The 72,089-nt window shown below is 44.1% G+C and overlaps 3 protein-coding genes across 5 annotated transcripts in view; 2 read left to right on the top strand and 1 right to left on the bottom strand.

Moving 5' to 3' along the window:
* Positions 1-3,125, top strand: part of EDEM2 (ER degradation enhancing alpha-mannosidase like protein 2) — a 23,648-nt gene extending 20,523 nt beyond the window's left edge. The window contains exon 11 of the mRNA XM_089681001.1: positions 2,541-3,125. Within this exon, the coding sequence (XP_089537127.1) occupies positions 2,541-2,999 (459 nt within the window). The 3' untranslated portion in view covers positions 3,000-3,125. The remainder of the gene's footprint in view (positions 1-2,540) is intronic.
* Positions 3,126-8,391: 5,266 nt separating this feature from the next.
* Positions 8,392-53,922, top strand: TRPC4AP (transient receptor potential cation channel subfamily C member 4 associated protein). Its single transcript, XM_089681002.1, has 19 exons — positions 8,392-8,597; positions 16,423-16,551; positions 18,313-18,429; positions 22,139-22,196; positions 25,395-25,450; positions 29,673-29,801; positions 34,264-34,465; positions 35,879-36,067; positions 38,365-38,507; positions 38,626-38,757; positions 39,404-39,462; positions 39,835-39,936; positions 41,272-41,355; positions 41,486-41,576; positions 43,747-43,887; positions 45,593-45,704; positions 46,542-46,654; positions 47,208-47,414; positions 51,794-53,922. Exons 1-19 carry the CDS (start codon positions 8,478-8,480, stop codon positions 51,929-51,931), a joined length of 2,322 nt encoding a protein of 773 aa, XP_089537128.1. The 5' UTR covers positions 8,392-8,477; the 3' UTR covers positions 51,932-53,922.
* An 8,454-nt stretch (positions 53,923-62,376) lies between these two features.
* Positions 62,377-72,089, bottom strand: part of MYH7B (myosin heavy chain 7B) — a 96,533-nt gene continuing 86,820 nt past the window's right edge. The window contains exons 42-44 of one of the 3 annotated variants that reach the window (XR_016313263.1): positions 68,084-68,238; positions 65,035-65,085; positions 62,377-62,510 (exon numbers count right to left, since the gene is read on the bottom strand). Coding sequence is in view for 2 of the 3 variants with exons in the window: in XM_089681003.1 (XP_089537129.1) it covers positions 62,499-62,510; positions 65,035-65,085; positions 68,116-68,238 (186 nt within the window). In the remaining variant the exon portion in view is untranslated. The remainder of the gene's footprint in view (positions 62,511-65,034; positions 65,086-68,083; positions 68,239-72,089) is intronic. The other 2 variants (XM_089681003.1, XM_089681004.1) reach the window with 2 other exon arrangements.

A 72,089-nucleotide genomic window follows, 5' to 3' on the forward strand; every position in this document is an offset into this window, starting at 1 on the left:
AATGCCGCCAATATAGGATATTATGATGATGAAGGGCATCGCTTGCTTGCTAGTCGTCCAGAAATAAGAATGTCAGTTCTGGCAGGCAGGTCCTAAGCAACATACCTGACAATGTGGGACTTACTTGTTAACAGAGTTGTGACCCTTCACTCACTAATATTCACTTTACCTATCCAATCATGTGAAAAGCAAATTTCTGTTCACTTTATTTTTATCACAGGTACTTGTATAGCACCGTCAATTTACGCAGTGCTTTACATACACACTATATATATATATAGTGGGGATCGAAAGTTTGGGCACCCCAGCTAAAAATTTGTATTAATGTGCATAAAGAAGCCAAGGAAAGATGGAAAAATCTCCAAAAGACATCAAATTACAGGTTAGACATTCTTATAATATGTCAACAAAAGTTAGATTTTATTTCCATCATTTACAGTTTCAAAATAACAGAAAACAAAAAAATGGCGTCTGCAAAAGTTACGGCACCCTGCAGAGTTAATATCTTGTACTGCCCCCTTTGGCAAGTATCACAGCTTGTAAACGCTTTTTGTAGCCAGCCAAGAGTCTTTCAATTCTTGTTTGAGGTATCTTTGCCCATTCTTCCTTACAAAAGTCTTTCAGTTCTTTGAGATTTCTGGGCTGTCTGTCACGCGCTGCTCTTTTAAGGTCTATCCATAGATTTTCAATTATGTTGAGGTCAGGAGATTGTGAAGGCCATGGCAAAACCTTCAGTTTACGCCTCTTGATGTAATCCCCCATGGATTTCGAGGTGTGTTTAGGATCATTATCCATTTGTAGAAGCCATCCTCTCTTTAACTTCAGCTTTTTCACAGACGGCATCAAGTTACCATCCAAAATTTGCTGAAATTTTATTGAATCCATTTTTCCTTCTACTCGTGAGATGTTCCCTGTGCCACTGGCTGCAACACAACCCCAAAGCATGATTGATCCAACCCCATGCTTAACAGTTGGACAGAGGTTCTTTTCATTAAATTCTGTGCCCCTTCTTCTCCAAACGTACCTTTGCTCATTCCGGCCAAAAAGTTCAATTTTAACCTCATCGGTCCACAGAACTTGTTTGCAAATGAACATATAGACAAGCCTGATGCATTTTGGAAAGTTCAAATGATGATTTTTGTGGTGAGGACGTAGAAGAGGTTTTCTTCTGATGACTCTTCCATGAAGACCATATTTGTACAAGTATCTCTTTATAGTGGAATAGTGTACCACAGCTCCAGTGTCTGCCAGATCTTTCTGGAGGGATCGTGCAGTCAAACGTGGGTTTTGAATTGTTTTTCTCACAATCCTGCGAGCTGTTCTGTCTGATATTTTTCTTGGTCTTCCAGATCTTGCTTTAACTTCCACTGTTCCTGATGACTGCCATTTCTAATTACATTCCGAACAGAGGATATTGACATCTGAAAACACTTTGCTATCTTCTTATAGCCTTCTCCAGCTTTGTGAGCGTCAACTATTTTCAGTTTCAGTTTTCTAGACAACTGCTTAGAAGAACCCATGGTGCTGATTGCTGGGGCAAGGTCAGATGAGTCTGGGCATTTAAAACCTTTGAGATTGACATCACCTGGTCTTCCCAGACGATGATTGAGAACAATCCATGACACTGGCAGGTCTCAGCTTTGCAAAGGGGGCAGTGCATGCCATAAATTCTGCAGGGTGCCCAAACTTTTGCAGACGCCATTTTTTTGTTTTCTGTTATTTTGAAAGTGTAAATGATGGAAATAAAATCTAACTTTTGTTGACATATTATTAGAATGTCTAATCTGTAATTTGATGCCTTTTTGGAGATTTTTCCATCTCTCCTTGGCTTCTTTATGCACAATACAAATTTTTAGCTGGGGTGCCCAAACACGCGTGCGTGCGTGCGTGCGTGTGTGTGTGTGTGTTGCAAAAATATACGAAGCTATATAAGTACCTGAAATAAATAAACATTGGGGTTGATTTACTAAGACTGGGGCACTCAGAATCTGGTGCAGCTGTCCATGGTAGCCAATCCGCTTCTAGCTTCAGTTTGCTCAATCAAGCTTTGACAATAAAAGCTGATTGGTTTCTATGCAGAGTGGCACCAAATTGTGTACTCTCCAGTTTTAGTAAATCTCCCCCATAGTCACAAGGTGGACTAAGCCTTTACCCTAAGTTCACATTCTTGCGGGTGGTGCCGCTGCAGATCCGCACGAAAATCTGTGAAGACGCACCACCCGCACAGAGAAATGCGGACCCATGAGCGGGTGTCATTAGTTCTAATGGCACACCGCCTGCACTGGAAAACGCAAACGTACTGGAAGCCGAGGTTCCCGTGTGGATTGTGTTTTCCAAAGACGTGCAGGGACTTCTTCCCTGTGTGGCACAGTAGTCCATTCAAATGAATGGGCTCTCGTGCCTGTGCAGAACGTGGCTCGCATGGCTGCATATATGTGAACCGGGGGTTAGTGCCAGTGACAGACTGCCAATATGCCATTTTGTTTTTATTTTGCCTACAGATCTACTTTTAAAGAGTTTGTAATGTATTTTTCTTGTAGGTTAAAGATGTCCGAGATCACAAGCTGGACAACCGCATGGAGTCTTTCTTCCTAGCAGAGACTGTGAAATACCTCTACCTTCTGTTTGATCCCGATAACTTTATTCACAACGATGGCTCTGACTTTGACTTGGTTGTGACTCCCTATGGGGAATGTGTGGTGGGGGCCGGAGGCTATGTGTTTAATACTGAAGCTCACCCCATAGATCCAGCAGCACTGCACTGCTGTAAGAGGGACAATGCAGAAAAGTGGGAGATGGAAGACCTGGTGAAGGAATTCTTCTCTGGGAAGAAGAGGACAGAAACTATCAGAAAAGCCTCCAAGGATCAGAATTATAAGGGCTTTTATTCTACCAGCTCACAAAACACAACGAAAACCAGACGCAGATCACTCCTCCGCTGCCCCAGCCAACCGTTCACCTCCAAACTCTCAGTCTTAGGACAAGTATTTCTAGATTAATTCTGGATAGATACAAAAAAGTGTTAATGGTTTTACTATTCTTGCCATCTTCCCTGTGTACATAAAAGATTATTTTTTCTTTTCTCAGTTGGGATTTATTTTTTTACAATAAAATCTTGAAGGAAACCAGTACTGATAAATATTTACACTGCAGTGTCTGAAAATACTAGTTTCTTGGCCGCCTGTAGCTTTAACCACTTGCCCTCCAGAGGATTTACCCCCCCTTCCTGACCAGGCCATTTTTTGTGATATGACGCTGCATTACTTTAACTGACAGTTGCGCGGTCATGCAATACTGCACCCAAATGGGCTGTTTTTTTTCCCCTCACAAATGGAGCTTTCTTTCGGTGATAATTGATTGCCTGTGCAGTTTTTTTTTTTTTTTTTCTTTATGCTATAAACAAAAAAATACTGACAATTATGAGGGAAAAAAATTATTTTTGACTTTTTGCTATTAAAGTAAAAAAATTTAAATCAAATTTTCGTCATAAACTTAGGCCAAAATGTATTCTGCTATGGATATTCTGGTATGTCTTTGCTAGAAAAAAATAAAATCACAATATATGTGAAAGTTATGGCAGCATATATACTGGAATTTTTTTTTTTTTTCTCTAATACTAGTAATGGAAGCGATCAGTCACTTATAGTGGGACTGCAGCAGGCATTCTCACACACGGGGGGGGGGGGGGGGGGGGGGACTGACCGCCACTGACATCCCCAGTGACACCAATACAGTGATCAGTGCTAATAAAGAGCACTGACACTGTACTAATGACATTGGGCAGGAAGGGGTTAATATCTGGAGCAATCAAAGGGTTAACTGTGTGCTGTTTTACTGTTTTGTATGTCTGTTACTGTCTTGTGTGTCTGTAAGCACATTGCTTTGTTTTGCTCTGCTATGTAGAGCAATACAAAGCAGTGCACTGGAGCTGACAGAGAAGAGATCTGTTTTGTTTACATACAGACCTCTCCCCTGTCAGTGATACTCGGACACAGTGGATCACTGATCAATGGAAAGAGCCGAAGACGTCGGCTCAGTCATGTGATCAGCTGTATCCAATCACAGCTGATCGCATGTAAATAAGGAAATGTCGGTTATCAGCATTTCTCTCCTCACGAGCTGTCACACTGACAGAGGAGAGCCGGTAATCGGCATTCCTCAGAGGGGACATGTGCACTGATCATCAGAGCAGCCCCATCAGTGCCACCTGCCAGTGCCACATGTCAGTGCACATCAATGCCACATACCAGTGCCCATCTGAGCTGCCTTTCAGTGCCACCTATCAGTGTCCATTACTGCAGCCTCATTAGCGCACATCAGTGAAGGAGAAAAATCATTTTGAAAAAAAAAAGTTTTAGTTTTTGTTATAAAATTTTGTAGTTTTTGGTATGTTTAGCAAAAAATAAAAACCCAGATGTGGTTAAATACTACCAAAAGAAAGCTCTATCTGTCTAAAAAAAAAATGCTAAAAATTTCATATGGCTACAGTGTTGCATGACCGTGCAATTGTCATTCAAAAGGTGATAGCACTGAAAGCTGTAAATTGCCCTGTGGGCAGGAAGGGGTTATAAGTGCCCTGTGGGCAGGTGGTTAAAAAGGTTTTACTTTGTTTCTATTATAAAATTTTGCAAACGGGTAATTTTTCTCCTTCCCTTATGTGTGTTGATGAGGCAGGCCTGATGGTTACTGGTAGGCAGCACTGATATGCAACAATGATTGACCATCTCCCTATAAATTTACATCATTAGCGCACATCAGTGAAGGAGAAATATCACTTTACAAAATTTTATAACAAAAACTAAAACTTTTTTTTTTCAGTTGTTTTTGGTATGTTTAGCAAAAAACAAAAAACCCAGATGTGATTAAATACTACCAAAAGAAAGCTCTATCTGTCTAAAAAAAAAAAAAAGAAAAAAAAAAAAAGATAAAAATGTCATATGGCTACAGTGTTGCATGACCATGCAATTGTCATTCAAAGTGTGATAGCGCTGACGGCACCAGAAATCTTAAACTACATAGTCGTGCGCTGGAGCGATTGTGGCGTAAAACCAAATCCCAGCAAACTTTTTCACCCTGTATAAATCTGCTTTCTTAACATACAATTCCTCCCTTCATGCTGCCAAACAAGTCTACTTTGTCACTCTCATCAATAGCTTGTCATCCAGTCCTCGTCTCTTCTCTACTTTTAACTTTCTACTTTCTCCACCTCCACCCAGTACCTCACTCACTGCTTACAAAATCATTTCAAAACAAGATTGATGCAATTGTTTCACACCTGACTGTTTTACCAATGCTTGCCAAACGCTATACAAGCGTTGGTCCGGCGTTTGCAGAGCGTTTAACGCACGGCAAACGCCGCATGTGCAGTTTAGCGGCAGTTGCTAGGCATTTGACGAGCATTAAAAACGCCCCACAAACGCCTATAATGAAGTTTAAATGATGTTACCGCTCCACAACCACGCCGCAAACGGAGCGGCACCATAGACTAGAATAGGAGGCTTCAACACCTCCTGACTCGACCAGAGGCGTCCGTTTTCCCGCGACGCTGATGCTCCCGTTAGAACAGCACCATGTGCTGCAATGTGTAAAATTGTCCAAGGCATTTGGGAAGCGGTAAAAATGCTTCCCAAACGCCTCTCTGCCGCCTGCACACAACGCTAGTGTGAACGTAGCCTTAGTATTCCCCCCAGCCCGTGCCCCCTCCCCTGACTTCTCCATCAAGATCAATAACACAATCATCAGTCCCTCCCCTCATGCCAGGGTACTAGGTGTAATCCTAGACTCCCATCTGTCCTTTCAGACCCAAATCCAATCACTGTCCAAATCTTGTAGACTTCACCTCCGCAACATCTCCAAGATACGCCCGTTCCTAACCTCGGAAACCACTAAGCAACTTATTCCCTCCCTGGTTATCTCTCGTCTTGATTATTGTAACTCCCTCCTCATTGGCCGACCTCATCGCAGGCTATCCCCTCTTCAGTCTATCATGAATGCTGCTGCCAGACTCATCCACCTTACTAACCATTTCGTATCTCCCATCCCTCTCTGCCAATCCCTCCCCTGGCCTCCACCCCTCTCTGCCAATCCCTCCCCTGGCCTCCACCCCTCTCTGCCAATCCCTCCCCTGGCCTCCACCCCTCTCTGCCAATCCCTCCACTGGCTTCCCATTGCCCAACGGATAAAATTCAAAACATTAACAACATATAAAACTATTTATAACTCCGCCCCAAATTACATCACCAATCTTGTCTCCAAATATCACCCAAACCGTACTCTCCGCTCCTCCCACAACCTCCTGCTCTCTAGCTCCCTTGTCTCCTCCTCCTATGCTCCTCTCCAGAGCCTCCCTCATCCTCTGGAACTCTCTACCCCAATATATCAGACTGTCACCTATACAGGCCATAGATGGGTCGAAAATCGGCCGATTTTTCGGCGGAAAAAAAAAATTGGCAGATTTTCACACCGTTAGTGGGTTAATTGGTCAGCCATTTTTCAGGGGTTTTGGCACTTTTTTTTTTATCGGTAAAGTTGGAAAAAAATTGGCCGATTTTGCCGACAATGATGGGCAAATTGGCCGATAGTTTTACCAATAAAAAATCTGCGCATGAGCCGAGATCTGCAAGAAGAAAATGAAATCCAGTCCGCTATTATATTTGACATGAAAAAGTCTTGCGGTTGCAACAATGTATCTATTTGTATCTGAATAAAAACATTTGTATCCGAAATGGATACATTGCTGCAACCGCAAGACTTTTTCATGTCAAATATAATAGCGGAGCTCTCTGCAAGGGACAGACGTAATTAAATGCTGGCTGTAGACGGGACAAAAATCGGCCGTTTTTTTTCTTTCTTTTTACCGTTGGTGGTAACATCGGCCTGTTGAATGACCGATTTTTTTGTTTTTAAAAAATGGCCGGTTTTCGACCCGTCTATGGCCTGCATTACTCTGCCCACTTTTAGGGCTCCATGTACACTGCAGCAGATAAACTCACATTTAGGAGCTGTTCAGTGTTTTTTTCAGCAGCCCCTGAACTCTCCCTAATGTTTTCCTATGTGTCCATGTACACATCGTTTTTTTTAATGCAACAAACTTGTGTTCAGACGTTGATTCTATCAGTGTTTCAAATGCAAACCGTGGTGAAACGCGTCAAATCGCGTTTATAAGCGTTTGAAACTTTTTTTTTTCAACTCTTCCTGTTCCCCATGCTGTCCATAACCTTTTTCCGTCATGAAAAATGCATGCAAAGAGTTATCAAGGTGCTCAGATGGACAAAACACTGAACACAGGATGTTCCTACCAAGCTTGTCACACCTTGTAATGACCAATAAACACCTCAGACCTCTCCCACCCTTGGAAACAAAAGATATGTTAATGACCATTCACACCTCAAATTCCTCATGAAGACCCCCTGCCAGGTGACCTTAATGACTCCCACCACCAGACACCTTCCCACCCTTGGAAACAAAAGAAATGTTAATGGTCAACTCACACCTAAGCTAGTCTCAACACATACTTTTGTCTCTGCTTCTACTCTCTGTATTTCTCTGAAAGTCAATAATTTACCACTTTTCAGTGCATTTGGGAGGTTCTCCTGTGCTTATCTTTAAAAAACGCTTCTAAACACGATATACAAACGCGGAAAAACGAACATTTTTTAATCTACGTTTTCCTGCTGTCAATTTCCATCGTTCAGAAGTGTGCTGTGTACATGGGGCCTTAGGTGATCTCTGAGAACCTCTCTCCTCAGGGAAGCCTATCCCACCCTCAGCTAATACTGGAATCTTCTATTCCTCCTACCAGCCCATCCCCCACGGTTATTACCTTTTTACCTGCAGCCCCTCCCTCTTAGATTGTAAGCTCGCAGAATCAGGGCCCTCCTAACCAGGGGCGGACTTATCATTCGAACACTTAGGCACTACCTGAGGGCCCGGGGTCAGTAAGGGGCCCCATAAGATCCCCCTGGTACTTTTTATAGGTTTTGGGTGTGGTTTGAGTTTGGGCAAGGACACAGGGGCCCCATGATCCCTTATTGCCCGGGGGCCCCATGACTTGTCAGTCTGCCCCTGGTCCTATCCCTCTTGTATTGAACTGTATTGCCTCCCTTTATATTGTAAAGCGCTGAGCAAAGTGTTGGCACCATAAATCCTGTATAATAATAATATATACAAAGCAGGCGCTGATGGGACGGACCGGGCGCCAGCAGGACGAGGAGGTGAACACTGGGCGCCCCATGATTTCCAACTGAAGCGCTCCCGGCTGACCCCGCCCTGTGTACACACTACTCCGCCGCCGCCCAGTGTGCACCACGCTACTCCCGCCCCCGTCTGCGCTTTGCGTCCGCTGCGTGCCCACACTCAGTTCCGGGACTCTATTTCCCGGCATGCCCCGCTCTCCGGCCTGTTGAGTGTCGCGCTGGGCCGTGTGGGGGCGCTGTGTCCGTACGGCTGTCGCTGTTTGTTGGGTGGCGGACGGATCCATGGCCACTGCGGGGGCCGCGATACCTCGGCCGGGTCCGGCACACCGCCGGGGGGAGAACATAGTGAGCCGGCTCCGGAGAACTCAGACCACCGGCTGCGGCCTGACCAGAGGAACCCAGGTGAGAGCGAGGGAGGGGGTCCCGGAGACCCGGGTGTGCCGGAGAGGGAGGCCTGCCTGAGGACCGACAACGGGAGAGCGAGAGAAGTGATGGGGGCTCCGCCGGGCTGGTCCTCTCCCCGCACTGTGTGTGATATACACGGGACACTCCGAGATCACCGCTGTCCACCATCATCCTCTTCCTCACCACCACCACCATCATCCTCCTCCTCACCACCATCCTCCTCCTCCTCACCACCATCCTCCTCCTCCTCCTCCTCACCATCATCCTCCTTCTCCTCACCACCATCATCCTCCTTCTCCTCACCACCATCATCCTCCTTCTCCTCACCACCATCATCCTCCTTCTCCTCACCACCATCATCCTCCTTCTCCTCACCACCATCATCCTCCTTCTCCTCACCACCATCATCCCCCTTCTCCTTCTCCTCACCACCATCATCCCCCTTCTCCTTCTCCTCACCACCATCATCCCCCTTCTCCTTCTCCTCACCACCACCATCCCCCTTCTCCTTCTCCTCCTCACCACCATCATCCCCCTTCTCCTTCTCCTCACCACCACCATCATCCCCCTTCTCCTTCTCCTCACCACCACCATCATCCCCCTTCTCCTTCTCCTCACCACCACCATCATCCCCCTTCTCCTTCTCCTCACCACCACCATCATCCTCCTTCTCCTTCTCCTCACCACCACCATCATCCCCCTTCTCCTTCTCCTCACCACCACCATCATCCTCCTTCTCCTCACCACCACCACCACCATCATCCTCCTCCTCCCCATCCTCCCCATCCTCATCATCATCCTCACCACCACCACCATCATCCTCCTTCTCCTCCTCCTCCTCACCACCATCATCCTCCTTCTCCTCCTCCTCCTCACCACCATCATCCTCCTTCTCCTCCTCCTCACCACCATCCTCCTCCTCCTTATCCTCACCACCATCCTCCTCCTCACCACCATCATCCTCCTCCTTCTCCTCACCACCATCATCCTCCTCCTTCTCCTCACCACCATCATCCTCCTCCTTCTCCTCACCACCATCATCCTCCTCCTTCCTCCTCACCACCATCATCCTCCTCCTTCCTCCTCACCACCATCATCCTCCTCCTTCCTCCTCACCACCATCATCCTCCTCCTTCCTCCTCACCATCATCCTCCTCCTTCCTCCTCACCACCATCCTCCTCCTTCCTCCTCACCACCATCCTCCTCCTTCCTCCTCACCACCACCACCATCCTCCTCACCACCACCACCATCCTCCTCACCACCACCACCATCCTCCTCACCACCACCACCACCCTCCTCCTTCTCCTCACCACCACCACCCTCCTCCTTCTCCTCACCACCACCCTCCTCCTTCTCCTCACCACCACCCTCCTCCTTCTCCTCACCACCACCCTCCTCCTTCTCCTCACCACCACCACCCTCCTCCTTCTCCTCCTCACCACCACCACCCTCCTCCTCCTCCTCCTCCTCACCACCACCACCCTCCTCCTTCTCCTCCTCCTCACCACCACCACCCTCCTCCTTCTCCTCCTCACCACCACCACCATCCTCCTCCTTCCTCCTCACCACCACCACCATCCTCCTCCTTCCTCCTCACCACCACCACCATCCTCCTCCTTCCTCCTCACCACCACCACCATCCTCCTCCTTCCTCCTCACCACCACCACCATCCTCCTCCTTCCTCCTCACCACCACCACCATCCTCCTCCTTCCTCCTCACCACCACCACCATCCTCCTCCTTCCTCCTCACCACCACCACCCTCCTCCTCCTTCTCCTCACCACCATCACCCTCCTTCTCATCCTCCTCCGTCGCCGTCCTCCTCACCATCATCCTGGACAGTGTGAATAACAAAAAATAAATAAGTTTCCAGTCCCCCCCCATCACATGTAGTGGTGAACACATACATAGGCCACGCCCACATATATAAGCAGTGTTCAAACCACACATGTGAGGTATCACCAGGAACGTCGGAGCGACAATTCCAGTGCCAGATCCTCCGTAACACTGGACTGACAGCCTATAAGGAGCTTTAAAAGGTCGCCTATAGAAAATATCGGGGACTGACGTCTGGTGTCATTTCATGAATGTTTGTTTCCTTTTTTTTTTTTGTTTCCCGAGATAAAAGAAACAAAGTATCCTTTAGCTCCGGTAAAAGTGACACCTAATTCTGTGAGCTATAGTGAAGAAAAAAAAAAGCTGGAAATTAGATTTAGGCTACGTTCACACTAGCGTTGTGTGCAGGCGGCAGACAGGCGTTTGGGAAGCGTTTTTACCGCTTCCCAAACGCCTCTGAAAATTCTGCACATGGAAGCACATAGTGCTGTTCACACGGGAGCGTTGGCGTCGCGGCAAAACGGACGCCTCTGGTCAAGTCAGGAGGAGTTGAAGCCTCCTATTCAGGGGTGGACTGACAACTCATGGGGCCCCCGGGCAATAGGGGATCATGGGGCCCCTGTGTCCTTGCCCAAACTCAAAAAAGCCTATGAAAAAGGTACCAGGGGCATCTCATGGGGCCCCCTACTGACCCCAGGCCCTCAGGCAGTGCCTGAGTTTCCAAATGGTCAGTCCACCCCTGCTCCTATTCAAGTCTGTGGCGCCGCTCCGCAAATGCCTGGCCAGGATGTGCGGTTGCGGGGTGTTTGCGGAGCATTAACACCATTCAAACTTCATTATAGGCGTTTGTGGGGTGTTTTTAACGCTTGGCAAACGCCTACCAGCTGCCGCTAAACCGCGCATGTGGCGTTTTGGAGTGTTAAAAACGCTTCACAAACGCCGGACCAACGCTTGGCAAACGCTATAGGGGCATTTGGCAAGAGTTGGAAAAAAAAGTGTGAGCGAGCCCTTAAAAATCGGCACCGATATGCACTTTGTATTGCAAAAAAAATTCATAAAAAATTTGTAAACCGGGGCATTAGTTTCAATGGATTTTAATTTGTTAACTGAGGTGTTCGTACACCGAGGTACCCCTGTATCTATAAAATGGTTTATTTATTTCAGGTACTTATATAGCGCCGTCAGTTTACACAGCACTTTACATATATATTGTACATTCACATCAGTCCCTAACCCTCAAGGGGTGTACAATCTAAGGTCCCTAACTCACATTCATACATACACATACTAGGGACAATTTAGACAGGATCCAATTCACCTACCAGCATGTCTTTGGAGTGTGGGAGGAAACCAGAGTACCCGGAGGAAACCCGCACAGGGAGAACATGCAAACTCCAGGCAGCAGGTGCCGTGGCTGGGATTTGAACACACGACCCGAGTGCTGCCAGGCGGAAGTGCTAATCATTTAGCCACTGTGCTGCTCATTATCCATACCTGGAATTCTTCTTCAATAGCTCATTCACATTGGCACTCAGCCCTGTATAGCGTGAAGAGCTGTTTATCTTTTTGTATCATCATCTGCTGTACGGACTTCCCCACACATCCAAGTATGACGGGTATGCAAGGACGGGTACACGGTTCCAGATGCACAGGATGTGCACCAGGGCCACACGTGTTTCTGTTTACCTGTCAAACTTGGGTGTGCAGGTGAGTCCATACAGCCCATACATGTCTATTTATTTCAGGTACTTATATAGCGCCGTCAATTTACTCCGCACTTTACATATATATTGTACATTCACATCAGTCCCTAACCCTCAAGGGGTGTACAATCTAAGGTCCCTAACTCACATTCATACATACACATACTAGGGACAATTTAGACAGGAGCCAATTAACCTACCAGCGTATCTTTGGAGTGTGGGAGGAAACCAGAGTACCCGGAGGAAACCCACACAGGGAGAACATGCAAACTCCAGGCAGGTGGTGCTGTGGTTGTGATTTGAACCAACGACCCGAGTACTGCCAGGTGGAAGTGCTAACCATTTAGCCACTGTGCTGCCCCCATGTCTATTCATTTCTTCTGTATATGCCGCCTCCACCAGCTCAGCACTGCTCCAAAAAATATACAGATCCTCACACTGTACAGGAGGGCTTTCCACGTGTAGGAATGATCCTCAACTCTGTCACAAATCTGGTGTTTATCAGACTGGTGGTATGTTAACCACTTGCCCTCCTAAGGATTTACCCCCCCCCCCCTTCCTGATCAGGCCATTTTTTGCATTAGAGTGCTGCGTTACTTTAACTGACAATTGCGCCGTCATGTAACGCTGCACCCAAATGAAATTTACGTGTTTTTTTTTTTTTCCCCCACTAATTGAGCTTTCTTTTGCTGGTATTTGATCGCCTGTGTGTGAAAAGGCGGACAATTTTGAGAGAGAAACAATATTTTTTACATGCTATTAAACATGTCCAGTAATAAAAGAAAAAATGTAAAAGATCAAATTTCTTCATAAATGTTAGCCAAAATGTATTCTCCATGTCTTTGCTAGGGAAAAAAAAATAAAAAATCCCAATCCGTGGAAATGAATTGGTTTACTTGAAATTTCTAGTGTTTTTAAATGGCGGTATATATATTGGGCCTTTTTTTAACACTAGCAATGGTGACATGTAGCGGGACTGTGGCGGGCATTCTGACACTGGGGGGAACTGACTTGGTGTGACAGTGACACCAATACAGTGATCAGTGCTAAAAAAAAAAAAAAAAAAAAAACAGCACTGACACTGTACTAATGGCACTGGACAGGAAGGGGTTAACATGTGGGGCGATCAAAGGGTTAACTGTGTGCATTTTACTGTGTGCAGTGCTTTACACTGTAAGCACACTGCTTTGTATTGGTATGCTATGCAGAGCCATACAAAGCAGTGTGCAGGAGCTGACGGGAGAGATCTGTGTTGTTTTAATGGCATTGGGCAGGAAGTAGTTAACATGGGGGGGCGATCAAAAGGTTAACTGTGTGCGTTTTACTAGGGGGCGGTGTCTGTGTGCTTCACCATAAGCACTGCTTTGGATGGCGGTGCTATGCACACCCGCTTTCCAGTGGTGCAAGATCATGTGTGTGTATATATCCGTTTTTGTTATAAAGTTTTGTAAATAAATGATTTTTCTCCTTAACTGATGTGCGCTAATGAGGCTGCACTGATGGACACTGATAGGTGGCACTGATGGGCATTGACAGGCATCACTCATATATGGCACTGTTAGGCGGCACTGACAAGTAACACTGAAAGGCAGCTCAGATGGGCACTGGCAGGTGGCACTGATGGGCACTGGCAGGTGGCACTGATGGGCACTGGCAGGTGGCACTGCTGGGGCTACACTGATCATCAGGGCACACTGATCATCAGTGCCCTGATGATCAGTGTACATGTCCCCTCCGAGGAATGCCGATTACCGGCTCTTTTCTCCTCTCCTCTGTCAGCGTGACAGCTCGTGAGGAGAGAAATGCCGATAACCAGCATTTACCTATGTACATGCGATCAGCTGTGATTGGACACAGCTGATCACATGATCGAGCCGACATCTTCTGCTCTTTCCATTGATCATTGATCCGCTGTGTCCGGGGGACACCGCACACCACCGATCGCCGCAGTGCGCGCTCCCCGAGCCATGCATGCGCGGTTAGAATGGGAGGATGTCTTATGACGTCCTCCCAGAACGAGAGAACTGCCTTGCGCCCGTCATTACCTTATGTGGCGGGTGGGAGGCGGTTAATGTTGTTACACATAATCACGCTTTATGCTAAATGAAAAGGCAACGTTTTGTGGGTCTCGTGGCGTCCGGTGCATGCCTAATTATTTCCTCTGTATTGAATCACAAATGTGGAATCTCGATGTGGTGAAAACGCAACTCTTCCCTTCATTGCTCTGTTTGCGTGTGTCTGTCATATCTAATTACTGCCCCTGCACCAGTGCTGGACAGACACATGGGGATTGTGGGATATGTAGTTTCTTCACAGGAAGTGTCAGTTCTTAGCCTACAGACAGAGGTCAGCTGATCACCCATGTAGTGCCACGCTTCATGCCTTGTATTCGAACATAAAAAGAAACTATTGATACTGGCATGTGAGGATCTGCTCTACTATAGGCTGGACATACAGAGCTACAAATGACACCATGAAACTACATGATCAATGCACCTTTGTGTTTTTCACCCAAATAAGTTGTGCAAGTAGGAATGTTTATAGTGCCTTTAAAGTAACATTAACCACTTCCGCTACAGGGTGGCACAGTGGCGCAAAATCGCATCTATTTACGCGATTTTGCCGTTCTGGGTAGGAGGCGCGCGCCGCCATTCGGGCTCGGCTGTCAGTCACCGGGTCCCAGCCAGTGATTCCCGAAAGGGGAGAGACCTGTGTATAAACAATACAGATCTCTCCCCTGTCAGCTCCTGCACACTACTTTGTATGGCTCTGCATAGCATACCAATACAAAGCAGTGTGCTTACAGTGTAAAGCACAGCACACAGTACAATGCAGACAGTTAACCCTTTGATCGCCCCACATGTTAACCCATTCCTGCCCAGTGCCATTAGTACAGTGTCAGTGTTCTTTATTAGCACTGATCACTGTATTGGTGTCACTGGGGATGTCAGTGACACAAAGTCAGACCCCCCCCCCCCATTGTAAAAATGCCCGCTGCAGTCCCACTATAAGTCGCTGATTGCCGCCATTACTAGTAAAGAAAATGTAAAAATTCCAGTATATATACACCGCCATTTGTAAAAGCTATAACTTTACAGGTATTGGGATTTTTCTTAGGAAAGACATGTCGCAGAATACAATTTGGCCTAAATTTATGACAAAATTTTGATTTTTGAAAAAAAAATTTTATTGGACGTGTTTAATAGCAAAAAGTCAAAAATATTGTTTGTTTTTTTCTCAAAAATGTTGGTCTTTTTTTGTTTATAGTGCAAAAAATAAAAAACACACAGGAGACCAAAAGAAAGCTATTTGCATTGAAAAAGGACATACATTTCATGTGGGTGCAACTTTGAATGACCGCGCAATTGTCAGTTAAAGTAATGCAGAGCCGTATCACAAAAAAATGGCCTGATCAGGAAGGGGGGGGGGGGGGGGGGAAACCTCTGGAGGGCAAGTGGTTAAAGGCTTCAATTTTATTTAAAAAAGAAAAAAAAAAACACGTCATACTTACCTGCTGTGTGCAGTGGTTTTGCCCAGAGCAGTCCGGGTCCTCCTTCTCTTGGGTCCCCCGCCGGTGCTCCTAGTCCAGGGACGGACTGACCATTCGAGCACTCAGGCACTGCCTGAGGGTCCGTGGTCAGTAGGGGCCCCATGAAATGCCCCTGGTACCTTTTTTTTTTTAATAGGATTTTTGAGTGTAGGCAAGGACACGGGCCCCATGATCCCCTATTGCCCGGGGTCCCCATGAGTTGTCAGTCCGCCCCTGTCCTAGCCCCTCCCTCCTGTTGGGTGCCTCCACAGCAAGCAGCTTGCTGTGGGGGCACCTGCTTCTCCTTGTCAATTCACACAGGAGCCGTGGCTTGGCCTCACCACATTTCTTCTCAATGGCTGTCTCAGCCAATGAGGAGAGGGAGTCCCGGGATTGCTGAGACTCCAGTGCACATCACTGGATTGAGAGGGGGGCTTGGGTGAGTATTTGGGGGAGTTGCTGCACACAGTTTTTTTTTTTTTTTTTTACCTTCCTGCATAGAATGCAGGAAGGTAAAAAACCTTGAGCCTTTACAATCACTTTAATGTAAGTTGGGCTGCACTCTTTGCACCTCTACTGCCTGTGTGTGGCTACAGCAAACTTGGATTAGGAGCATTCTAATGGCATGTTCATTTCAAATGGTAAATTTCCATATTTAACTATGGACATAACAAAATGTAAAGATCTGTGTTTTTTTTTTTTTTTTGTTTTCTTCTTGAGACTCCATAGCTAAGTGTTAACTTTGTTGTAGATTTCCGAGGAGCTGCTGAAAGAGCGAGACAAACAGGCGAAATGGAATGGCATCCCTCTGCTTTTACATAAATTATATGAGGGCAGTCACCCCAACAGTGACTTTTCCCAGTGCCAGGGCATCCTGAAGGTAAGCTTCCTTCCCCCCTTATTTATATATTTCAGGTACTTATATAGCACCACCAATTTACAGAGCGCTTTACATATATATTGTACATTCACATCAGTCCCTAACCGTCAAGGGGCGTACAATCTAAGGTCCCTAACTCACATTCATACATACAAATACTAGGGACAATTTAGACAGGAGCCAATTAACCTACCAGCATGTCTTTGGAGTGTGGGAGGAAACCGGAGTACCCGGAGGAAACCCGCACAGGGAGAACATGCAAACCCCAGGCAGAAGGTGCAATGTCTGGGGTTCGAGCCAAAAACCCTAGTACTGCCAGGCAGAAGTGCTAACCATTTAGCCACTGTTCCTTTTTTTTTTTTTAACTTTCCTGTCATATATGCTAGAAAAAAAATTCCATCCTAAACTGTGTTTTAAGCATTTGATGGTTAGAACTATAGTCAAAGTGACCTCCTAGATTGTAAGCTCCCAGGATCAGGGCCCTCCTATCCCTCTTGTATTGAACTGCATTGTTGCTGTATTGTCTCCGTTATATTGTAAAACGTTGAGCAAAGTTTTGGTGCCATAAATCCTGTATAATAATAATATATCAATCCTGAATATTAATATATAAATCCTGAATAATAATGGACCCGTGTCCATGCAGCTGCTGCATACCAATAGACATGAATGTGACTGCCTCCACAGAGATCCACGGAGCACCTGTGCATCCACTGCGGGCGAAATGCATGGTTGTACTCCTAGACATGCCCGTGTGAATGAGGCCATATGATTTAGTCCTTCAGGAACGCCTAATTTTTGTTTAGCGTCATTCACCAGTGTGGCAACGCTGTGCGCTCTGAAGTACAATCACCTTTTGTAGCAAGACGATCCGCAGATTAATCACTTTGGTGACCAAGGGGGTAAATGTTCTTCATGCAAAAGAAAAAACAGAGGGCGCACCAGCCTAGTGCATTATTGTTTAAAATATTTATTGAAAGAATAAAAAAGGTATCCTACTCACAATGGACATATAAAACACAGGCACATCACAATGAACAAAGGTGTTCAATCCATATAGCATCTGAGTTCACAACGATGACCAACTGTTGACGCGTTTCAAGGACTCAACCTCTTCGGAGCGTTTTGAGGCTTTGTCCTTGAAACGCGTCAGCCAGTTGGTCATCGTTGTGAACTCAGATGCTATATGGATTGAACACCTTTGTTCATTGTGATGTGCCTGTGTTTTATATGTCCATTGTGAGTAGGATACCTACTTTTTTATTCTTTCAATAAATATTTTAAACGATAATGCACTAGGCCGGTGCGCCCTTTTTTTTTTTTGCTGTTGCGTTTAGTGACTTTGGACTACCCTGGTCCTTTTGAGGGCAGCAAGCAGTGCATATTCCAGAACATTGACATTGTCATCCTAGCCTCTGCTGAGTCCATCCCCAGTGTAGGAGTAAAGTATTTGCTGCGGTAAATGTTCTTCACCATTTCTGTCTTCAAGCCCCATGTGTAGTCGTGGCATTTTTGGGTCATCTGTTTATCTTTCATACCAAAAACATTTGCATCCCTATAGATCCTGTTAAGTGAAGTCTGTATGTAACTGCCACCCACAAAATATTGACCCAGTGGTTGTGCGGCTTTGTGCCAGCTTCACTTCTGCAGTTGTGTAGAAAGCCTTTTGTTTAAGACTTGGCTGATCACAGATTTGATTGCCAGCTGCGTTCTGCAAGATATAAAGCTAATCTGTATTTTCTCTCTCTCCCCCTCCATTAGGAAATTTCTCCTCTGCTTTCTATGGAAGCGATGGCGATTGTGACAGATGACAAGAAATCTAACCCTGAATTCCCATACCCCAACACCTACACTTTTGACTTGTTTGGAGGTGTTGATGTAAGTTTGTGATTCACAGTTACTGATTCTGTACATGGCATGCTTTTTGCTATACTATATCCCTAAATGTTTGTGTGTAACCCCTTCACGCCTAAGGGTTAAACAAATGTAAATGCCTAAGCACAATTTTGCAACATTGACCTGTTAGTAAAACCAAACATATCATCGCAACTACTTTTGTACATCCAGGTGAATTATAACGCGTTTTTTTCAGGACAAATTGGGCTTTCATTTGGTGGTAAATGGTAATGGATATCTCCTGATGATGATTTTTTTTTTTTTTTTTTACTATCAAAGGAAAACTGGCCCAAAATAGTAAAAAAAAAAAATAATTTTTTTTTATTTAGCTGTGTTTCTTGTTCCTACCATAACCTACCACCAAGAAACAACCCAAAATAAATTCTCCAGCTCTTGACAATTGCAGCGATACCATAGATGTGTGTGTTTTTTGTTTGTACCCGTAGTACAGCCCAGAAACAATAGTGTGCATTTTGTAGTACAGCCCAGAAACAATGGTGCACTTTTTGTTTTTGTCCTAAACCACACTAACTGACACTGATAACTTTTTTTTTTTTTTTTTTGACCCAAACACTAACCCTGGCACTGAACTAGATCAAACCTTTATTTAGGTAATTTTTCTTTATTTTTTCTTTTATTTTTTAATATTGTGATGCCGGAGAAGCCATGGGTAGCATAACTCCTTTCTTCATCTCCTGGGCACTTACTGGCTTATTGGGGTTTGCTGGCTATATCATTTATTTATTTATTTTTAAGACTTGGACATTTTTCTAAAGATGGAAATTATTACAACTTTACAGTAGGGCTATGAAAGTACGTTTTCTAATTTTAGCTGAATCTGGAGGATTTTTTCGGATCCTTCTCTTTTTTTTTTTTTTTTGTTTGTTCTTGGGCCTACTTCAGATCAGAAAATCAAGTACTGGGAGCTAGATTGCACAACGGGGTGGATTAATACAGTTAATGTGAACATAGAGGAAGTTTACAAATGTTTGAGCAAATTCAGGTCAGGTTCTGCTTGAAGTAATCGGGGACAGATTGTTTAATGGCAGGGTTTACCGTTGTGATGTTTACAAATTTTATTAGATCCTCCTATTATTATTTTTATTATTAAATTTTTTTTTTAACCCCTTGGCCCCAAGCATCTGCAAGTTAGCTCCCCACTGGACTGGGCTTTTTTCTGTGGGGCTGCTAATTTGCATACCTGTCTTTGTGCTGGGAGCGCACTCCACAGCACAAAGACCTGGTTGTCAATGAGAGCCCCTGGATCTGTTCTAACTATTGGGACCCGGAACTCACGATTCCAGGTCACATGGTCACTGTGAAAGCCTCTGATTGGCTATCACAGTGATCAGTCACTGTGAAGCCCGCCCCCCTTGTTTTCTGTCTCTGAATGGAGAAGAGAAATGCATTACTTCTCTCTCTGTCTTTTCCAGAGATAAAAAAGTGTTTTTACAAAAATAAATAAATATAATAAAAAAATAAATACAAAGGTTAAGGTTTGATGTAGGTCAGTGCCAGGGTTACTGTTTGGGTCATGGTCAGTATTTATTTATTTTTTTAATTTGTATCAGTGACAGTGACAGGATAAAAAAAAAAAAAAGCAAATTGCGCACTATTGTTTCTGAGCTGCACTACGGGTACAAACACAACTAAAATACACATATGTGTTATTGCTGAGATTGTCCGGAGCAGGAGAAATTTTGCGTTGTTCTTTGGTGGTTGGTTATGGTAGCAGCAAGCAATATACAACTATAATTACAACAAAAGTGTGTGTTGTTTTTTTTTTTTTTTTTTTTTTTTTTACTATTTTGGGTCAGTTTTTCTTTGATAATAATAATAAATAAAAACAAAGTTCAGGTGATATCAATTACCATTTACCACCAAACGAAAGCCCAATTTATCCTGGAAAACACAAGGTATAATCCACTTGGATGCAAAGCAGTTGTGATATGTACGGTTTTGGTAACACGTAAAAGTTGCAAAATTGCGCTTAGGCTTTAAGATTTGTTTTACAGTTAGGTGTGAAGGGGTTAACATTGTTGCAAAAGCTTCTGTTCCCCAAATTCCTTTGCTAGAATAACAATAAGGAAGCAGGTATAAAATGAAGAACATACAGACTGTTTCGTGTTGATTTGTGTTTTATTGTATTCAGTGTTGGCATGGTACAAATTGCTGTGCATGTTATTGTATAATCATAATTGGCTCCACTAATGTTATGGTGAAGAAAAGGATGTGGGTTGACTGTAGGAAGTGAATTGTTTTTGTTTTTCAATTTTTGAAATAAAAAAAAAAATCTAATGAAGACTGAAAGTAATAATACTTGCCGACCAGTCACGTACCTGGTACATCATTGGACTTCAATTGGTTGTACTGAGATGGTGCCAGTGTAAAAAAAAATTAAAAAATCTAATGAAGACTGGAAGTAATAATACTTGCCGACCAGTTCCATACCTGGTACATCACTGGACTTCAATTGGTTGTACTGGGATGGTTTCAGTGTAGAAAAAAAATTAAATAAAATAAAAATTAAAAAAAAAATCTAATGAAGACTGAAAGTAATAACACCCAATGTGGACACAGATGGCAAAAAAACATTGACAGGGGTTATAACCCTCCCTTACTCCATCCACAATGGGGGAAACAAATTTTTGCCTTTTTAGTTCTGCTTTGATATGCAGCTGCAGATTAGCACTGTTCTGTCTATTTATTGTAAGGCCCCTTTCACGGGGGGGTGGACCCGTCGGTGGATCTGCTTGTCCATTGGAGGATCTGCCCACTGATCCCTGCGGAACAAGCTGGTAACTGGTCTGTGTCCGCTCCGCTTATGCAGAGTGGACACACACAGCCCGCTGTCCTCCTGTCCTTTATGGGCAGTCTAATGGAGATGGACCGCGTGTCTGTTTCCATCCGACTGTCATCCGATCTGATCCAGTTCGCCACACGAATGGGAAACTGATCCACATCCATCTGTTTTTAGCGGACAGCATCAGATTGGATGCAGGTTGGTGTAAACACACATGTCCGTTTACACCCGCTGCTCCATAGAAAGCAGTGGAGCATCCGATTGAAAAAACGGTCCACGAAAGAGACCAAAAAGGATCAAATTTTAATTTTTAAAAATGACAAACATGTCATACTTACCTGCTCTGTGTAATGGTTTTGCACAGAGCAGCCCCAATCCTCCTCTTCTGGGGTCTCCCTCTGGCACTCCTGGCTCCTTTTTAGGTTTATTATATCTACTTAAAATTTTAATTATTTTCAAAATCTGTATGACCTTTTGTATGCAATGAAAGCACTACATGCTGTAGACTTGCTACCTATAAATGCTCTGTCTGATTTACTATTCTTTATATGATGGTGTAGTGACACACTGCTTTTATGGTAAGTACAGTTGCAGGATTGTTCTGTTTAGTTCTGTGTAAATGTTACGTGAAGTATTGAAGGGAAAGTTTCCTGACCAAGTCTTCGCGTTATGTTCAGTTTATATGGAAGCGCCTTTTATTTATGGACATTTTAAAAGCATTCATTAGTTGGATGTGTTTACAGAAGTCACTTGTAACCTGTATATAAATATCTGACGTGATCAGTTGTGAAGTTACATTCATTATACAGCTGCTGTTGCCCTCTTGGGAGTCTGGAACTCATCATTTGTAATCTGTGTGACTCACCTGAAATCTGTCTCTCTCTGCAGCTTCTGGTAGAGATCCTCATGAGACCGAGCCTCTTCCCCCAAAGGAAGAAACATAAAAGTAAGTGACACCCCCACTTCCCATTCTTCATCTACATGAATACATTTCTGGCAAATGCCTCTAAGACCAACAATTCTGTGAAACCTCTAAGGAGAATGCAATTGGGGAGGTAGGAGGAATCCCTGGGGGTTGGCCAACCTTCTAGTTGTGGTCAATATATATATATATATATATATATATATATATACACGACTATATGTGACCATTGTAACTCCCTCCTCATTGGCCTACCTAATTGCAGGCTATCCCCTCTTCGGTCTATTTTGGATGCTGCTGCCATATTCCTCCACCTTACTAACCGTTCCATATCTGCCATCCCTCTCTACCAATCCCTCCAATGGCCTCCACTCAGTGTCCTCCACCCCTCTCTGCCAATCCCTCCACTGGCCTCCACTCAGTGTCCTCTATCCCTCTCTGCCAATCCCTCCACTGGCTTCCCATTGCCCAACGAATAAACTTTAAAACATTAACAAAAACAACAAATAAATCCATTTATAACTCTGCCCCAAATTACATCACCGATCTTGCCTCCAAATATCACCCAAACCATACTCTACTCTTCTTGCATGACCTCCTGCTCTCTAGCTCCCTTGTCTCCTCCTCCCATGCTCATCTCCAGGACTTCTTCAAAGCCTCCCCCATCCTCTGGAACTCCTCAACCCCAATTTATCAGACTATCGCCTACTCTGCTCACTTTTAGGCGATCTCTGAAAACATCTCTCTTCAGGGAAGCCTATCCTGCCTTCAGCTAATAATGGAATCTTCTATTCCTCCTAGCAGTGCATCCCCCACAGTTACTACCTTTTGTACCACTAGCCCCTCTTAGATTGTAAGCTCCCAGGATCAGGGCCCTCATATCCCTCTTGTATTGAACTGTATTGTTGCTGTATTGTCTCCCTTTTATATTGTAAAGCGCTAAGCTAACGGCGTTAAATAAATCCTGCATGATAATATATGTTCTACGGGATTTATATTGCGCCAACAGTTTGCGCAGCGCTTTACAAAATGAAGGCAGACATTACAGTTACAATACAATTTGGTACAAGAGGAAACAGAGGGCCCTGCTCCTTAGAGCTTACAATCTAGGAGGAATGGCTGAGTGATACGAAAGGTAATGGCTGTGGGGGGATGAGCTGATGGAGGAAATAAAAGGCTGTTAACTAGGTAAAAGCAGGATAGACTTCTTTAAAGAGAATGTTTTTCAGGGATCTAAAGGTGGATGGATTAGGAGATAGTCGGACAGATTAGGGTAGGGAGTTCCATAGGATGGGAGAAGTCCTGGAGGTGAGCATGGAACGAGGTGACTTGGGAGCTAGAGAGCAGAAGGTCTTGGGAGGATCGAAGTGAGCTGTTTGGTTGATATTTTGAGACCAGGTTGGTGATGTAGCTGGGGGCAGAGTTGTAGATGGCTTTGTAAGTTGTTAGTATGTTGAATTTTACTCATTGGGCGAGTGGAAGCCATTGGAGGGGTTGGCAGAGAGGGGTGGAGGACACTGAATGGAAGCCAGTGGAGAGATTGGCAGAGAGGGGTGGAGGACACTGAACGGTTGGTAAGGTGGATGAACCTGGCAGCAGTATTCATGGTGGACTAAAGGGGGGATAGCCTATGTAAAGGTAAGCCAATTAGGAGGGAGTTGCAGTAGGCGAGATGAGAGATGACAAGGGAGTGAATTAGGAGCTTTGTGGTGTCATTGGTTAAACGGGCGTATTCTAGAGATGTTGTGGAGGTTGAGGCGGCATGATTTGGACAGGGATTGGATGTAGGCCTGAACGGATAGTTCAGAATCCTGGGTTACCCCTAGCACCCTGGCATGCAGGAATGGGTTGATAGTGGTGCTATTGATAATGACCGAGAAATCGGGAAGAGGCACATGGGGGAGGAAATTTTATGAGCTCAGTTTTGGATAGTTTGAGTTTTAGGAAGTGGTGTGACATCCAGTCTGATATGTCTGTTAGTAAATCGTGATACGTGAGGAGACTGATGGGGTGAGTTGAGGAGTAGTATTGGAATCCGTGAGAAGCTATCAGCTGACCCAAGGAAGACGTGTAGATCAAGAATAGGAGAGGTCCAAGGACCTTGGGGGACCCCGACAGTAAAAGGAGGAGGAAGTAGAGTTGTAAGTGATACTGAAGGTGTGGTGAGATAGGTAAGATTCGAGCCAACGGAGAGTACAGTCATGGAGGCCAAGTAAATAGAGTTTTTTGAGGCGGAGGAGGAGGGGGTGGTCAACTGTGTCAAAGGCAGTGGAGAGGTCAAAGAGTAAGAGTACGGAATAGTGACCATTGGTATTAGCGGTTAGTAAGTTGTTGAGCTTTAGGAGAGCAGATTATTGTGGGCGAAATCCAGACTGAAAGGGTTCGAGAATGTTACAAGCTACCCTAGAGGTATGTTTTGACGTGTGTGTGGTTTGCACGCTCCCCTAAAAAGGACACAGCAGTAAACCCCAACAACCACCCTTCACTCCCCCCCCCCCCCCCCCCCCCCATACAGGTCAATGGGAATGCAGAAGCTGCTTATAAACGTATAACTAAACGCAAAAGCTTTTTTGTTTTGGAAAAGGGGAGAGAGTTTAAAACCTCTGTCAAGTTTTTGTTGTCTGTGCCCTTTTCACCCTCTTTGTCCTGTTTACCATTATAATTGAAAGTGAAAATAAAATAAATTTGGGTTGTCCATAGAAAAGTAATAGAGGGAAAATCTTCCAATGGGGACACTAGTTCTGATGACCTGGGGGTCCCCAAGGAATCCCCTTAATTTCCAGAAATTTTTTTTCTCACTTTCTGTTTGACTGTGGGACAGGAAGTGAAGAAAAATCTCTGTAATGGGACAGAGATGGCAAAAAAAAATCATACAGGAGTTATAACCTTCCCTTGCTCTATCCAAAATGAAAAAAAAACATTGGCTATAATTCTACTTTAAAATGATTCTTAAGTTCAAGCTGCATACATCCGAGGAAGCATATCCAAGGAAGTCCTAAATCACAAGCTGTTTTTTTTTTCTACCTGCTGAGTCTCCAGTGGTGAGATCTGTACCAGCTCTTTCCTGTAGCTGGGAAGATATCAATCCAATTGTTTTTAAAGTGAACCTGTCAGCAACCACATTGTTGCACTTTGTCAATTTTTATTGTTAACATTTGAGCTGCTTCATTGTTAGGCATATATCTTTTTTTTAATTTCATCTTCCTTTTTTTTTTCTTTTAGTCAGTGATGAATTAATCAAGGACTGCCTGAGCATCCTGTACAACACCTGTATATGCGTAAGTACTCCTTTTGTTTTTATTGCAGTACAATTTGCGTGGTTTTGTTGATGCATATTTTGTGTGATAGACTTTTCCATTGTTGTGTATATAATTTTTCAAGGATAAGTTCACCTTTTAGACAAAAATAATGCACATTTTTTTTTTTTTTGCAGGTAAAATAATTATGCATTTATTTTTGTCTACAGGAGCCTGGAAAACATTGCACCAGCGATAAGTAGATTGCTGATGCCATGCAGGTCTCCTGCAGACCTGTCAGAATATCTGCTTGTCGTACGGGATGTACAAGCAAGCAGATATTCTGACAGGAAGTGTCAATGAACTACCACGGCGCTCCACAGTGCCGTGGTGGTTCATTGACAACTACAAGCCCACAGCCGCTAATGCTGTGGGGACTCACCAGTGGTGTATTTAGGTTTTCGGCTGCCCTAGGCAACACAAAAATCGTCTGCACCCACGGATAGCAATCAACACCTTCCCCTCCGCAGAGAGAGCCTGACATTGACGAACAACACCCCTGCCCCCCACCTGTGAGAGCCTTCCATTATGCCCCCCGGTGATAGAAAGACACCCATCTCTACAGCTCCAGACATCCCCAGGACAAAGAGTCAGACTCTACGTACACCATCAAGCAACCCTGCAGCCTCTCTCGGTACCCACCTGGTTCCCATGGCGCTCGTGTCCCTTCTTCCATCCCTTCTTCTGTGGGAAGGTGCTGCCCCCTGAAAAATGCCGCCCTAGGCATGTGCCTTGTTTGCCTTGTGGTAAATACACCCCTGGGACTCACAGTTCATTCACGAAAAATACAGTGCAATGATATATATACAAAATATAGCGCTACACAATAAATGCATGTAAAAACAAAAAACTGTGTTTGTGAAAATCAATGTGTGCCATACCAGACGTCTAATCAATACATACATAAAGAACTCCATAAACTGCACATAACTGGTGCTCTAAATGAATTGTGCACACAAATAACAAATGTCCTTAATAGTGAACTGTCCTTTTTTAAATCTTGAATATCAGCATGTGGACTTGTGGTATATATCCCATAAATCCTGATCCAAATACCCAACTGTAAGTGTTATCAGAATATGGTCTCAAAAAGTGTTGAACCGTCCCTTTTTAAATCCGCTGTACTTCAAATAGACCAGTGTACCACGCTACTGTATACACGTGTACGGTGCTCCTGTGTCACCCCTTAGGGCTCATCTGCTTCCAACACTCTTGCGCTCACCTCCAGGTTTGACCCGTAATGACAGGTCAAACTGCGCTTTCCCCTTTAACTCGGGAGGGTATACTGGTACATAGATCTTCACCACCATTAGCCAGCACTTTTAAACATCTCCAGAACGCTCCACATCCATGTGAAAAAAATGCTCAATATAGTGTAATATTGCCACTCAAAACAGCCTTTATTAAATCAATCTAGAAAAACTCACATTAAAATATGTCCTCCTGGGACACTGCAGGGTTAAAACTCACTATACAGTGTTTGCTGTAAGAAGTGTGCAGAAATCCCTTATCCAAAATGGTGGCACGTGCACTTACGGTTTGCGGCCTGACGTCATCGGCACACCCTACACATTACGTCCTATCATGTGACTTCATCAGGAGCAGAGGCGGACTGACAAATCATGGGGCCCCTGGGCAATAAGGGATCATGGGGCCCCTGTGCTCAAACTCAAAAAAGCCTATGAAAAAGGTACCAGGGGCATCTCATGGGGCCCCCTACTGACCCCGGGCCCTCGGGCAGTGCCCGAGTTTCCAAATGGTCAGTCCGCTCCTGATCAGGACACATGAAAATGTTTGTTTAAACATCTACGCAAATATCCCGCAACAAAAAAGGAAACGACCACCATTTATTTCTCACAGGCATCTTCTTTCAGAAAATATATAACGTCTGGGGATTCTAAGTAATTTTATAGCCATGAAATGCTGATTTTTAGCATTTATTTAAAAAAAATTCTACATTTCCCTGGACAGCAAGGGGTTAATAAAGGGCTGTGTTGTCTTAATGTTTCTAAACGGACAGTATTTTGTATCTACTTTTGTAATGTACTTGTATGTGTTACTTTCGGGGTCAAGGTGCTGCTCTGCGCTGGCAGGAGTGACTGTCGTCATTGGCAGGTCACCGTGGTCCTAATTCACATTTTTGCTTTGTTCCTAATAACATAATCTACTCAAAAGGTAGCCGCACCAGTGAGGAGACGTCGGGTGTGTCGTCACATATTGTTGTATTATGTCTGCTTGCAGGAATTTTATCTGCTATGCTACAAACATCCGTCATGGAAATTGAGTCACAGAGGGAATGGATTATTGGTCAGTAGGGAAGGTTAGGGTTTTACATGAAGCATTTGGCTTGCTTTTATACAGTCTGATCCATAAATATTGGGACATGGACACAATTCTAACATTTTTGGCTCTATACACCACCACAATGGATTTGAAATGAAACAAACAAGATGTGCTTTAACTGCAGACTGTCAGCTTTAATTTGAGGGTATTTACATCCAAATCAGGTGAGCGGTGTAGGAATTACAACAGTTTGCATATGTGCCTCCCACTTGTTAAGGGACCAAAAATAATGGGACAATTGGCTTCTCGGCTGTTCCATGGCCAGGTGTGTGTTATTCCCTCATTATCCCTATTACAATGAGCAGATAAAAGGTCCAGAGTTCAGTGAAGCAAGCCATCATTAGGCTGAAAAAACAAAACAAACCCATCAGAGAGATAGCAAAAACATTAGGCGTGGCCAAAACAACTGTTTGGAACATTCTTAAAAAGAAGGAACGCACCGGTGAGCTCAGCAACAGCAAAAGACCCGGAAGACCACGGAAAACAACTGTGGTGGATGACCAAATAATTCTTTCCCTGGTGAAGAAAACACCCTTCACAACAGTTGGCCAGATCAAGAACACTCTCCAGGAGGTAGGTGTATGTGTGTCAAAGTCAACAATCAAGAGAAGACTTCCCCAGAGTGAATGCAGAGGGTTCACCACAAGATGGAAACCATTGGTGAGCCTCAAAAACAGGAAGGCCAGATTAGAGTTTGCCAAACGACATCTAAAAAAGCATTCACAGTTCTGGAACAACATCCTATGGACAGATGAGACCAACATCAACTTGTACCAGAGTGATGGGAAGAGAAGAGTATGGAGAAGGAAAGGAACTGCTCATGATCCTAAGCATACCACCTCATCAGTGAAGCATGGTGGTGGTAGTGTCATGGCGTGGGCATGTATGGCTGCCAATGGAACTGGTTCTCTTGTATTTATTGATGATGTGACTGCTGACAGAAGCAGCAGGAGGAATTCTGAAGTGTTTCAGGAATATTATCTGCTCATATTCAGCCAAATGCTTCAGAACTCATTGGACGCCGCTTCACAGTGCAGATGGACAATGACCCAAAGTATGCTGCAAAAGCAACCAAAGAGTTTTTTAAGGGAAAGAAGTGGAATGTTATGCAATGGCCAAGTCAATCACCTGACCTGAATCCGACTGAGCATGCATTTCACTTGCTGAAGACAAAACTGAAGGGAAAATGCCCCAAGAACAAGCAAGAACTGAAGACAGTTGCAGTAGAGGCCTGGCAGAGCATCACCAAGGATGAAACCCAGCGTCTGGTGATGTCTATGCGTTCCAGACTTCAGGCTGTAATTGACTGCATAGGATTTGCAACCAAGTATTAAAAAGTGAAAGTTTGATTTATGATTATTGTGTCGCATTACTTTTGGTCCCTTAACAAGTGGGAAGCACATATGCAAACTGTTGTAATTCCTACACCGTTCACCTGATTTGGATGTAAATACCCTCAAATTAAAGCTGACAGTCTGCAGTTAAAGCACATCTTGTTTGTTTCATTTCAAATCCATTGTGGTGGTGTATAGAGCCAAAAATGTTAGAATTGTGTCGATGTCCCAATATTGGGCAACTGTCAGCTTGTGTCTGTGCGGGACCTTTTTATAACACGTGTGCAAAATCCAGCTGTCCTCAAGAACCACTATTGTCTGGTTGATCCAAGAATGGGCATGTACAAATTTGCTGGTTGTCGTTTTGAGAAGGGAATGTACAGCACTGCAGAAGGGAATGTACAGTACTGCAGCAGGGGGCACTTGTGGTCAAGACAGCGTGTCTGTGCCCTCTTTTATATCCAAAATGTTTTTTGTGAATAAATAACCAAATTACTTCTCTTTTTTTTTTTTTTTTTTATATATAGACGGAAGGTGTCACCAAACGCTTGGCAGAACGCAATGACTTTGTGCTTTTCTTGTTTACCTTAATGACAAACAAAAAGACGTTCCTGCAAACGGCAACCCTCATTGAAGACATCCTCGGGGTTAAAAAGGTACTCTTCATTTTTATTAACACCAGTCTGTTGCTAACGTCCTCTAAATTAAATGTAGATCTAAATCATTCTTAAAGAAAACTGCAGCTGAAATGAGATTATGACTGTAGGCATTGCTGCTGTAGTGATTGATTCTAGTTCCCAGGTCATTTGCTAAGTGGCTGCCTTGCGGTTTGCTGAACACAGGAGGTCACCTGCTCAACACAGGCACTATTCAGGGAACATTTTCCATTTTCTTGCTATAAAGCTGTCTCTGGACAGTGGGGATTGTTTTGTCCGCACCCCACCTCGTCGCACAAATTCATACAAAGAGGGCGCTTTGTATGAATTGAGAAAATATAAAGTGTTCCCTGAATGGTGCCCTTGTTGAGCGATCAACCTTCTGTGTTCACAATACAGGAGGGCAGACACTCTTGGCACAGGATGTGAAAGTGGAGATTGCTATGGTAGTGGAGAGTATCGCAGGGATTTTTCAATCCTGGTGGATCAGTATCACATGTACATTATCTACAAGCTTCTCCAAATTAGGCATCCGCCCACTAAAGATATTTACATAACTCCTCCCAAGAGCCAGCCCAGTGCTTCCATTCTCTTAAAGCAGGGGTCTCCAAACGTTCTAAACAAAGGGCTAGTGCCCCATCGTTGGCGTCGGTGGGAGGACTAGTGCCCCATCGTTGGCGTCGGTGGGAGGACTAGTGCCCCATCGTTGGCGTCGGTGGGAGGACTAGTGCCCCATCGTTGGCGTCGGTGGGAGGACTAGTGCCCCATCGTTGGCGTCGGTGGGAGGGCTAGTGCCCCATCGTTGGCGTCGGTGGGAGGGCTAGTGCCCCATCGTTGGCGTCGGTGGGAGGGCTAGTGCCCCATCGTTGGCGTCTGTGGGAGGGCTAGTGCCCCATCGTTGGCGTCGGTGGGAGGGCTAGTGCCCCATCGTTGGCGTCGGTGGGAGGGCTAGTGCCCCATCGTTGGCGTCGGTGGGAGGGCTAGTGCCCCATCGCCTGTGTCAATTTTTAGGGTGGAAAATGTAATCTGTTTCCATAGCCGCAGCAACGTCTGCCGCAACGCCGAGAAGTTTCCCCATACTGTCTGTCGGATTGTAAAACAGTGTGGCCGTGTGGTGCTCCGCCCACATGGCCTGATCACCAATTCCCAGAGTTCTGTGAGTGCCTACAAGTCCCATCAGCCTTAGCGGCTGTCAGCTTGTTGTTTTCAATGAACTGCCACGGCTCTGTGGATCTTCCTGTCAGTATATCTGCTTTACCGTACATCAAGCAGGTATTCTGACAGGTCTGCATGGCATCAGTGATCTACTGACCACTGGTGCAGTGATTTCCAGTCTCCTTTGGACTAAAATAAGTGCACATATTTTACCTGCGAAAAAAATGTACATTTATTATTTTTGTCCAAAAGGTGAACTTATCCTTTAAGAGGAGTACGGAGGCAGGGTGCCATGATGTGTTCAGGGAGCTGTGTAGAGCACCCTGTTGTTCCTCCCACCAGCCATGATATGCCTGCATTGCATGGAGTATCACAGGTACCCAGTAATCACACATTGCTGAATCTAAGATGCACAATGAAAAAAGTTTTTTTTTTTTTTTTAAATTTCATTAGCATGATGATGAAGGGGGTAAAGTTGGAACCAGAGTTGGCAAAATCTAACCTGATTAAAATTCAACTTTAAAGTGTTAGCAAAGTCAATTTTTATTTTTTAACATTAAAATAACATGAAAGGATTTCATCCCTTTCCTCACAAGTTTAAAGCCGTCTTTCCCTGGCCATTACAGCCAGAAAAGCAATGATCGAACAGATCTCAGTTTGATCAGCTGCCTGGAGGGCAGAGGAGGGAATGGGATAGACCACTGAAGGGAACCTGTCACAATGTTTCTTGTTCATCCCTTCTGATGGCAAATAAAGTGATTCTAAAAGGTAAAAAATAAAGTAAAAAAAAATGGTATACTTACCTGCTTTGCGCAGTGGTATTGCACATAGCGGTCCTGATCCTCCTCTTCTCTGGTACCCTAGCGGCGATCCTGGCTCCTCCTCTTTTTTGTGTCCCCATAGCTAGCCGCTTGCTGCGGAGGCACAGTGTCTAATCGCTTCCAAGCTGTGTCTATGAAGCCACGCTCCATAGACACAGACAAACACTCACACAGCGGGACTTAGCCCTGCCTCCACTTCCACCTCGCTGCATTTGATTGACAGCAGCAGGAGCCAATGGCTTCTCCTCTAGCCAGAATTACCTCTGAGAGTCTCTTGGCATCTGCAGCATGTGTCTAGCTCACATAAAACTCACTGAAGTTCTTGGCCTTTGAACTGTGATTTAAAGTGCACCTGTTATGCTAGCATTTTGCAGGCTACCATTACTGGCCTCTTCTTTTGAGCGTATTGGTTTCTTGGCTGTCATACTTTGACTTTAAAGGGTTAGTTTACCTTTTACCAAAAAAAAAAAACTATATACAGATAAGGGGTGTCTGTACATAAATCAAGCTGTGCAGCTTTGACCAGCCTTAAATTATGCACTTGCTATAGGTGTAGGCCATTTTATGTACCTCCCAAAGCCTGGAGGAAAATCTCCAAGGGGTGGCATCATCCAGCCCTACATTTCTGTAAGAATACTCACATCCGATTCAAACCCCCCCCACTGTCCTGTTGCAATAGCTCTGAGCTCAGTGATGCTTTGGCATAGGAGATGAACTGCACAGGTACAGCGGTTTGAGAGCTTGCTTCTGGGAAATGGTGGTGGTAAGCAGTAGTGGCTGGGAATGTCTTAGCGAAGTCATAGGAACAAGGCAGGACAGGAAAGTGCTATCTCAGAGTTTTTCAGTCAGGCTTCTGGAGGTTGCTAAAAGGCCTACACCTAAAGCGAGAGCATTTTCCTGCTTTACTCAAAGCTGCACAGTTTGCTTTTTATCTATAGGTGCCCCTTACCTGCATAGGCAGTTTTTTGTTTAACACCTTCCCGCCCTGCCTATAGCAGATTGATGGCCGGGCACGACAGTCGCCGTTGTGACTGGGCGTCATATGATGTCCTGTCAAAGCAAGCCGCTCACGGGGCCGCGCCGCGATCTGCCACTGGCTGGGTCCACGGGACACAGCCGATGAGATAGCACTAAACCAGCCCGTTGCCAGTGTCATGTGACCGCTGTGACCAATCACAGCAGATCACATGTCAATTGTATACAATGGATGGCTTCCTGTCATGCCATCCAGTGTATACGATTGTTAGCTGTGACTGGTCAAGGCAGTCACATGATACAGACAGGGCCAATCACAGCCCATCTGTATCATGTGATCAGCTTTGCCCAATCACAGCTAATCACAACAAAAGACTGAATCCGTTTCAGTAACAATGATTGCAAATATCAATGAAATACATTGGTATTAGCAATCATAATATGTTAAAAAAAAAATAAAAATCCTGATCCCTTGCCCAGAGTTGTTCAATGTTATTATGCGAACATTGTATTGCTTTGGTCACAGTGTGCTGAAAAACAAAATAGTAAAAAAAAGAAAATGTAACGAAAAATAAAAAAAATAGAAACATTTTGAAAAATAAAAATTCAATTATTATTTTTACCAAAGAAATGTAGCACAATACATTTTGACCTAAATGTATGAAGAAATGTTTATTTGCAAAAGTTTATAACAGAAACAAAGATAAGTGCATTTTTTTTTTTTCTTTTCAAAAGTTTCAGGTATTTTTTGTTTTAGCAAAAAATAAAAAATTCAGTGGTGATTAAATAGCACCTAAAGAGAGCTCTATTTGTGTGAAAAAAATAAAAAAAATTTCATATGGGTACAGTGTTGCATGACCGCACAATTGTCATGCAAAGCGTGACAGTGCTGAAAGCTGAAAATTGGCCTGGGCAGGAAGGGGGTATAAGTATCCGGTAGGGAAGTGGATAAAGTGAACTAAACCTTTTAATGCGTTGTCACTTACCTGGAACAAGCACATAGATGAGTAATTCTGACACTTTCAAATGTTAACCCCTTCACGCCGGCGCCTCCCGGCCCTTTAAGAGTTTCAGAAGCCGGGAGGCGGGGTTCAGGGACATGTGACGGTCACATGATCGGGATAGGTCCCGATCGAAAGAGGAGATCGGGACCTTTCCGTGAGTGTCGGACATGTGTGCTGGAAGCACACAGGGTGCGCGTTCTCAGCACATATGTCCTTTTTTATTAGAGTGCAAACGTGTGGTTGCTCGGCGTCTAGGCCCAGACGCCGGGAGGCCGCACATTTGCATGTGGCCGGAGTAAAGAGGTTAAAGCCAGGCACAGCCTAGCAACTGTTATTATTAGGAGGTCAGCTTTGGCCTGTCCCATACTTCTGTCATGACAGCTGTATTCTACATCTTTGTCTGAAATATATGGCCATGTGTCATCACAGTTCTACCTAATATTTCCGAGCAACTGTCCACATACTTACACTCCAAGTTGTTCTAATGGTGTTTTCTCTGCGATTCAGGAGATGATCCAGCTTGAGGACATTCCCAACCTTGCAAGTCTCGTGTCCAGTTTTGATCAGCAGCAGTTGGCAAACTTCTGCAGGATCCTGTCTGTCACCATATCAGAGCTGGACACCGGAAATGACGATAAATACACTCTGCTTGCTAAAGATGCACAACAGAAGAAGTCTCAGAGCCCTTCGAGAGCGGAAATAAATCAAGGTTAGGTTTGTTAGCATCCAGTCCCTCTAGTCCTCTGTATGCTTTCATACTTGGCGCTAAGTATATTAGAAAACCTGTTTGCACAGTAATTTGCTTTTTAACTTTTTTTTTTATTTTTTTTATTTTAACTTTGGAAAAACTAATTTCCTGAATTCTGAGAAAATTATAGATACCGTATTTTTTGCTCCATAAAATGCACCTGACCATAAAACACACCTAAGTTTTAGTGGAGGAAAACAAGAAAAAAAAGTATTCTGAGCCAATGGACTGCAGACACAGTACAGGGGATGACCAGAAACTGCGGACACGGTACGGGAGATGAGCAGAGACTGCGGACACGGTACGGGAAATGAGCAGAGACTGCGGACACGGTACGGGAGATGAGCAGAGACTGCGGACACGGTACGGGAGATGAGCAGAGACTGCGGACACGGTACGGGAGATGAGCAGAGACTGCGGACACGGTACGGGAGGTGAGCAGAGACTGCGGACACGGTACGGGAGGTGAGCAGAGACTGCGGACACGGTGCGAGGGATGACCAGAGACTGCGGACACGGTGCGGGGGATGAGCAGAGACTGCGGACACGGTGCGGGGGATGAGCAGAGACTGCGGGCACGGTGCGGGGGATGAGCAGAGACTGCGGGCACGGTGCGGGGGATGAGCAGAGACTGCGGGCACGGTACGGGAGATGAGCAGAGACTGCGGACACGGTACGGGAGATGAGCAGAGACTGCGGACACGGTACGGGAGATGAGCAGAGACTGCGGACACGGTACGGGAGATGAGCAGAGACTGCGGACACGGTACGGGAGATGAGCAGAGACTGCGGACACGGTACGGGAGATGAGCAGAGACTGCGGACACGGTACGGGAGATGAGCAGAGACTGCGGACACGGTGCGAGGGATGACCAGAGACTGCGGACACGGTGCGGGGGATGAGCAGAGACTGCGGACACGGTGCGGGGGATGAGCAGAGACTGCGGACACGGTGCGGGGGATGAGCAGAGACTGCGGGCACGGTGCGGGGGATGAGCAGAGACTGCGGGCACGGTGCGGGGGATGAGCAGAGACTGCGGGCACGGTGCGGGGGATGAGCAGAGACTGCGTGCACGGTGCGGGGGATGAGCAGAGACTGCGGGCACGGTGCGGGGGATGAGCAGAGACTGCGGACCTTTTGGGTAGGGTGGGGGGCGTGTACCCGAATTTGACAGCTGTGCTCACTGTACAACGGCAGACAGGCAGGTGAGTAGTTTTAATGCTGAAGAGACCGGCCTTTCCGCCCATTTTCATAACTTCCACTTTTAAGCTACAAAAACTATAAAATTGTATTTATATAATCTCTTCACAGTCAACATTCTGTAAATATCTGCTGTTCATGTTCCTAAAAGTATACGATTTTGTTTGTTCTAGCCACACTTCTGAATATCCCAGGCTTCATTGAAAGACTATGCAAGCTTGCCACCCGTAAAGTGTCAGAATCTACAGGCACGGCCACTTTCCTCCAGGAGTTAGAGGAGTGGTACACGTGGTTGGATAACGCCTTGGTGTTGGACGCCCTGATGCGTGTGGCCCACGAGGAGACCGAACAGAGTGGAACAGGTGACATTCCTTAAAAGAAGCTGTGTTTATTGATCATCGCAGGGAAAGGGGCTGCTGCAGAGAGTGGCAGATAAACCTGAACTCCAAAAAGATGTCCAAGACCCAAATTTAATGCAGCTTTGTGTTCTGTTATTAAATATGTGCGTTTTTTTTACTGTACCTACCTATGGAGTTCAGCTTTCTGTGAATCTGCTGCTTTTCCCCTGCTGGGCAGAGCACAGGTTCATTTTAAAAATTAAAATCTTTCAGGAAAATGTGATCTTTGGAATCAGGGCTGTGAAATAAATTTTGTATCCGTATTAGTAGTTTGTCCCTTTTTTTTAATGCTTTCATTGGTTTATTAAATATGCCTCTCTCAGTATTGCATTTTTAGCTTTGTAGTTGTCTGCAGATGTAGATGATTTTGGTCTGTTTCCATAAAGATTACATCATCTACAACTCCACCATGCAATCAGTCCAAACATGAGTATTTCTCACTGGGCACTCGTGATGATTTTTATGAATCCTTGGGTACTTTTCACTGCCTGTTGCAGCTCTTTCTCCTAGATTGTAAGCTCCCAGGATCAGGGCCCTCCTATCCCTCTTGTATTGAACTGTATTGTTGCTGTATTGTCTCCCGTTATATTGTAAAGCGCTGAGCAAACTGTTGGCGCTATATAAATCCTGTATAATAACCGCTTCCCGTCTGGACGCTGTATATAAACGGCCAGACGGTGGCAGTGCAGGGGCGGGTGGCCATTTATAAACGGCCTCCCCACCCCCTGCTTGTGCGCACTCCCTGCGAGCTCACAGCACCGCGATCCAGTGCCCGCTCTGTCCTCCGGACACCGTGGAACACCGATCGTTGTACGGGACCTCTGTGTGAGGTCCCGATTATGTGAACACGGATTAGCCAATCAGTGCTCACATGCAGAGTAGTAAGCAAGATGTCACTTTTTACATCTTTGCTTACTACGTGTGAAATCTGTGAATGATCACAGAGGTCACAAGGTACAGGGTTATTCACTACAGCCTTGTACCATGTGCCAAGCTGTGACCAATCACAGCTCGTACAGTATTTCTCAATGAAAAGGTATAAGGTATGTGAGAGCACTAAAAAAAAAGCAGCAGCTATGCACAATAGGTGACCAGATAAAACCTTAAAATAAAATTATTGGATAAATGATTATAAAATATGTATAAAGAAATGTTCCAAAAGTGATAATAGTGCTCTGAAGGTGCCTGCTTCAAAGGTATTCTGGTGCTTGTGCAAATGATTATAGTAAAATTGCACACTCACCAGATGCGCAACATAAATGCGCGCATATATATTTCGATAGGTAGGTAGGTCAAGATGTCCTCTCAAGGAGATCAGGGTAGACCAGATGGTAGGTAATCCTCCCTCTGAAAAAGAAGTGGCACACCAGGTAATTCCAGGGCTTTACGATGATCTAAGTCAGCCAGAGGTCCCCTATAGGGTTAGGTGAGTGCAGTTTCCTGGATATACAGGAGAACCCCTCTCTGGGTACTGGAATGGACCTGTGATCTTGGATGGGCTTCTGCCAACGAATTACTCCGCCATGATCTCAGAAGCAAGGCAGGCAAATTATTGCTTTTACAGCCTTTATGGGTGTAAAAGCAATCAGTGTACAAAAAAAAAAAAAAATCTTCACCCCCCAAGTAGTACAGTGTCACCATGGTGACGCTGTACTGCTAGGGTGACAGTATGTACAAAAAATAATTTATAAAAATGTAACTTTCTTTTTTTAAATTATAATTTTTGGTTATAAACTAATTTGGGTTATTTTTTTTATTTTTTTTACTAAAAAGATAACTGAATAAATTTTGGCCAAGATTTATGACATACAAAATCCCAGTAGTGAATAAATATCACCAAAATAAAGTTTTATCTGTCTCAAAAAAATGCTAAAAAATTCATATGGGTACAGTGTTGCATGACTGCGCAATTGTCATTCAAAGTGTGATAGCGCTGAAACCTGAAAATTGGCCTGGGCAGGAAGGGGGTGAAAGTGTCCGGGCAGGAAGGGGGTGAAAGTGTCCGGGCAGGAAGGGGGTGAAAGTGTCCGGGCAGGAAGGGGGTGAAAGTGTCCGGGCAGGAAGGGGGTGAAAGTGTCCGGGCAGGAAGGGGGTGAAAGTGTCCGGGCAGGAAGGGGGTGAAAGTGTCCGGGCAGAAAGGGGGTGAAAGTGTCCGGGCAGGAAGGGGGCGAAAGTGTCCGGGCAGGAAGGGGGCGAAAGTGTCTGGACTTGAAGAGGTTAAGCTACCAAAGCTCTTCTCTAACATTCTGTTCACTTTTTAGAGTCGTCTGATGAAAGTGGCCTGGCAAATCCCACCTCAAGAACTCAGCTCCCACATTCCATGAAGATCATGCATGAGATCATGTACAAAGTAGAGGTTCTCTATGTGCTCTGTGTCTTGTTGATGGGAAGGCAAAGGAATCAGGTTTGTGTACCCTTTTTTTTTTTTTTTCCCATTCTTTTCACGTGTTTGGAAGGTCTTTTATGCCTCTAATTCTTTGTTATCACCATCATTCATTGTTTCCTATTTCCTCTTATTTCAGGTTCATAAAATGATTGCCGAGTTTAAACTGATCCCAGGATTAAATAATCTGTTTGACAAGCTGATATGGCGGAAGCACTCTGCGTCCACTTTGGTACTCCATGGGCACAACCAGAACTGCGACTGCAGTCCGGTGAGTAATATTAACCCCTTTGCGCCGGTGCCTCACGGCCCTTTAAGAGTTTCAGGAGGCGGGCGGCGTTTTAGGGTCATGTGATTCGCGGTCACATAATTGGAAAAGGTCCCAATTGCAAGGGAAATCGGGACCTTTCCGTGAGTTACAGACATATGTGCTGGGAGCACTCAGGGCACATTGGACACAGCTGATCACATGACCGAGCCGACATCTTCAGCTCTTTCCATGGATCGGTGATCCGCTGTGTCCGAGGGACACAGCGCACCACCGATCGCCACGCTCCCTGAGCCGCGCATGCGCGGTGAGAATGGGAGGACGTCGTATGACGTCTTCCCAGAACGAGAGAACCGCCTTGCGCCCATCATTGGACTATATGGCGGGCAGGAGGCAGCTAATACTTTAATAGTAACCTTGCATTGATTGTACAGGAGAAGAATGACTCCTTTCTCAGGGACGTGCTTCCGCATCCTTTATTATAGAGAGCGTCTATGTACACTAGCGGCTGTGGGGGTCACCGCTACAAACTAGATCTACAAAGACATTTAGTGCACCCAAAGTTGATATACACAGCTACTACATATTTCTAAAGCGTTTTATTTGTACCTATTGAGTAAATCTTTTTTTTTTTTTTTTTTCTTGCTAGGATATTTCACTGAAGATACAGTTTCTAAGATTGCTCCAGAGCTTTAGCGACCATCATGAGTGAGTAGTTTGTTGCATTTTTGTTCTTTTTTTGTTTTTATACGGTACACAATTATTTTTTGCGAAGTAGTTATAAAGTTTTCAAGTCGTAAGCGTCCTGGTTTCCTGATTACTAATCCTGCAGGTTGACTGAGCTTTACTTTTCAGCTGTCGGTGCTACTTTGTTGGTCTTACTAAAAGCCATGTTGTTCTGACCTAAAACTGCTGTGAATACCACATGGTGTCAGAGGTTTCATTTCTGCTTGGCCTCCCCCATCCCTCCCCTGCATTAAATGAAAGTAAAAGTACTTTTTGGTTTTGGCTTGCTGTAGGAAATGTTTGTGTTCCTATGTGAGCAATGCTTTTCCTAACCCATTGTATTCTTCACTTTAGGAATAAATATTTACTTCTCAACAGCCAAGAATTAAATGAACTGAGTGCAATCTCTTTAAAAGCCAGTATCCCAGAAGTAGAGGCTGTATTGAATACAGACAGGTAAGCCCCACTGATCTTTGGACATTTCATGACATAGGGCCTTGTGTATATAATTCCTGTTGGAAGGAGTGGTATTGAACCATCTACATTGCCCTATAGCAAGCAGTCTAATTTGAACTTTACTTTTTTGGCTGTCGGCTTCCTTTCTTTTTTTTTTTTTTTTACTTTTTTGTAGATATTTGAATTGGCCTGTTTGCTAAGGGGCAGCAAAGACTTTTTTTTTTTTTTTTTAAACCACTTCAAGTCCGGACACTTTTACCCCCTTCCTGTCCAGGCCAATTTTCAGCTTTCAGCGCTATCACACGTTGAATGACAATTGCACGGTCATGCAACACTGTACCCATATGAATTTTTTAGCGTTTTTTAAGACAGCTAAAGCTTTATTTTGGTGGCATTTATTCACCACTGGGATTATTTTTTTTTTCTTTTTTGCTATATAAATGAAAAAGTCCAAAAATGTTATGTTTTTCTTATAAAATTTTGCAAATAATCTTTCTTCCTAAATCTTGGCCATAATTTATTCAGTTATCTTTTTAGCAAAAAAAAACAAATAACCTAAATTCGTTTATAACCAAAAATTATAATTTTTTAAAACATTTTTTACATTTTTTATTTTTTTTTATATTCTTATTTGTGTGTTTTTTTTTTTCTTGTTTTATTTTTACATACTGTTACCTAGCAGTACAGTGTCACCATGGTAACACTGTACTACTTGGGGGTTATGAAGCTTTTTTTTTTTTTTACACTGATTGCTTTTACACCCATAAAGGCTGTAAATGCAATAATTTCTCCATTTTCTCTCTGGCTGCATTCTTGCAGCCATTGAGAAATACTGTGAGAGCTGTGATTGGTCACAGCTTGTCACATGGTACAAGGCTGTTGTGAATAGCCTTGTACCATGTGACCTCTGTGATCATTCACAGATTTCACAAGTAGTAAGCAATGATGTCAGAAGTGACTTGTTTACTACTGTTCATGTGATCACTGATTGGCCAATCAGTGATCACGTGAATCGGGACCTCACACAGAAGTCCCGTACAGCGATCTGTGTCCGTCGGGCACCAATTGCGATGCGCACACAGGCAATGGAAGCGGGGGGACGTTTAGAAACGTCCACCCGCTTCGGCAGTGCTCCTGTCCAGCCGTTGATCTACAAGGGCCAGACAGGAAGTGGTTAACTACATTTTACTGCGGCTTTTTTTTTTTCTGTACTTATATATGTACTTATACTTATAGAACTAGTATTTTCCAATGACTTCACTGTAATAGTGCGTGTTGCTTGGTTTTCACAATGTTTAATGACATTTTACTTCCCGGCATGCCATGTGTTTTTAGGAGCTTGGTGTGTGATGGGAAAAAGGGCCTATTAACCAGATTACTGCAAGTCATGAAAAAGGAGCCAGCAGAGTCTTCCTTCAGGTATGTTGACTGCATTGCTAGTATGATTTCCTGCAGGGACGATCTCGGTTTAGATTTCATGTTTTAGATGAGAACGATCTGTAAGGCTGTTTGATGCACATTGCATTTCTTAATGCTGTCCTGTGTCTAGGTTCTGGCAAGCACGAGCTGTAGAAAGCTTTCTTCGTGGCGTGACGTCGTACGCAGACCAGATGTTTCTGCTGAAGAGAGGATTATTAGAGGTGAGGTGGAATGGCTGTGTAATCATATAGCCATTATGGTGAAACTTTGTGGGGATTTATTTTTCTCTACTCTGTGACAAGAGCTCCCATAATCCCTTCACATACTTACAAGCTGAATGCTGACTTAAAGCTTTCTAAACAAAAATGTCATCTTTTGCAGTTTGCCATTCCTTAGATGTGGTGGCTATCCTGGTTATTTTTTCGGGCATCTTTTTCTATTCACTTGGTGATCCTGCCAAATCCGAGCTGCTCGCCCGCTGTGGACTGCGAGCTGCTCGCCCGCTGTGGACTGCGAGCTGCTCGCCCGCTGTGGACTGCGAGCTGCTCGCCCGCTGTGGACTGCGAGCTGCTCGCCCGCTGTGGACGGCGAGCTGCTCGCCCGCTGTGGACGGCGAGCTGCTCGCCCGCTGTGGACGGCGAGCTGCTCGCCCGCTGTGGACGGCGAGCTGCTCGCCCGCTGTGGACGGCGAGCTGCTCGCCCGCTGTGGACGGCGAGCTGCTCGCCCGCTGTGGACGGCGAGCTGCTCGCCGGCTGTGGACGGCGAGCTGCTCGCCGGCTGTGGACGGCGAGCTGCTCGCCGGCTGTGGACGGCGAGCTGCTCGCCGGCTGTGGACGGCGAGCTGCTCGCCGGCTGTGGACGGCGAGCTGCTCGCCGGCTGTGGACGGCGAGCTGCTCGCCGGCTGTGGACCCCGAGCTGCTCGCCGGCTGTGGACCCCGAGCTGCTCGCCGGCTGTGGACCCCGAGCTGCTCGCCGGCTGTGGACCCCGAGCTGCTCGCCGGCTGTGGACCCCGAGCTGCTCCCCTCATTTCAGTTATACAAAGGGGTTTTGCTTTTGTAGTTCACAGAAGGTATCCGAGAAGGCCGATAATGTTTAGGATTTCAGATCCGTCCACAGGAAGTTACAGGGACACAAGATTTCTGTATGACCAACATGTATCTTTCTGTACTTGCAGAAAGTGTTCTTATCCTCAAAATGGAAAGGAATGAAGCCTCTGCCTCTAAAGACTAGCACGCTACATTCTGTTACATTTTTGTTCTTGGGTTTAGATGCTTGAGCCTGCTCAGTTGTCCTGTTAGAATTGATTTCTCAAACGTCTCTATATAATTTCAGTAAATTCATTATAAATTGGGGGCGGAGGGCACTAAGTTATATGGCTATGTGTGTTACATGCTGCTATAAAGACATCAGCTTTCAGAAGTACTGTTTTGTTGCCACTGCTAACATGAGACCTTTGTTTAACCTGGTTTATTAACGTGAAGGAAATAAGTATTTCATCCCCTGCTGATGTTGAATGTTTTCCCACTCACAAAGAAATGATCAGTCTACAAATCGAATGGTAGGTGTATTGTAACACTGAGAGACAGAATAGCAACACAAACAAAAACACACACACCCTCATGCTCTATGCAATAGTTTTGCACAGAGCAGCCCCTATCAGCTTCTTCTCGGGGCCCCCTGCTGGAGTTCCTGGCTCCTCCCCCTTGACCAGTGCCCCCAATAGCAAGCCGCTTTCTATGGGGACACAGGTGAGCACTCGCTCCCGAGCCCCGCAGTGGGCACCGGGCTGTGAAGCCGCAAGCTGTCACAGCCGAGTGCCCACACTAAAGATGTGAAGACGACCGATGGAAGTAGGACACTGCTGGACCGAGGAGCAGGTTCTGCTGCACAGTAGAGGTGGCGGGAATATCGGGCCGGACACTCCATAAGACGCACAGACATTTTCCCCTTTTTTTTTTTTTGAGGGGGAAAAAAGTGCGTCCTTTTATGGAGCGAAGAATACGGTAAGTGAAAGTGATACTAAAGGTTCAGATTTTTTTGTTGTAAAAGTAACAAACGTCATACTTGCCTGCTCTGCAATGGTTCTGCACAGAGCAGCCCCAATCTTCCTGTTCTCGGATCCCCTGCTGATGCTCGTGCCCCCCTCCCCATGCTGAGTGCCCCCAGAGCTAGCAGTTTGCTCTGGGGCCACTTGTGCGTGCTGTCTCCCAAGCTGCATAGAATGCATGAAGGTGAAAAATAAAAATTTTCAGCCATTAGATCCACTTTAAAGAATAAGGGTAGCAGTTTTGGGGATACGTCCTAAATAAGCATGAAGTCAAGTCAGAGTTTTTCTCTTTATTTGTGAAATCCGATTGTGGTTGTAATCCAGAGAATTTTACATTCCAGCACATCCTCTACTGTATTGTGGATAGTGAGTGCAAATCGAGGGACGTCCTTCAAAGCTACTTTGACCTACTGGGAGAGCTAATGAAGTTTAACATTGATGCCTTTAAGAAATTCAACAAATACATCACTACAGAGGAGAGGGTAAAATGACATGTTTAAGGATGATCTGTGGTCACAGCATATGCTTTCATTTTTAAAACATTAGCATTGTATTCACAATCCAAACAATAGTTGTTGTATTTGACCTTCCAATGAAAGCTTACTTGGAAAATTTCCTCCTTTCATGTTGACTTCTGCATGTCTGCTGGCCATCTCTTTCCACACCTTTCTGAATTCCCTGCATGCTCTGCTTCTCCTCCTGTGGTTTACTGTCTGTATCCAAGGACTACATATCCCATGGTACCTAGCTGCCTGCAATCAGCGTTTCCTGTACTGACTCCACCTCCTGAAACTCCTCTGTGGGCTCTGTGAATTCTGTGACACAGCAGTGCCTACTGATAGGTCATAATGAATGTGTTACAGAATTCAAGGAAGTAAATGTGTTCGGATCATCATAAAGTAAGTTTAACCTCTTCGCGCCGGCACCTCCCGACCCTTTAAGAGTTTCAGGAGGCGGGCAGGGTTTTAGGGTCATGTGACCGCCGTGATTCGCCGTCACGGGTTCACATGATTGGAAAAGGTCCTGATCGAAAGGGGAGATTGAGACCTTTCCGGGAGTCGCAGACATAGGTGCTGGGAGTGTGTTGGGGCACATATGTATTTTCTAATTGCACGCAAATATGCGGCCGCTCATCGTCAAGACCCAGACGCGGAGAGGTCGCATATTTGCGTGCGCTCGGCTTCGAGGGGTTAATATCATCAAGGTCGTTTTGGGTTAATTGAAGTAGGCTAGAAATGAATTTTTTTTTATATTTTGACCATAGATATGCATTAACATTAAAGGATAACTTCACTTTTGGAACATGTTACACGTTCCACCCGTATTTAGAATGTAGCATGTTTCAACTCCCACAGCCTCTCCTCCTGATGCCTCTCGCATTGTGACAGTGGGCGAGGGATCTTCTCCCTGCGCCCGTTATCACAATTCAAAAACAGCACGGCTGTATGGGGCTATGCCCATGTGGCCTCATCATTCAGTCACAGAATCCTCTGAATGAATGAGCCACAACTCCCACAGCCTCTCCTCCTGATGCCTCTCACATTGTGACAGTGGGCGAGGGATCTTCTCCCTGCGCCCGCTGTCACAATTCAAAAAACGCACGGCCGTATGGGGCTCTGCCCACGTGGCCTCATCATTCATTCACAGAATCCTCTGAACGAATGAGGCACAACTACCATCAAACTTTGCAGCTGACAGCTTGTAGTTCTCCTGAATAAACTGAGAGGGCACTGGTGAGCTCTCTTGTAATTCATTCACAAGCCTTGCTGGGCTTGTCTGCAGAAGCCTAAGGATGAACCCCTGATCCACCGGTGTGCTGATTTCTGCAAAAATGTGTTTTTTTTCTTAAAAAGGTGAACTTATCCTTTTAAAGCCCAAGTGCAGCTGCCAGATTTTTACAGCACCTCCCAGCTGTTATTTTGACAGCTGGGAATTGCCATCATGTGCAAGGAGGGGAGCAGCAGATGGCCAGAAAGATTGGGCATACTGCACAAATCACATGTAGCATGACCCAGTGACCACAACTTGTTCATCATTTTATTGTATATGCCAAAGTTTGTCACTGTTCTTCTTTTTTTTTTTTTTTTTTCCCGCTGTCTGGTAGCTGCATTGTTCACTGTTGTAGACAGACTGATCAGTAAAACAGATACCCAGTAGCTGTATAAAACTTTTTTTTTTCCCTTTTAGTTCCAGGTTTTCTTGAATCAGATAAACAGCTCTTTGGTGGACTCAAACATGTTGGTGAGATGCATTGCACTGTCTCTGGATCGGTTTGAGAGCCAGTCAGATGAAATCAAAGGTGAGTGCTTCAGGTAGTTCCAAAGTCCCTGCATTACCCCCGGTTCACATCTGTGCGGGTGATGCCACTGCAGATTCGCAGGAAAAGAGAGAATTGCGGACCTGTGGGCGAGTGCCATTATTTCTAATGGCACGCCACCCGCACTGGGAAATGCAACCATTCTGAGAACAGAGGTTCCTGTGCGGGCTGCGTTTTCCAAAGTGACTTCTTTCCCTGCATGTCACGGGCACGGGAGTCCATTCAAATGAATGGGCTCTCGTGCCCGAGCAAAACACGGCCGCATAGGTGTGAACCTGGGGTCAAGGTAAAAACACGTTCTAGTACTTTTATCACCCCCTCACACCCCATCTTATACTTACCTCATTCTCTTGTGCACTGTGCCTGTCTGTAGTGGCTCTGTCTTCCCGCATAGGCTTTGCTGAGACAGTGGGAGCCATTGGCTCCCACTGCTGTCAGACAAATCCTGTGACGAAGGGGCAGGAAGGGAGTTGCACTGTCTGTCTCTAAGGATGCAGGCAGCACAGCTTGCCATAGAGCCTGCAGGCGTGCCACCATAGGAAGGAGCTTCTTATGGTGGCACATGGAGAAGAGGAGCAGCGGCGAGAGACCCCAGATGAGGAGGATTGGGGTCACTCCTGCAATTCACAGAGCAGGTAAACAAAAAAAAAACAAAAAAAAAAGTACGATTTACTATCATTTTCCCTTTGTGGACTTGCACTCACCTTGTAGTTTGATCACTGATATCTCGAACTGCCAAAATGTGGCTCTCTGGACTCAGTTGCACAGTTGAACTGAAATGATTTTGCGCCTTTTTTTTTTTTTTTTTTTTTTCTTCAGTCGCAGAGGTTTTGTCCGAGTGTCGGTTGCTGTCCTATATGACTCAGGGGTCTGTGCAAATGTCTTTTCTCTTCCGACTTATCAATATCATTCATGTGCAGACATTGACACAGGTGAGATACTAGTGCCTTAGGCTTTTACTTGCCTACTGTATATTTTATTTTTTATTTATTTCAGGTACTTATATATCACCATCAATTTACGCAGCGCTTTACATATATATTGTACATTCACATCAGTCGCTAACCCTCAAGGGGAGTACAATCTATTGTATTTGTTAGAGATTTAAACAGAGATTCCAAGGTGCACAGAAGAAGCTTTTCTTTGTAATCCTAGTAACGGCCTTCATGCAGCGCCTGCTCCTAGTCAGTAGTGTGACTTTCCGGACTGTAGAATGGAGCACAGGTTCAATTTAGGTAACTGCAAGTTATGGTGATAGCGGAGGTGTGTGGCTGTATGCGATGGACAGTGCTTTGTGTAATGGGGATTTACAATGTGAGCACCAAAAAGCCAAAATAAAACGGTTGGTTTTAACCCATTCACTTAACTATTTTGCGTTAATCGCTTAATGATTGAGATTTGATTTTCAGGCGACTTTCATGTTTTTGGCACGCAGTAAAGGAAATCTTAAATTGATGCGGCTGACACATGAGCTTTCTTCTCCAGGAGAATGTCAGCTGCTTGAACACAAGTCTGGTTATCCTAATGCTGGCGCGGAGGAAAGGTCGGCTACCCTACTACCTGCAGACCATCCGGGACATGGAGTGCTTGGAGAAATACCCGGGCTTCATCCTCAACAACTTCCACAGCCTCCTGCGCTTCTGGCAGCAGCATTACCTCAACAAGGACAAAGACAGCACTTGTTTAGAGAATGTGAGTGTGCCTCGATCCCCCATCAACTCTCCCAACACTTAGCGCCTCATTTTTAAGCTTTTTGTGTATGCTGGGTGATCGAGAGAGCCAGCCAACTGCTTAATCTCTTCCGTGGACATCCGTTGGCTGTCAATAGCCTGGCCTGAAGCTGCACGTACGGACAAGAACTGTCAGGTTTTGGGTGACCTCTGACACTTGGCTCAGTTGTTGGACTCGGTGCAAGTAAGATTTACCGATTCCTCACCACCCTATACCAGAACTACTGGTACAGGGTGGCTTGGCTGCGCAAAATCGTGTGTGTATGAATAGATAGATAGATGTGAGATGGATAGATGTGAGATGGATAGATGTGAGATGGATAGATGTGAGATGGATAGATGTGAGATGGATAGATGTGAGATGGATAGATGGGAGATGGATAGATGGGAGATGGATAGATGGGAGATGGATAGATGGGAGATGGATAGATGGGAGATGGATAGATGGGAGATGGATAGATGGATAGATGTGAGATAGATGGATAGATAGATGTGAGATAGATGGATAGATAGATGTGAGATAGATGGATAGATAGATGTGGAGATAGATGGATAGATAGATGTGGAGATAGATGGATAGATAGATGGATAGATAGATGTGGAGATAGATGTGGAGATAGATGTGGAGATAGATGTGGAGATAGATGTGGAGATAGATGTGGAGATAGATGTGGAGATAGATGTGGAGATAGATGTGGAGATAGATGTGGAGATAGATGTGGAGATAGATGTGGAGATAGATGTGGAGATAGATGGATAGATAGATGGATAGATAGATGGATAGATAGATGGATAGATAGATGGATAGATAGATGGATAGATAGATGGATAGATAGATGGATAGATAGATGGATAGATAGATGGATAGATAGATGGATAGATAGATGGATAGATAGATGGATAGATAGATGGATAGATAGATGGATAGATAGATGGATAGATAGATGGATAGATAGATGGATGGATAGATGTGGAGATAGATGGATGGATAGATGTGGAGATAGATGGATGGATAGATGTGGAGATAGATGGATGGATAGATAGATGTGGAGATAGATGGATGGATAGATAGATGTGGAGATAGATGGATGGATAGATAGATGTGGAGATAGATGGATGGATAGATAGATGTGGAGATAGATGGATGGATAGATAGATGTGGAGATAGATGGATGGATAGATAGATGTGGAGATAGATGGATGGATAGATAGATGTGGAGATAGATGGATGGATAGATAGATGTGGAGATAGATGGATGGATAGATAGATGTGGAGATAGATGGATGGATAGATAGATGTGGAGATAGATGGATCAATTGATAAATAGGTAGATATGGATGGGGATGGATGGATGGGGATCAATTGTTAAATAGGTAGAGAGAGAGATGGATATAGAGAGATATTTTGTATTTCCACGGAGGGGGCACGCAAGCGCTGCTCTACCTGCACCACTATTGGGCAGCTACAGCTGTTGATCACTATGTCCCAGCCAGAGATTCCGCACCTGCATCCAGGGATCGCCGAGGAACAATGAAAGGGGAGAGGTCTGTGTTTAAACAACACAGATCTCTCCCGTCAGCATGTTTCCCTAGTAAAACAGCACACAGTTAACCCTTTGATCGCCCCAGATGTTAACCCCTTCCTGCCCAGTGTCATTAGTACAGTGTCAGTGCTTTTTATTAGCACTGATGACTATATTAGTGTCACTGGGGATGTCAGTGGCAGTTAGTCAGTGTCCCGCTGCAGTCCCACTATAAGTTGCTGATTGCTGCCATTACTAGTAAAAAATGTAACAAAAAAAAATATATATAGCGCTAGTGGTGCACCGAAATGAAAATTCTGGTGCCAAAACAGATACCGAAAATTCAGAATGCATGTGGCCGAAAACCAAACCGAAATGTCTGCGTATGTGGGGAGGCTCCAATTTTTTGTGAGTGTGGGTTTTTTTTGTTTTTTTTTTCTACTTTTCATTTATTTTTTTTACTAAAAAGATAGATGGATACATTGTAGCCAATATTTATGAAGAAAGATTATTTATTTGCTAAATTTTATAAAACTTTTTTTTTTTTTTAATTCAAAATTTTTGGACTTTTTCATTTATATAGCAAAAAAATAAAAATCCCAGTGGTGAATAATACCACCAAAATAAAGTTTTATCTCTCTCAAATTGCGAAAAATTTCATATGGGTACAGTGTTGCATGACCACGCAATTGTCATTTAGAGTGTGATAGCACTGAAAGCTGAAAATTGGCCTGGACAGGAAGGGGGTGAAAGTGGTTAAAGCCGAGCCAAATCCATTGATTTAAGTTTTCCAACACCGTTCTGTTCAAGGTATGCCATTAATAATAACTCGCAGTTGCTTGTACTCTTGGCTGAACTATCAACTTCAGATCAAACAGGTGACAGCCTCCTTGGCTGTAAAGGGTAGGAGGGTGGAATTGCTCTTTAAGTAATGGAAATAGAAACTGTCAGTGTTATGTTTTTTTTTCCCCAACCCCTGTAACAGAAACTTTTGCTGGTAGCTTGGTCTGTTCCAGGAAATGGAAACATAATCAACAGGTAATAGTGATGGGACAGCCTGAATCCTATCCTTTTTTATTTTTCACTATAGTTCCACTTTGACTGTCAAATGTGTACATGCAGATGGGGCTCTTGTCATTTTCAAAAAAGCAAAAAAAGTTCACCTCCACTTTGGCTAGGTTCACGTCTTCATGTTTCCTGTGTGCCACATTTGTTCATGTGAATGGGCTGCTGTACCTGTGGGAAACAGTCCCTGAATTTTTTCCCCAAAATGCAAACCGCTGAGGTACCATGCAGTTTTGCGCACCTGAAAATGCACTGCATTTTCAGATAGGTGGGGGTGCCATTACGAGTTAATGACACCCCCGTGCATATGCTAAAGAGCAGCTTGTTTTTGTCATGAATACTGGCGGGTGCAGGAACATGTGCAATTTCTATGCATTCCAATACCAGCAGTAGTGTGAACTTGCTGCCAGGAGTGCTGCATTACAACAGGCTAAGTGTTATTCTGTTGTGTCCAGTAAAACCCTCAGCTGCTGGAGTAAGTCTGTTTAGACCACAAAGGGTCCTTTCACATGGGCATTCCGTTTTTTTTTTTGTTTTGTTTTTGTCCCCCAGTCACGTTTTTTTTAAAAAAAAAAAACCATGAGTTTTTACATACACTTTATTCATGTTTTTTTTTTTTTTCACCCATTTACATTGGTTTACATCAGTTTTTCATCCATTTGGATCCGTGTTTTTCGTCCCTTTTTTGGATCCGTGTTTTTCGTCCCTTTTTTTGGATCCGTGTTTTTCGTCCCTTTTTTGGATCCGTGTTTTTCGTCCCTTTTTTGGATCCATGTTTTTCGTCCCCTTTTGGATCCGTGTTTTTCGTCCCCTTTTGGATCCGTGTTTTTCGTCCCTTTTTTGGATCCATGTTTTTCGTCCCCTTTTGGATCCGTGTTTTTCGTCCCCTTTTGGATCCGTGTTTTTCGTCCCTTTTTGGATCCGTGTTTTTCGTCCCCTTTTGGATCCGTGTTTTTCGTCCCCTTTTGGATTTGTGTTTTTCGTCCCCTTTTGGATCCGTGTTTTTCGTCCCCTTTTGGATCCGTGTTTTTCGTCCCCTTTTGGATCCGTGTTTTTCGTCCCCTTTTGGATCCGTGTTTTTCGTCCCCTTTTGGATCCGTGTTTTTCGTCCCCTTTTGGATCCGTGTTTTTCGTCCCCTTTTGGATCCGTGTTTTTCGTCCCCTTTTTGGATCCGTGTTTTTCGTCCCCTTTTTGGATCCGTGTTTTTCGTCCCCTTTTTGGATCCGTGTTTTTCGTCCCCTTTTTGGATCCGTGTTTTTCGTCCCTTTTTGGATCCGTGTTTTTCGTCCCTTTTTGGATCCGTGTTTTTCGTCCCTTTTTGGATCCGTTTTTTTTTCGTCCCTTTTTGGATCCATTGACGTCCGTGTTTTTTTTGTCCGTTTTACATCCATTTTTCATCCACTTGGATCCATTGACATCCGTTTTTCGTCCGTTCCATTTGTTTGCGGAAGTAAAATAGGGTTTTTTAACGTTCAAAAAACCGGATGTTAACGGATGTAAAAAGATGTTAATCCGTTTACATGCGCAAGTCCATAGAAAAATACATGAGGGTCCGTTTTTCATCCGTAAACTGACAGATGAAAAATGGACATACGGAACGCCCGTGTGAAAGTGGCCAAAGATTTGGCATTCTGAATTACCTGTGTACCCCTAACCCAGCATGATGTCGGCCCAGTGATTGGCCAGTCCAGAGGGATATGCACACATTGCAGTTCCACACCCTGACCTCGCATCTTCTCTTTGTTTTGCCAGAGTTCATGCATCAACTTCAGCTACTGGAAAGAGACTGTATCTGTACTATTAAATCCAGACAGGACATCACCGTGTGCCATAGTAAGTTACATAGATGAAGCCTATATGGACGTGGACAAAGACTTCTCCGAGGACTAAGGCCAAGCAGTTTATTGCTTTCCTCCCAATGAACAAGATATTCAGATGGTATACTGCTGAGAGGCGCTATGCACTGTCTGTCCTGGGGTGTCTAATGCACATGGAACGCATAGTGTCCAGCATTGCCTGCTGACAACTCTCCACAATATGCTACGTCTGTGCAATATATTCAGGGACGTCGTCATCCAATTCACACTTTTATTTCTTCCTTCAGGACAATTTAAGGTTTTATTTTTTTTTTTTCTTCCTCCAGCCTCCGTATATGGAAGGGTGTTTTACACAAGAAGTGCCACAAGGGCCTAACCTGGTCTTGAAACTAAAGATCCACCTCCAGGATCATCAAAATTAATATTTCCAATCTTTTTTTGTTTTACGGAAAAGCGGAAAGCCAACATGATCACCATTGTCATCTGGGATGGAACAGACTCTCCATTTTTGGTGTCTTCTCACTCAAAAGAAGCAGGGGTGGGACACTGGCAATAATAATTACAATGTGACCGTTTGGAATTTTTTATTTATTTTTTTTTTCTGTTTGTTTCCCACATTATTATCTAATTGGATGCTGCTCTAGCCTTAGATTTTTTTTATTTTATTTTATTTTGGTGTAGAGTAAAGCAGAATGGGTTTCTATGAATTTATTTTTTTTTTTTGTTTGTTTTTTTTTTTTTTCCTTTACTGCCTTTTTGGAATGCATGGGGGGTGTCGCCTATTCTCTCTAGTGCGGCTGTGATTGGCCGACACTTGATTTTTCAGCCGCCCGTGTCTCCTATTCTCTCTAGTGCGGCTGTGATTGGCCGACACTTGATTTTTCAGCCGCCCGTGTCTCCTATTCTCTCTAGTGCGGCTGTAATTGGCCGACACTTGATTTTTCAGCCGCCCGTGTCTCCTATTCTCTAGTGCGGCTGTGATTGGCCGACATTTGATTTTTCAGCCACACGTGTCTCCTATTCTCTCTAGTGCGGCTGTGATTGGCCGACATTTGATTTTTCAGCCACACGTGTCTCTTATTCTCTCTAGTGCGGCTGTGATTGGCCGACACTTGATTTTTCAGCCACACGTGTCTCCTATTCTCTCTAGTGCGGCTGTGATTGGCCGACACTTGATTTTTCAGCCACGTGTGTCTCCTCTCTGGTTATATAGTTCTTGGTACAGATCCACTAGAGGGGCGGATGAGGCAGCATTCTGTCCTGCAGCCTTTCTCAACCGATTTACCGTGGAGGAACCCTTCAAAGATTAAAAATGATTTTATTTAGAACTCGCGGAACGTTGGTGTGAACATTGGGTTGTAGAGAGGTTTACATTTTAAGATCGTAATTTGGTTTAGTTTGTTCCATTCGATACCCAGTACAAGCCTTTGCTGTACAGATCAAAATTATGAGTGAAAAAATGAATAACAGAAAAACACACAGTAAATATTATGGTGTCCCCTGACATTCGTGGTCAGTTTAGAAGGCCACCCCTTACATTGGTGGACAGTGGGAAATTGTCCCCCTGTTTTGATGGTCAGTGTAGGTTGGAGATGACTCTACTTACTACTTAAAGGATAAGTCCACCTTTTTGGAAAATTTTCCACTCTCATTTTTAGGATGGAACATGAAAACCTGTTCTATCAGCTGCAGCCTCTACACCCGTTTAGCCCACTGCCCCGCCCCCCCACGACAGTGGGCGGGGAAGCCTCTCCCTGACCCCGCTGTCACAATTTGAAAATAGCGCAGCTCTGCCCACTCGATTGCGTCATTCATTTAGTTTCCTGTGAATGAACACCAAATACCATCAGCCATTGCAGCTCATGGCTTGTACTTCTCAATGGCGAGTGCTCTCTTAGTCCATTGATTCTTCCTGCTCTCAAGTAACAAGGTATGAGTAGACCGCTTCCGGAGCCTGATATCGTGGGGTGCAATGCCCTGCAGGCTCCTTAGGAAAAAAAAAATAATAAATCCACATTTTTTACCTGTTAAGAAAAAAAAAATTAAAGTGCTTTTATTGTTTTGTTTTTTTTTGCTTTTTTTTTTCCCTGAACGGTGAACTTCTTTTAAAGTGGAACTAAACCCATCAAATTTAACTTTCCCAAACAGTTACATTTTTAGGCATGCTGTGAAAAACTGTCACAGTTGCTTATGCTCTCAACCGAACTGTTAAATCATCAAATTACTGGTGTCACAGCTGATTCCCCCCCCGGTTCACACCTATGCTGTCGTGCGGGCCGCGTTTTGCACGGGCACGAGAGCCCATTCATTTGTGATGAGATGATGATTTGATTTGATTAGAGCCCATTCATTCATGTGCCCTGTGACAGGCAGGGGAAGAAGTCCCTGCACTTCTTTGGAAAACTCTGTTCTCAGTACGGTTGCGTTTCCCAGTGCAGGCGGTGTGCCATTAGAACTAATGGCACCCGCCCACGGGTCCGCATTTCTCCGGCTGCACGGATTTCCGTGTGGATCCGCAGAGGCACCACCCGCACAGATGTGAACCGGGGGTAATGGTATAGAAAGCACCATGGCCATTACAAATCAAACGGAGCCTAAGATGTAAACAGAAGTGCGAGCGCCTTAAAATCTAAATAGAAAGCCGCAATGCACAAAAAGGTAACAAATATCACCTTGAATCATAAATTGTATATAGAAAGGTGCAGCACTAAAATAATCATAATACCAATAAATCAATAAAATCAATGAATAATATCCAATACAGATAAAATGAATCAAGGATAAAAAATAGTTCCAGTAGAAAATTAAATAGTTAAAGTTGACTCTGGTAACTCTGGACCCAGTGTCAGTGCAGTAATGGTGTCAGTAATGCGCACTCACCGGATGCGCATGTATAATGCACCTTATGTTAATAATCCAGATGTCATCAGCAAGGAGGGGGTCAGGAACTAGAAGGTCTTCCCTCTAAGGGATGGTGGGTCGTCAGAATCCTTTAGGGCTTTACAGGTGATCCTCGTCCTCTGGGGTTCCCCTTTAAAGAACCTGGTATTGCTCCCTGGGTAGGCAGATATCCACTATAGATACGATGATCCATCCTGAGGCAGTGAATCTGTAAATTTAGAGAGCTCCCCCAGGGGGTTGGAACAAGGATACGCCCATAGTGTAGTAGGTATTGGCAATTTTTATTTAAATATTGCAATCAGATGCACCAAAACGGTAAAATCAGCAGACAGTAATCGATCAGGACTAACCATCCGATTTTTAAAGATGGCTGCCGGAGCTGCACGTTGCTCTGGCGGCGTGACGTTATACATGCGCTTCCGGTGAGTGCGCATTACTTATTACTTACACTATTATTGCACTGACACCGGGTCCAGAGTTACCAGAGCACAAGAGTCACCTTTAACTATTTCATTCTCTCCTGGAACAATTTTTTATCCTTGTTTCATTTTATTTGTATTGGATGATATTCATTGATTTTATTGATTTATTGGTATTATGATTATGTTAGCGCTGCACCTTTCTATATACAAGAGGCTAAGATGGCAGCTTCCTTGGGTTATAAAGGACCAGGAGGATTTAGTCCCTCTTTAAGAAAGCCCTGGTTGAGAATGGCTGCTCTGCAGGGCTCTCCATATGACACGCTAGATAACGTGTTCTATTAAAGTGAACGTGGACTGCTTACTGAGTCTGAGGTCCTTTTAGTCTGGTGGGAGAATTCCCAGACAACATGGAAGCTCTTCAGAGTCCGGCTTTACTTTTACAGACGTTGAGATTTACATATTCTTGCTTCCTGTAACTTCGGCTCTGATTGTGAGCTCCTCACTGATTATTCTCTAATTTTTATTTTTTATATTTATTTCCTATCCTACGCTTATCTTGTATTGCCCAGGGTTGTGACAGCTTTACAAGATCTGAGAGCTGTAAAGACCTACCCCGGGGGGGGGGGGGGTGTTGACCCTGTACAAGGCTGTGTGATGAGCAGTAATACCCCAACGGTGGGGGGGTCGACCCTGTACAAGGCTTTGTGATGAGCAGTAATACCCCAACGGTGGTGGGGGGGTCGACCCTGTACAAGGCTTTGTGATGAGCAGTAATACTCCAGTGATGGGGGGGTGTCAACCCTGCACAAGGCTTTGTGATGAGCAGTAATACCCCAACGGTGGTGGGGGGGTCGACCCTGTACAAGGCTGTGTGATGAGCAGTAATACTCCAGTGATGGGGGGTGTCAACCCTGCACAAGGCTTTGTGATGAGCAGTAATACCCCAACGGTGGTGGGGGGGTCGACCCTGTACAAGGCTGTGTGATGAGCAGTAATACTCCAGTGATGGGGGGTGTCAACCCTGCACAAGGCTTTGTGATGAGCAGTAATACCCCAATGGTGGTGGGGGGGTCGACCCTGTACAAGGCTTTGTGATGAGCAGTAATACCCCAATGATGGTGGGGAGGTCGACCCTGTACAAGACTGTGTGATGAGCAGTAATACTCCAGTGACGGGGGGATGGGGGGGTGTCAACCCTGCACAAAGCTGTGTGATGAGCAGTAATACCCCAATAGTGGTGGGGGGGGGGGTCGACCCTGTACAAGGCTGTGTGATGAGCAGTAATACTCCAGTGACGGGGGGGTGTCAACCCTGCACAAGGCTTTGTGATGAGCAGTAATACCCCAACGGTGGGGGGTGTCGACCCTGCAGAAGGCTTTGTGATGAGAAGTACTACCCCAACGGTGGTGGTGGGGGGGGGGGTGTCAACCCTGCACAAGGCTTTGTGATGAGCAGTAATACTCCAACGACAGTGGGAGCCCCGTCCACTAAAACACTTTTTTTTTTGTCCGATCAGTGAAAGATGCTTTCTGATTGGTTGCCATGGGCTACTCTGTTCTTGCACATTGCACTTTGCCTTATTAAATAATCCCAAATCTTTGGTTAAAGGCCACCGCCGTCAGAAGAATCTGAAAACTGGGCTTGTCAACAGTAGCCAATCAGAGGCCTTCTAAATTTTAGTGCGGGCTTGAAAGTTATATAAAAAAAAAAAAACAAACGTTGGATGATGAAAGCAGCCAATCAATGAATTACATGAATTTTTAACATTTGTATTTTTGTTCCTTTCTTTTAGGAAGTTCTCAGAGTAAAAAAAAAAAAAAATAGTGTGGATGGTTTTTTGCACACGTGTCAAACTAAAAATAATAAAACCCTGATTGAAGGTTTTATTTGCTTTTTTAATGTTGCAAAACTACCTGATAAAATGTTCTCTCCTCACCTTGTATTTCATATCTGCATTTGAGATGGAGATATATATATATTCTCTAGATCTCTTCCTTTTTATTTTTGTAGGTTAGGAGTTTTCTTAAAACGAATGGAAAACCGATTCATGCTTTGCTTCTGTCATCCATAGCAGAAGTGATCAAATTGATTTAGATGTCAGGAGTCCGTCCCAATTTGCAGCGGATTTAAAGCAGTTGTAAAGGCTCAAGGTTTTTTACCTTCGTGCATTCTATACATGTAGATAAACAAAAACCTTCCGTGTGCGGCATCCCCGGGGGCCACCGGCTTCTGCTACTGTCAGTGAGTTGAGGAGAGAGCGAAGGTGGGGCTGAGCCATGTTTTGTGTGTGTGAATGGGGGCACAGGGCAGTGGTCTGGGAGCAAGCCTGTTTGGGTGCCCCCATTGGGCACTTGGCAGGAGGGAGGGGCCAAGACCCCCGGTGGGGGACCCGAGATTGTGCAGTGGTTTTGCACAGAACAGACCCAGAGTGAGTAAGGCGGGGCTGAGCCACATTTTGTGTATGGGGACACGGCAGCGGCCTGGGAGCAAGCCTGTTTGGGTGCCCCCATTGGGCACTTGGCAGGAGGGAGGGGCCAAGAGCACCATAGGGGGACCCAAGAAGAAGATTGGGCTGTTCTGTGCTAAACCACTGCACAGAGTAAGTAGGGGCTGAGCCCCATTTTGTATGTGAATGGGGACACAGGGCAGCGGCCTGGGAGCAAGCCTGCTTGGGTGCCCCCATAGGGCACTTGGTAGGAGGGAGAGGCCAAGGACACCAGTGGGGGACCCAAGAAGGAGATTGTGCTGTGGTTTTGCACAGAACAGCCCCAGAGTGAGTAAGTAGAGGATGAGCCACATTTTGTGTGTGTGGGGACACAGGGCAGCAACCTGGGAGCAAGCCTGCTTGGGTGCCCCCATTGGGCACTTGGCAGGAGGGAGGGGCTCCCTGCGATTGGCTAAGCAGCACTCAGCCCAACTAATTTTGTTCCAGGAGTTTCCATCCCGCTGCCATAACCCAGCGCTGTATATTGTGTGCAGCTCAGGCCACATAGTTCGTCCAGCACCCACAGCCGCTGCAGGTGTTAAGCCGGCTGTACGTGGGTCGAATTCTGAAATTTTATTTTTGGTTTTTCCAAGAAGCAAAACTGTATCAAATTTTGACTCCCTATCCATCTTGTATATACCAGCTGTAAGTAATGAAATGGTGCTGGAAGACTACTGCTCCAATATCCAACCCCACCAGGGCTGCCATGGTAACCAGAAAATATTATCATGGCGCCCAAAACTAGGACATTAAAACAGTCTATTCATCATCCCTCCCCAGCATTGGTACAAATCACAAACATTTAGTGGCAGCTTCCACCAGAGGCTTCTCACAACTTAATTTTTTTTTTTAATGAAAACCAGTCCAAAATTTGCTTCATCGGTCAAGGAGCAATTACAATGTCTTACTTCCCCTCCTTTTTATAACGTGTTTTTTTTTTTTTTTTATTATTACTACTAAAACCTCTGAGGGCTGACGATGGCTCACAGCTTCGTGTGTTATTTTTTATTTCAAACATTTTTTAAACCAGCGACGATCGACTGAATCGCCATTGTTTTATGATAACGTTCGATCTTTTAAATTTTACACAGAGGTCAGGCTGATGTGCTCTGCAGCTGCACTGGAACTGACATTTTTAATTGCATTGTGTGTGCCCTTCCATGTGCGTTCTGAAGACACAACTTGGTATATGTGTGTGGCTTTGTTTTGTTTTTTTTTTAATCACTGCAGTCTTTTTTTGAATTTTGAGTTTTTTTGTACTGGGAGGCTGTATTTTTAACATTCGGTTGGTAAAATCATGGTGCAGTTGGTTGTTACCAAGGTAAAGTGTGTCACCGTACGGTTAGTAATCTTCAACCTGTTACTTGAACCCCCTGACATTCATTTTTTGGACCCCGTGTTCTATCAAGAATCGCCCTCCACTTGTGGGAACTGATGTTGGTGAAGCCGTTTGCTTTGGTTTCTGTGCGGTATTGGGGTACACGGCTCCTCGCTGAGCATCTTCTGCAACCCTGGTTGTTCCTTTTTAAAGACTTCCCGACTATTCAAAATACGTTTTTCACAATTCATCCTCTTGTTTTGATGTTTACGGTCATTTTTTTTTTTGCCCCAACCAGGAATATTTTGGTTTGTTTGATATATAAATATATATATAGGTTACTTGTGTCTTAGAACTGATGTAAATAAAGAGCTGCTTCTAATTTAAAGCCTTGCCTTGTGTGTTCATTGATGCTGCGTTACCTGAGCACCCTGCTCATGGCAAACATGGATTTCCTTTTGGTTTGTTTTTGTGGTGTTTTTTTATTTTTTGGGGGGAGTTAGAGTTTTTTAAGGGAGTTTTTTTCTTTGTTTTTTTTTGTTTGTTTTTTTCTTTTTTTGGGGGGGGGGGGGTTTGGGGTTTTTTTTGGTTGTTTTCTTTTTTTTGTTTTTTCTTTTGGTTTTTTTTTTTTATTTTTTTTCTTTCTTTTTTTTGTTTTTTTCTTTTTTTGGGGTTTTTTTTTATTGGTTCTTTTTTTTGGTTTTTTCTTTTTGTTTTTGGGTTTTCTCTTTTTGTTTGGAGGGGGTTTTTTTTTTTGGTTTTTTTTTTTTTTTTTTCTTTTTAGTTTTGGGTAGCAGGTCGCAGTATTGAAACCTCCTTCAGGTTTACATTGGATGGTTCATCCTTTTTTATTTCTCTTGATGGCACTAAAAAAAAAAAGGTGATGGGAGATCCAGATTTTTCTGATATCAGTGGAAAAGGAGGTAATGAAAAACCATCCAATAGAGAAGCATTTTCTGGTGACAACAGACTAAAGCTTGGTATTACACGGTAAGGCTCCATGTACACTGCAGCTGATATGCTCATGTTTTGGAGCTTTTCTGCGGTTTTTTTTCCAGCAGCCCCTGAACCCTCCCTAATGTTTTCCTATGTGTCCGTGTACACAGTTGTTTACAGTCGTTTTTTTGAATGCACCAAACTTGCATTCAGGAGTAGATTTTATCAACGTATCAAACACTTTTAAACATGGCTAACTGCGTTTTATAAGCGTTTGCGTTTGGAATTTTTTTTTAACTGTTCCATATCCAGATGCTGTCCAGAGCCTCTTTTCATCATGAAAAATCATGCAAAGCGTTTTCCTGGTACTTGGATGGACCCAGCACACCATACTTTGAGGTTTCGCACGAAAGACAATATGTTAGACACTGCTGCAATAATTTCTGCACAGAAATGAGCCGTTACATCCAAACACCACAAAAAAAAAAAAAAAAGACAACTAATGTCAACACATACTGCTCTCTCTGCTTCTACGCTCTATTTCTCTCAAAATGTCTGAAATAGTTTTTTACTATTTTCAGTGCATTCTGGGCATTTGGGAAGGTTTCCTGAGGTTATTTTTAAAAAATGCAAACGCTCGTAAACGCGGTATGCAAAGGTGGCTAAACTGATGTTTTTTAACCTATGTTTCCATCGTTCAGAAGTGTCCCGTGTACCTAATGCCACGTACAGCCTAATGCCCCATACACACGATGAGAATATCGGACGAACAATCGGCCGCTTTTTTTACACCTACTAGTCTCACATCGAAAGTGAAAAGGTTACTAAAGATACGAAAATTCCCCTATGAAAGAAAAGAATTTGGAAAGTGATGTGTGTATTGCATTGTATTTTTATTTTCAGACGACTACTATACTGATTAAACGAAAATCGTACGATCTGGTATAGAAGAAAAATGTTTGCGTTTGCCCCCTTCAGATATTGTACGAATTGTCGTGATCGGCTCTCAAAAGCTGTGTACCAACGATCTGTATATCGGACGATCGGTCCTCGTATGAAAATTTTAGTACGATTTTCTTATAGTGTGTACGGGACTTAAGTGTGAGGTGTTTTTTTTTTTTTTTTCTTCATGTTCAGCCACCCGGGCTGAACAAAAAAAGAAGAAAAAAAAAAAACCTCAGGTGGAGGTCGATGTACTTATGCAGGCCATAGACGGGTCGAAAATCGGTCGAAAAAAAATTGGCCGATTTTCACACCGTTAGTGAGTTAACTAGTCGGCCGTTTTGGAACTTCTTTTTCCGTTAAAGTTGGAAAATTTGCGGCCGATTTTCCCGGCAATGATGGGCAAATCGGCCAATCGTTTTACCGATAAAAAAAATCTGTGCATGAGCCGTGACCTGCAAGAAGAAGAGAGAGAATTCCAGTCCGCTATTATATTTTATATGAAAAGTCTTGCGGTTGCAACAATGTATCTATTTGTATCCAAATACAAACATCTGTATCTGAAATGGATACAAAGAGATACATTGTTGCAACCGCAAGACTTTTTCATGTCAAATATAATAGCGGAGCTCTCTGCAAGGGACAGAAGTAATTAAATGCCAGCCGTAGACGGGACGAAAATCAGACAATTTTTTTTTTTTTTCTTTTTACAGCGTTGGTGGTAATGTCGGCCGATCGAACGACCAACTTTTCGGGTTTTTTCTATAAAAAAAACCGGCCAGTTTTCGACCCATCTATGACCTGCATAACAATGTGATTTCAGTACAGTAATCTCTCTGCTGAGCTGTTGTTCCCCCCTCGCTACCAGAACACACCGGTCAGCGCTCTCGGCTGAGACTGCTGATCGAATGCCGCTGTGCTTTTGGTTTTCCATCATTCGACAGAAGCTGGCCGAAAGATCGACTTCTGTCAAAAAAGGACTGTCAACTGTCTACTGTACCGGCTGATTTTGCCCGATATTCAGCCCATAGATGAGTCGGGTGTTTTTGCTCAACCAGCAGGTTGAATGAAAAATGCTCGTTTTCCATATCTACACACTCTGGATAGGGGAATCCTCCCGCTGTGTCGGCGTGAAGCCTTCCTCTGCCATTAGAATACACATTGTAGGCTAGAGCCTGCAGCACTGATTGAGCAGGCGGTTGGTTGATGACTTCTCTACAACCTCCCTGCCCATACATGGATCCAAAATCAGACAGTCCATGCTGAACCGGCCAAATTTCAATCCATGTATAGCCAGTGTAAGCTGTGGAGAGATTTCTATTCATGTCTGTACAGAAGACAAAAAGGAAGTGAAGGGAGGTCTCTGCAATGGAACAGGAAACCAACCTTGCCTTCTATCCAGAAAGAAATTCGTTTTGGGTTTAGAGTCGTGTCTGAGGGTGAATGTAGAATAAGCCCCTTCTGGGTCTTCCTTCTTACTATGCGGATATTCTGCCAACAGACGACACCAATCGTTGTGCCTCAATAGATTTTATTACACTTCAGGGATGGGGAGGGAGGAAGGTGAAGGCAGATTCGGGAGGGTCTGGCCCAGCTGTTGCAGCTGTCCGTGGCGGGATTGTCATGTCTAGTCGACTTATTCTTCAAACTGCCAGAAGAAACGAAGAACATATTATTATTATACAGGATTTATATATTATTATTATTATTAAACAGGATTTATATATTATTATTATTATACAGGATTTATTTATTATTATTATTATTATTATTATTATACAGGATTTATATATTATTATTATTATTATTATTAAACAGGATTTATATATTATTATTATTATACAGGATTTATTTATTATTATTATTATACAGGATTTATATATTATACAGGATTTATATATTATACAGGATTAATATATTATACAGGATTTATATATTATTATTATTATACAGGATTAATATATTAGTATTCAGGATTTATTTATTATTCAGGATTTATTTGTTATTATACAGGATTTATATATTCAGGATTTATATATTATTATTATTATTATACAGGATTTATATATTATACAGGATTTATTTGTTATTATTATACAGGATTAATATATTAGTATTCAGGATTTATTTATTATTATACAGGATTTATATATTCAGGATTGATTTATTATTATTATTATTATTATTATTATTATTATACAGGATTTATATTATATTCAGGATTGATTTATTATTATTATACAGGATTTATATATTCAGGATTTATTTATTCAGGATTTTTTATTATTATTATTATTATTATTATTATACATGATTTATATATTCAGGATTTATTTTTTATTATTATACAGGATTTATATATTAGTATTTTACAGGATTTATATATTATTATTATACAGGATTTATATATTATTATACAGGATTTATATATTATTATACAGGATTTATATATTATTATTATTATACAGGATTTATATATTATTATTATTATACAGGATTTATATATTATTATTATACAGGATTTATATATTATTATTATACAGGATTTATATATTATACAGGATTTATATATTATACAGGATTTATATATTTTACAGGACTTATATATTATTATTATACAGGATTTATTTATTTTAGTATTATACAGGATTTATATATTATACAGGATTTATATATTATACAGGATTTATATATTATACAGGATTTATATATTATTCTACAGGATTTATATATTATTATTATTATTATACAGGATTTATAGATTATACAGGATTTATATATTATTCAGGATTTATAGATTATACAGGATTTATATATTATTATTATTATACAGGATTTATATATTATTATTATACAGGATTTATATATTATTATTATACAGGATTTATGGCGCCAACAGTTTGCTCAGCGCTTTACAATATAACGGGAGACAATACAGCAACAATACAGTTCAATACAAGAGGGATAGGAGGGCCCTGATCCTGGGAGCTTACAATCTAAGAGGGATATAATAATTCTACAGCAAACACATGACAGTCATACATTACAGAAATCAATTCAAATGTGGTAACAATTCTGTTAGCAAAACAGCTTGAAATATTCTATATTTGCGCTATTCTCCGGCCAACCGATATCGGACATAAGTGGAACTGCAGCCATTTGTGTCTCTTGATCAATGGGTCCTTCTAAAAGCACTGATCTTTACACTACCCTCGCCATGTCCTTGTGGGGTGAAATCCTGAAATTCCACTTTATGGCTAGGTTCACGCCTTTGCAGGCTGTGTTTGAGCCGTTTCTGCATTCCGTTTTACGTTGCATTTTTGCGGGGTTCTTTTTCCATTTCGTTTTTTCTTGTTGCTAGGCAGATTTAAAACGCATCAAAAATGCAATACACTCTTTTCTGCAGCGTTTCCATTGAAGTCTATAGAACCAAAAATGCAACTTTTTGCGTTCCAAAAAGTCCCTGACCCTTTCCGAAAAACGCACTGGGTGAAAACGCAAAGATGTGAACCTTTCCCATAGGAAATCGTGTTAAATGGTTTGCAGTGCGTTTCTGCAAAACGCTGCAGAAAACGCTCAGGTGTGATCCTAGGGTAGAGGTTCACTTTGGTTGACCTTTAACCCCTCCACCCACCTGAGTGCTTTTCAGAGAGGTGGTGTAGGTAGGTATATAACTAGGTGGGTTGCTTTTCAGAGAGGTGGCACAGGTAGGTATATTACTAGGTGGGTTGCTTTTCAGAGAGGTGGTGCATGTAGGAATAGAACTAGGTGGGTCGCTTTTCAGAGAGGTGGCGCAGGTAGGTATACCAGGGTTCAGCAAAATGGATTTTTCTTTTCTTTAAACCATTGGCAACTGGAAAGTTTATTTATTGGCTTTATAGTATGCTGACCAGGTGCCGTTATTTGGCCCCCTGTGCTGCACTTAGATCTACCAAAACTGTACTGTGAGGGCAAAACCCATATCATCCATTCAATTCATATCCAATCTGGCAAACCCTCACCATACCTAGTAGTTGGTAAATCTGAAATCCAATCATACAACCTGATTGCTACATGTATTGGAAGGTTTAGGGCGTATCATGCTGTGCTGTTTGTCATTTCCTATTCTGCTATGTTAGATTTTGTTTTCATATCTCCACCCAAGGGAGAATTTACTGCTAGTTACAGCTTACCTGGGCTGAGTCCTGCAGTTTGCTTTTCCCTGGATGGAGTAATCCCGCCCCCTGCCAAGAGAAATTCATATTTCTGTATCAGTTGGAGCGACAGCACTGCGACATTACAAAGCCAACAGCTCAACCTAGTGTTACTAAACCCCGGACCCTGCATTCACTATATCCGGTCTCGCCGGACTCTGCATTCACTATATCCGGTCTCCCCAGACTCTGCATTCACTATATCTGGTCTCCTCAGACTCTGCATTCACTATATCTGGTCTCCCCAGACTCTGCATTCACTATATCTGGTCTCCCCAGACTCTGCGTTCACTATATCCGGTCTCCCCGGACCCCGCGTTCACTATATCCGGTCTCCCCGGACCCCGCGTTCACTATATCCGGTCTCCCTGGACCCCGCGTTCACTATATCCGGTCTCCCCGGACCCCGCGTTCACTATATCCGGTCTCCCCGGACCCCGCGTTCACTATATCCGGTCTCCCCGGACCCCGCGTTTACTATATCCGGTCTCCCCGGACCCCGCGTTTACTATATCCGGTCTCCCCGGACCCCGCGTTTACTATATCCGGTCTCCCCGGACCCCGCGTTTACTATGTCCGGTCTCCCCGGACCCCGCGTTTACTATGTCCGGTCTCCCCGGACCCCGCGTTTACTATGTCCGGTCTCCCCGGGCCCCGCGTTCACTATGTCCGCTCTCCCCGGGCCCCGCGTTCCCTATGTCCGCTCTCCCCGGGCCCCGCGTTCCCTATGTCCGCTCTCCCCGGGCCCCGCGTTCCCTATGTCCGCTCTCCCCGGGCCCCGCGTTCCCTATGTCCGCTCTCCCCGGGCCCCGCGTTCCCTATGTCCGCTCTCTCCGGGCCCCGCGTTCCCTATGTCCGCTCTCTCCGGGCCCCGCGTTCCCTATGTCCGCTCTCCCCGGGCCCCGCGTTCCCTATGTCCGCTCTCCCCGGGCCCCGCGTTCCCTATGTCCGCTCTCCCCGGGCCCCGCGTTCCCTATGTCCGCTCTCCCCGGGCCCCGCGTTCCCTATGTCCGCTCTCCCCGGGCCCCGCGTTCACTATGTCCGCTCTCCCCGGGCCCCGCGTTCACTATGTCCGCTCTCCCCGGGCCCCGCGTTCACTATATCCGCCTTTTTACACAATGCAGAGGATTAACCCCTTAGTTTCCACAGTGAGTATAACAAGCATGCTTTACTGTATATACAGACTGATTGGACTGCTGGTGGTTTAGTAACACTTCAATCTTTAATGTAAAACTAATTTTTTATTTTTTTTTTAAAGTGTTTTGTGTGTGTGGGGGGGTTTTTTTTGGCTGTCTGTCTCTCTCTCTCTCTCTCTCTTCCACTTGGTGAACATTGCATCTGGTTCAGGGAGAGATGATGGCAGATCCAAAATCCATCACTAGAATTAGGGTGAGGGGAAATCTATCAATGGAGACACTGGTTTTGGTGACAACTGTTTGAGGGCATTTTTTTTTTAAATCCCCATTGTGACAACTATCGGGGGAGTCTGATCCATTATGCTCAATCCGCAGATCCGATCCATTCTGCGGGGATCATCAGAGGGGGAGTCACTGCTCCGGGTGACACCAACCCTAGGGACGCCCCTGATTGGATATATTTGTTATATTTATTACATGCATGCTAAGTAAAGCCTGGTACTTACTGGCCAAAAATCGGCCACTTTCTGTCCACGTGTACAGCGATCTGTTCAACAGAAGCCGGTCTAATGACCAGCAACTGTCATACTGAAAAACCATCATTCCATCCTCACCCACAGCCAATGGCCCCCTGTCAGAATCCAGGAGAGATCCTTGCATCCACATTACTTACGTTGATGCGGGAATCTGTTCCTTTTTTCGTTTTTTCTTCTTCGTTCAACCCACTGGTTTATAGGAAAAAAACCTGTACAGGTATGTGTGTGTCCTGCCTAATGTGTACGTCAGCAATACAATTACTGGGGCATTTTTTTACTTCATTGCAGGAAATGCATTCAAGTAAAGAAATTAAAAAAAAAAAAGAGCATCCTCCAATTAGTGTTCACTCCTGTGTGCCAAAGGCCCCTAGCTGTAATTAACTCTCCCCTACACAAAAGGTCCCAAATTCAATTAGTGTATACACCACTAATTAGTGCCTTACTTTTGTATTAATGTATTTCCCTCACTGTTACACTGTTTACAGCTGTAGATTGAATTATTGTGTCCATCCTGTTCAACCAGTCGTTTGCTTAATTATAATATCCTCCCCACTAATTAGTGCCTTACTTTTGTAGTAATGTATTTCCCCCACTGTTACACAGTTTACAGCTGCAAATCTAATTATCCTGTTTCAGATTCCAGTCTGTCCAGCCGGTCTTTTTTGTTTACAGCTGCAAATTAAATTACTGTATTTCTATTCCTGTCCATTCTCTTCATTGTCACCTGCTAATGACCCCCCCTCTCGTCCTGCTCAGGGGGTTTAAGAGGCCAGTGCTGGTCTCTTTTTGTTCCATTCTGCATACAGTCACTAAGGGATCCCAGCTGCGGCGGGACGATAGTGGCCAGACTCTGCCTAAGCCCCATTGGAGCAGGGGGACTCCAGAAGCTACATCAGCCCTGCCTGCAACGCCATCAGCCCTGCCTGAGGCTACCACACCAGCTTTTGCCTGAGGCTACCACACCAGCTTTTGCCTGAGGCTACCACACCAGCTTTTGCGTGAGTGTATGCTTCCCCAGTGTTATCTGACTGTTTATGAACTGCTTTAGAGACTTTAACTTTGCCCACCGGGGCTGGACTACAAGTGTTTCGGACTCTCTCCCTGCACTACTCCCCATTGAGTGACTGTCGTCTGTTCTAATAAAGCTTTAACTGTTTTGACATCTACTCTGTGTGTTCTGTCCTGCCTATGCTCCGTCACAAACGGCCTGTAAGGCTTTTTATTTGGTACACTTTTTATTCCGTATCCTGCAGAAGTTTTTTTTTTTTTTTAATTCTAGGCTGATAAATGCTGTAATGGTATCAGATGGCTGCTAGAATCTACATAGGTTCAAAATGAAATAAGCACTACACTCACCATCACCCTGTTATCACCTTGGTAGAACCTACTTCTCTAGTCCGCGCTCGCAGTTTATTGACTTGCGCCTCTGCGACATCGGCACGCTCTTCTGCATCATCAAGCTCATGTTGGACCTTCCGGTACTTTACAAGGCTGGAGTTGGCCTGAGTCTCCTGTTATGAACAGAAAGCGAAAGTCTGTGAATTGTTTGTACGAAAAATGAATGAGCCATCGAATCTCATAAATACTATGTTTAATCACAGCACAAAGTTAAACTCCCAGTCTGTACGTACAACCACAGTGGTCTGTTGTTCCATGTAGATGTATGACCATGTACACATTCTGAGCGGCATTTCCAGGGCTAACGGTTATTTTGAGCTCTAGTTATCATATGTGAACTGAGCTGATTTAGCCCAAAGGATTTATTGCATTTAATCAAATCACTGTACGTGCAAAATCATTCTCTCTATTATGTATGTGTGTGTGTATATACATATATATATACACACACACATATATATACAGTCATGGCCGAAATTGTTGGCACCCTTGATATTTCTCCAGGAAATCATGTATTTCTCACGAAACGTATTGCATTAACACATGTTTTGCTATACACATGTTTATTCCCTTTGTGTGTATTGGGACAAAACAAAAAAAGGGAGGAAAGAAAGCAAATTCGACATAATGTCACACAAACCTCCAAAAATGGGCTGGACAAAAGTATTGGCACCCTTTCACAACTGCGGATAAATAAGAATGTTACAAGCATGTGATGCTCCTGTAAACTCACCTGGGGCAAGTAACAGGTGTGGGCAATATAGAAATCACACCTGAAAGCAGATAAAAAGGAGAGACGTTCACTTAACCTTTGCATTGTGTGTCTGTCTGTGCCACACTAAGCATGGACAACAGAAAGAGGAGACGAGAACTGTCTGAGGACCTGAGAACCAAAATTGTGGCAAAATATCAACAATCTCAAGGTTACAAGTCCATCTCCAGAGAACTAGATTTGCCTTTGTCCACAGTGCGCAACATTATCAAGAAGTTTGCAACCCATGGCACTGTAGCTAATCTCCCTGGTCGTGGACGGATGAGGAAAATTGATGAAAGATTGCAACGCAGAATAGTCCGGATGGTGGATAAGCAGCCCCAAACATGTTCCAAAGACATTCAAGCTGTCCTGCAGGCTCAGGGAGCATCAGTGTCAGCGCGAACTATCCGTCGACATTTAAATGAAATGAAACGCTATGGCAGGAGACCCAGGAGGACCCCACTGCTGACACAGAGACATAAAAAAGCAAGACTACAGTTTGCCAAAATGTACTTGAGTAAGCCAAAAGCCTTCTGGGAAAACGTCTTGTGGACAGATGAGACCAAGATAGAGCTTTTCGGTAAAGCACATCATTCTACTGTTTACCGAAAACGGAATGAGGCCTACAAAGAACAAAACACAGTACCTACGGTAAAATATGGTGGAGGTTCAATGATGTTTTGGGGTTGTTTTGCTGCCTCTGGCACTGGGTGCCTTGACTGTGTGCAAGGCATCATGAAATCTGAGGATTACCAAAGGATTTTGGGTCGCACTGTAGGGCCCAGTGTCAGAAAGCTGGGTTTGCGTCCAAGATCCTGGGTCTTCCAGCAGGACAATGACCCCAAACATACGTCAAAAAGCACTCAGAAATGGATGGCAAAGAAGCGCTGGAGAGTTCTGAAGTGGCCAGCAATGAGCCCAGATCTAAATCCCATTGAACACCTGTGGAGAGATCTTAAAATTGCTGTTGGGAAAAGGTGTCCTTCCAATAAGAGAGACCTGGAGCTGTTTGCAAAGGAAGAGTGGTCCAAAATTCCGGGTGAGAGGTGTCAGAAGCTTATTGATGGTTATAGGAAGCGACTGATTTCAGTTATGTTTTCCAAAGGGTGTGCAACCAAATATTAAGTTAAGGGTGCCAATACTTTTGTCCAGCCCATTTTTGGGGTTTTGTGTGACATTATGTCATATTTGCTTTTCTGCCTCTGTTTTATATTTGTTCCAATACATACAAAGGGAATAAACATGTGTATAGCAAAACATGTGTTAATGCAATACCTTTTTTGTGTGAAATACTTGATTTTCAGGAAAAATATCAAGGGTGCCAACAATTTCGGCCATGACTGTATATATATATATATATATATATATATATATATAATATATTTATATAAAGTATGTATATATGTGTGTGTGTGTGTGTGTATATATGTATGTATATGTGTGTGTGTGTGTATATATGTATGTATATATGTATGTGTGTGTATATATATATATATATATATATATATACACACACACACACACACAGGCACAATTGTTTTTAGTTTTTTTTGTTTTCAAGTATTGACCAAAACATATTCAAGCTATAGTTCTATACTGGATATGGGCTGAAAGTTCACACACTCAGGTTTAATTTGAGGGTATGTACATCAGAACTGGAGGAAGGGTTTAGGAATTATAGCTCTTAAGAGTAGCCACCCCCCCTTTTTCAAGGGACCAAAAGTAATTGGACAAATGAACATAATCATAAATAAAATGTTCATTTTTAATATTTTGTTGGGAATCCTTTACTGGCAATGACTGCCTGAAGTCTGGAACCCAAGGACATGACCAAAGACTGGGTTTCCTCCTTTCTGATGCTTTGCCTGAAGTCTGGAACCCATGGACATTACCAAAGACTGGGTTTCCTCCTTTCTGATGCTTTGCCAGGCTCTAACTGCAGCTGTCTTCAGTTGTTCTTTGTTTGTGGGTCTTTCTGCTTTTCAGTTTTACTTTCAGCAAGTGAAATGCATGCTCATTGAGTACTACAAGCCGCCATCCACAATGGCTGACAGTACTTGTAGGCATTCATTCACAGAACTCTGAATTAATGATGTAACGTGTAAGCAGAGCCCCGCCCAGCCTCACTCTTTTTTTCAATTGTGACAGCGAATACAGGGAGAAGACCCCTGGCCCGCTGTCATAAGGTGGGGGGGAGAGGTGGAAGATGCAAGACAAGTTATACCCTTAATATGTACCTGCAGCACCCACCTCCTTCCCACATCGCCTGTTACACCCTTAATATTTACCTGCAGCACCCACCACCTTCCCGCATCGCCTGTTACACCCTTAATATGTACCTGCAGCACCCACCTCCTTCCCACATCGCCTGTTACACCCTTAATATTTACCTGCAGCACCCACCACCTTCCCGCATCGCCTGTTACACCCTTAATATGTACCTGCAGCACCCACCTCCTTCCCACATCGCCTGTTACACCCTTAATATTTACCTGCAGCACCCACCACCTTCCCGCATCGCCTGTTACACCCTTAATATGTACCTGCAGCACCCACCACCTTCCCGCATCGCCTGTTACACCCTTAATATGTACCTGCAACACCCACCACCTTCCCACATCGCCTGTTACACCCTTAATATGTACCTGCAACACCCACCGCCTTCCCACATCGCCTGTTACACCCTTAATATGTACCTGCAACACCCACCACCTTCCCACATCGCCTGTTACACCCTTAATATGTACCTGCAACACCCACCACCTTCCCACATCGCCTGTTACACCCTTAATATGTACCTGCAGCACCCTTTCTTCCTGCACAGCTGCATTATTCATTCAGTGGAATCTGTGAATGAAGAAACTACAAGTCCTGTCTTCTACTGTGGCAGATGACTTGTAGTTTTCCATGTACTACAAGGGTGCTGATGAACGCCCTGGTGGCTCATTGACACCTTCTGCAGCTCTGACACATATAGCCTGTATGGAGGTACAGGCTCAAAGTTGTAGGGAGAGTCTGCAGAAGCCTGACATTGCACCTGCAATCCACTGATCGAGGGTGCAAAGCTCTTGCAGGCTCCTGTGGGAAAAAAATAATTAAATGCACGTTTTTTTTTTTTTTTCCTGCAAAAGTATGTTGCATTTATTTTTTTCCCAAAGGTGAATTTAGCTTTTAATCAATGGTCACCCAGTAGCTGAATAGAGAAGATGC

This window comes from Staurois parvus, unplaced genomic scaffold (assembly GCF_062004578.1).
Source record: "Staurois parvus isolate SC_StPar_1 unplaced genomic scaffold, SC_StPar_1.0 ptg000255l, whole genome shotgun sequence".
NCBI classification, from domain to species: Eukaryota; Metazoa; Chordata; class Amphibia; order Anura; family Ranidae; genus Staurois; species Staurois parvus.

Bases quoted from the DNA above. Each gene is read 5' to 3' on its own strand.
- TRPC4AP (XM_089681002.1), top strand. From the start codon at position 8,478: ATGGCCACTGCGGGGGCCGCGATACCTCGGCCGGGTCCGGCACACCGC. The intron at 39,937-41,271 runs GTAAGCCCCACT...ATGTGTTTTTAG, and splicing joins GCTGTATTGAATACAGACAG to GAGCTTGGTGTGTGATGGGA. The intron at 43,888-45,592 runs GTAAAATGACAT...TTTCCCTTTTAG, and splicing joins ACATCACTACAGAGGAGAGG to TTCCAGGTTTTCTTGAATCA.